Source organism: Mustelus asterias, chromosome 22 (genome assembly GCF_964213995.1).
Source record: "Mustelus asterias chromosome 22, sMusAst1.hap1.1, whole genome shotgun sequence".
In the NCBI taxonomy this organism is placed as follows: Eukaryota; Metazoa; Chordata; class Chondrichthyes; order Carcharhiniformes; family Triakidae; genus Mustelus; species Mustelus asterias.
In genome coordinates, this window is record NC_135822.1 from 51,749,927 (window position 1) to 51,822,015 (window position 72,089).

Below are 72,089 nucleotides of genomic sequence, written 5' to 3' on the forward strand. Positions count from 1 at the left end.
ACTGAGGCCGAGATAGGGCAGGGGTGGAGATAATATTTCCACGAGTGCAAGAGATTATCCTTTAAAGGTAAGATGAGTTTGAACTTTTTCAGCCAGAGAGTGGTGAATCTGTGGACTTCATTGCCACAGAAGGCTGTGGAGGGCAGGTCATTGAATGTCTTTAAGAAAAAAAAGATAGATTCTTGGTCAATAAATGTATCAACGTTTACAGGGAGCAGGCAGAAAAAGGTGATGAGAATCATATCAGCCATTACTGAATGGCGGAGCAGACTCGATCGGCTTAATGGCCTAATTCTGATCCTATACCTTCTGTCTTATGGTGTTCTGGATATTAAATGTGTGCACAGTAAACCTTAATGATCAACATTCTAAAAATGCTTTTCAGGAAATCGGACTAGTTGCATTTAGACAAAGTTGTTATCCTTAATAGTGGTAGATACAAAGAGTAGGAAATAATAATGCATGTGGTTGCTTCTAATTGGCAAGAGGGCTCGGCAATACAATAATTCATGTTAGTTAATAAATGTGACAGATTTGGCTAGAGAACGAAGATGACAGAACATTTCACAAAGCAATACATTTTGAACACATTAAAAAGATGATTAAGGAAGATACAGGAATGGTGTTGAGAATGGACAGCAATACAGCTGATTCAAATTATTATGTTTACGTGAGATGCAAGGCCCGTTGGGGGAAACAGTCGAAGTGAACAAAGACAGAGTGTGTCAAAAATAGGCCAGTGATCAACCAGAAAGGAGTGCAACAAGAAAGGATGTGGCAGTTTAGGAGGTGTGGGAGTTAAGTCAAGTGTGGAGGAGAATATATTTTTGGAAGAAGGGATTGCCTGAGGAACAATTAAAATCAGTGAAAATAAGGATCATTACAATCATAGTCATGTCGTAATCAAATCACTGCAATGCAGAAGGCAGCCATTCAGCCCACCGAGTCTGTGGAAGAAAATCTTTCCCAGGCCCACCCCCGCCCTATCCCTGAAATCCTTCCTATTTATTGTATGTGATCCACCAATCCTACAAATGCTTGGAAATTAATGGGGAATTGTAACATGGGCAGTCCACCTAGACCGTGGGATGAAGCACACAAAGTCACGGCAGAATGTGCAAACTCCACACAGAGTCAGCCAAGTCCGGAATCGAGCCTGGCTCCTTGGTGCTGTGAGGAAACACTGCTACCCATTCTGCCACCTTGCCATCCGTAATAATAATGTAAGCAAGCCAAGAGGATAAGGGAACGAAAGTTGGCATGAGGGAGGTTAACTCAATGGTAGGCTGATATAAGCATATATTTTTGCTAAGAAAGGAGTAACTCAGGGGCTTAAGTGTACTCATGGTCGGAGAGTTCGACCTCGTGATTTTCTCCTTCTGTGTATTGTGACAAATCATGGAAGTTTCATTTGTCCCTGGTGACCACGTTTGCAGGAACGGAGTGCAACATGTTGTACAAACCTGTGTGTTTTAACCTCTACTATCAAGTGACCCGGTTTCAGTTCCTGCCTCCGGTCACTGTCTATGTGGAGTCTGCACGTTATCTGCGTGTGTGCATGGGTTTTCTCCACGTGCTCTGATTTACTACCACAGTACAAAGATGTTTGGGTTGGATTGACTCTCAATGTTAAATCGAACCTCGTGTCAAGGGATTAGCAGGGCAAATATGTGGGGATAGGGGAATATGGCCTGAATGGAACTGTGGTGAATGCAGATCGATAGACCGAATGGTCTCCTTCCACACTGTAGGGATTCTATGAAAGTCGACTTTCGATAATTAAACACAATTTATTTTACTCTGTAGATTCTACTGCTTGCTTTGGTAAATCTGGGACAGATTAGAGAGATGCATTCAAAAAGGGAAAAATGGAGAATACAGGGTAAAATGTTCAATTGGAGAACAAAAAGGTGGGATTAACAAATCCAGCGAACACTGGCAACCAATGGATAAGAAGGTATCTGATACCGGAAAAAAAAGGTTGTGGCATGTCTTATGGTCTCAAAGCTGCAGTCGCCTTTGAGCACTATAGAATGTGCAGAGAGTACTTTAAAAGGGAAATTAAGAGAACAAAACGATAGCATGGGAAGATACAAGAAGCTAAAGAAATGGAAAATTCTAAGTTATTGTGGTGAACCATAGATGGTTACCACTATGGGTACTGCACCATAGATGGTTATCACTCTGGGTACTTGTACATATGTTACTCTTGTTACTGTTGGGGTTAGGGCTGGGGTGTTCCACCTGTTAGCATTGTTGTGTGGTACATTCCGTTTGGCTCCGCCTTCTTATAGGAGTATAAAGGTCACTGCCACTTCCTAGTGACCCTTAGTCTGGGATAGTATTGTTAAGCAGTATGCTCTATTCTTGTTGCGAATAAAAGCCTTTATTCCCGGGTACGATCTAGCCTCCCGAGTGGATTAATCGCGCATCAATTTTATTCGCAACAAATTTTGTTCTGAAGAAAAAAAAATTGGAGCAAATGCTGAAACCCGATCGGCAAACCTTGGATCCGCGTGCCGCGGGAGCGTCGAACACTTTCGACCATTGGTTGAAGTGTTTCCAGGATTACATCGACGCCTCAACAGCAGTCCAAACCGACGCCAACAGATTGCGGGTCCTCCACGAAAGGGTAAGCGACACTGTGTATGCAACAATCTTTGATTCCCAAGATTACAAAGAGGCCATCGAATTACTCAAGAAGCTGTACCATAAACCGCCAAACTAAATTCATGCTCGTCACCTATTAGCAACTCGACGGTGGCAGCCCGGCGAAACGACGGGACAGTACCTGCGCAAACTTCAACAGCTAGCCAGAGCCTGCAATTGCAAGCCAGTGTCGGCTACTCAATACACCAACGATCTGATCCGAGATGCTTTCCTGGCGGGAATCGGCTCATCCTAGATTCGCCTGTGGCTGCTAGAGCAAGGTAACTTGGACCTGGCTAAGATGGTAGAATTGGCTGATGCGATGGAAACGGCCTCCAGAAGTCTTGAAACTTACCCCACCGACCACGTGGGATGTGCGGGTTAGGTTGATTGGCCAGGTTAAAAATTGCCCCTTAGAGTCCTGGGATGCGTAGGTTAGAGGGATTCGCGGGTAAAATATGTGGGGGTAGAACCTGGGTGGGATTGTGGTCGGTGCAGACTCGATGGGCCGAATGGCCTCCTTCTGCGCTGTAGGGTTTCTATGATTTCTATGATCATGGCAAGTACAGCCACCGACTCAACTGTACCCGATGACTCCTCGGAACTGCGCGATCATGCTTTCAACTTCAGGCCTGACGGCTGCGGCAGCTCCAGGAGGCCCACGCTGCTATTTCTGTGGATTGGCGAAGCACCCTCGTCAGAGATGTCCGGCCAGGACGGTATTTTGCTCCGTTTGTGGGAAAAAAGGGCACTATGCAAAAGTGTGCCGAGCAAAGCCCCCTTCCAAGCCAAGCAGTGCTGCGTGTGACTCCCCAGGATCTGTCTCCTCGTCTCCGGCTTCGTCGATGTCTTCAACCACGTGCGATTCACGGGCGCCGCCATTTCTGATGACGACGACGCAAGGCCTGCGGGTGCCGCCACTTTCAACGCCATCGACCACGTGCGATCCATGGGCGCAGCCATTTTGGTCGACACCGGCCTATGAAGACCAGCTGGGGTCCTCGTCGTCGACTATCTCAGCTGCCTGCAGTTACACTCGGGATCCAACAGTGGCGTCAATCATCCTGGACCAGGCCAAGCCTCACAGAGTCGACAAGTCCATGATGGACATAGAGGTAAACGGACGTCTGACAGATTGCTTGTTTGACAGCGGGAGCACGGAGAGTTTCATCCATCCAGATACAGTGAAATGGTGCGCTCTCTGTGTGCAAACTGTCAGGCAGACAATCTCTATGGCGTCGAGGTCCCGATCTGTTATTGTTCTTGGGAGCTGTGTGGTAACTTTAACGGTGCGGGGCACAGTTTATGAGAAATTCCGGCTCCTCGTGTTACCGCACCTTTGCGCTCCGGTACTCCTGGGGCTAGACTTTATTGTCCCCCTGAAGAGTGTGATCCTGCAGTACGATGGGCCACTCCCTCCACTTTCAGTGGGAGAACAGCAGCCTCCAAATTGTCCAGCGCGCTCCACATGCAGTCTCTCGACACTCAAAATTACCCCGCCTTCCTTATTTGAAAATCTCGTGCCAGGCTGCAAGCCCATCGCGACTAAGAGCAGGCGTTACGGCGCTGAGGAACGGATCTTTATTAGATCTGAGGTTCAGCGGGTCCTCAGGGAAGGGGTCATTCAACCTAGCACTAGCCCATGGAGAGCACAAGTCGTGGTGGTCAAGACTGGAGACAAGCCGCGGATGGGCATAGACTATAGTCAGACCATTAATAGGTACACGCAGCTGGACGCGTATCCTTTCCCGCGCATATTTGACATGGTTAACCACATTGCGCAGTACCGGGTGTTCTCCACCATCGACTTGAAGTCAGCATACCACCAGCTCCCCATTCGCCCAGAGGACCGAAAATACACGGCCTTTGAGGCAGATGGCCATCTCTACTACTTCTGAAGAGTCCTTTTCGGCGTCAGTAATGGGGTCTCGGTCTTCCAGCGTGAGATGGACCGAATGGTGGACCAAAACGGGCTACGGGCTACCTTCCCGTACCTGGACAACGTCAGAATCTGCGGCCATGAGCAGCAGGACCACGATGCCAACCTCCAGAAGTTTTTACGCACTGCGTCTCTCCTGAACCTGACCTATAACAGGGAGAAGTGCGGATTCAGCAAGCATCGCCCAGCAATCCTTGGATACGTGGTGGAAAACGGGTTCATCGGCCCCGATCCAGACTGTATGCGTCCCCTCCTTGAACTTCCCCTACCCACTAGCATCAAGGCACTGAGAAGATGCTTAGGCTTCTTCTCGTATTGTGCACAGTGGGTTCCCAATTACGCGGACAAAGCCCGTCCACTCATAAAATCTACCTCTTTTCCCCTGACAGCAGAGGCTCACCTCGCCTTTGAAGGGATAAAAGCTGACATCGCAAAAGCCACGATGCACGCTGTCGATGAGTCCATCCCCTTCCAGGTGGAGAGTGATGCATCTGATTTCGCCCTGGCCGCCACACTTAACCAGGCGGGCAGGCCCGTCGCCTTTTTCTCTCGCACCCTCCAAGGCCCTGAAATTCGGCACTCCTCTGTGGAAAAAGAGGCTCAGGCCATTGTGGAGGCCGTACGGCATTGCCACCATTATTTGGCCGGAAAATGATTTACCCTGCTCACGGACCAGTAGTCCGTGGCATTCATGTTCAACAACACGTTAAGGGGAAAAATTAAGAATGATAAAACCTTGAGGTGGAGAATCGAACTCTCCACCTACAACTATGATATCATGTACTGTCCGGGGAAGATAAATGAGCCCTCAGACGCCCTGTCACGTGGAACATGTGCCAGTGTGCAGGAAGACCGGCTACAGGCCCTCCACAATGATCTCTGCCATCCGGGGATCACTCGACTCTTCCATTTTGTAAAGGCCCGGAATCTGCCCTACTCCATAGAAGATGTCATGTCGATAACTCGAAGCTGCCAGGTACGTTCAGAGTGCAAGCCGCACTTCTACCGGCCTGACAGGGCAGACCTCAATCAGGCGACTCGCCCTTTTGAACGACAGAGTGTCGATTTCAAGGGCCCCCTCCCTTTGACAGATCGGAATGTGTATTTCCTCAACGTGGTTGACGAGTGCTCCCGATTCCCCTTTGCCATCCCCTGTTCTGACATGTCTGCTGCCACGGTCATCAAAGCCTTGTGGAGTCTTTTTACCCTGTTCGGATACCCCAGTTATATCCACAGTGATAGGGGTTCATCGTTTATGAGCGACGACTTGAGGCAATACCTGCTGTCTAAGGGAATTGCCTCAAGTAGGACTACGAGTTACAACCCCAGGGGTAACGGGCAGGTCGAAAGAGAAAACGCTACAGTCTGGAAGGCTGTTTTACTGGCGTTAAGGTCTAGGGGTCTTCCCGTCTCCCGTTGGCAAGAGGTACTTTCTGATGCGCTCCATTCAATCCGGTCCCTCCTCTGTACGTCAACCAATGCTACTCCACATGAGCGGATGTTTACCTTCCCGAGGAAGTATTCCTCTGGGACCTCACTGCCATCTTGGTTGACGTACTCAGGACCTGTCCTCCTGCGGCGGCATGTTAGGGCCCGCAAGTCTGACCCTTTGGTTGAACAGGTCCATCTCCTCCACGCCAACCCTCAATATGCCTATGTGGCATATCCAGACGGGCGAGAGGACACGGTCTCTATCAGAGATCTGGCGCCTGCAGGGGACCTGGAAACCCCCGTCGCTCCCGCACCCCGGTTAGGATTCCTTTGCCCATTCTCTCCCCTCCTGACATGGCGCGGACAGCATCGGCACCTCCACTTAATCCCCTTACTCCCGTGTACAGCTTGCCTGAGTCCAGGAGATTGTCGTCACCTCGAGGTCCACAGGTGCATGAGGAACTGGAGGAGTCACTGGACACCACCTTGGAGAGAGGGACACCACGGTCACCAGAATGGGCACTGCCGCCAGTGCTGCGGAGGTCGCAGAGACGGTGCGGACCTCCGATACGACTGAACTTGTGAACATATGGACAGTTCGTATTGTTTTTTTTACCCCACCGGCCTTTGTTTTTAAAGGAGGGGTGAATGTGGTGAACCATAGATGGTTACCACTATGGGTACTTGTACATATGTTACTCTTGTTACTGTTGGGGTTAAGGTTGGGGTGTTCCACCTGTTAGCATTGTTCTGCAGTACACTCCGTTTGGCTCCACCTTCTTATCGGAGTATAAAGGTCACTATCACTTCCTAGTGACCCTTAGTCTGGGATAGTATTGTTAAGCAGTATGCTCTATTCTTGTTGCGAATAAAAGCCTTTATTCCCGGGTACGATCTAGCCTCCCGATTGGATTAATCGCGCATCAGTTATTTAATAAGTACATTGAGGGCAGCAGTATGACCAGGGAAACAAGTAAGGCGCATTAAGGAACACAGCAGTAGTTTTTCTGATTATCTGGAGGACTCATGTGACTTCCGAGCCACAGCAAAGTGGTTGACTCTCAACTGCTCTCCATGGGCAATTAGCGATGGGCTAAGAATGCAGGCCAACCAGCGACACCCATGTCCAACGAATGAAAAAGGGAGTTCTAAATGAATACCTTGTGTCAGCGTTTACTAGTGAGAGAAACGACGTTGGTATAGAAAGGAGGGAGAAGGGCTCTGAAGCAATTAAACAAAATTACGTGGTCAGACAGGGGAGATGCATGGAGGATGTTCCCGATGGTGGTGGAGTCCAGAACCAGGGTTCAGAATCTGAGGATTCGGGGTAGACCATTTACTACGGAGGTGCGGAGATCTTCTTCACCCAAAGAATGTTAAGGCTGTGGAATTCATTACCACAGGGAATAGTTGATGCCAAAACATTGAATGTATTCAAGAGGCGGCGAGATAAAGCATTTGGGGTGAATGGGATCAAAAGTTATGGGAAGAAAGCAGGACTAGACTCCTGAGTTGGATGATCAACCATGATCGTAATGAATGGAGAAGCAGGCTTGAAGGGTCAAATGTCCTCCTCCCGCTTCTATCTTCTTTGTTTCTATTTTTCTAGGTTATGAGCTGTTTGGCTGCTTCAAAAATAAATAAACCTCCAAGGTTGGATGAAATGTTTTCAAGACTGTTATTTGATGCAAGGGAGGAAATGGCAGGAATGTTGGCAAAATGTTGCCGGAGGCACAATATAAATTCATCCCAATGAGGAGGAATCATGCTAAGGGAAGGACGAGGCATCCATGGCTGATGCGGGAATGACAGCATATAAGCAAATGAAAAAGCATACAAAGTGGTGAGGATTTGTGGGAAGCCAGAGGATTGTGAAGACTTTAAAAACGAGCAGAGGACAACTAAAAACGCAATGGGTCGCGAGCGGGGGGGGGGGGGGGGGGGGGGTGATAAAAAATGAGTGTAAGCTAGCTCGTAATATAAAAGAAGATAGGAAGAGTTTTTTTTCAATATGGAAAGGTAAGAGAGAGAGGCAAAAATAGACATTTGACCACTGGAAAATGAGGTTGGAAAGTAATGATAGGAAACAAAGAAATGACAGTGGAACTGAATTGTGCCAGCCTTCACGGTGGCAGATATCAGTGGGATGCCAGAGCTCCAGTAGAATCACAGGGCACAGGTGAGTGTGGTGGCCATCACTAAGCAGAAAGGTCTGCGGAAACTGACATTTCTGAAGTTGTATAAATCACCTGGACAGGATGGACTGCACCCCACGGTTCTAAAAATATTGCTGAGGAAATTGTGGAGGCATTGGTTGTGATCTTTCAGGAATCACTGGAGACAGGGAGGGTCCCAGAGGACTGGAATGTAGCTAATGTAACACCGCTGCTTAAGAAGGGAGGGAGGCAGCAGTCGGGAAATTATCGGCCGGTTAGCCTGAATTCTGTCCTTGGCAAGATTTTAGGATCCATTATTAAAGATGAGATCATGGAGTACTTGGAAGTACCTGATAATATTGGACTGTGTCAGCACGGCTTCGTCAAGGGGAGGTCATGTCTGGCAAAGCTTTGAGAATTCTTTGAGGAGGTAACAATGAATTCAGATAAAGGAGAACCTGTAGACATGATTTATTTAGATTTCCAAAAGACCTTTGACAAGGTGCCGCATAGGAGACTGTTCAATAAGTTAAGAGCCCTTAGTGTTAAATGTAAGTTCCTGACATGGATAGAGGATTGGTTGACTGGCAGAAGGCAGAGAGTGGGGATAAATGGGTATTTTTTAGGATGGCAGCCACTGACACGTGGTGTGCCTCAGGGGTTGGTACTGGGTCCACAACTTTTCACAATTTCTATTAACGATTTGGAGGAGGAACTGAAGGCACTGTTGGTAAGTTGGCTGATGTTACAAATATTTGTAGAGGTAGTATTGAGGAAGCAGGGACCGGCCGAAGGACTTGTTCAGGTTAGGATAGTCGTCAAAGAAGTGGCAGATGGAATACAATGTGAAAAACTGTGAGGTTATGCATTGTGGAAGGAGGAATGGAGGCACAGACAATTTTCTAAATTGGAAAGTGCTTAGGAAATCAGAAACACAAAGGGACGTGGAAGTCGTTGCTTAATATTCTATTAAGGTAAACATGCATGTTGAGTCGGCAGTTTGGAAGGCAAATGCAATGTTAGAATTAATGTCGAGAGGACTGGAATACAAGTGCAGGGATGTACTTCTGAAGCTGTATAAGGCTCTGGTCGGACCCCTTTTGGAGTATTGTTAGCAGTTTTGGGCCCTGTATCTGAGGAAGGATGTGCTGTCCTTGGAAAGTGTCCAGAGGAGGTTCATGAGCATGATCCCTGGAATGAAGAGTTTATCGTATGAAGATAAGTTGAGGACTCTGGGTCTGTACTCGTTGGAGTTTAGAAGGATGAGGGGGGAGGATCATTTTGAAACTTATAGGATCCTGCGAGGCCTGGATAGAGTGGACGTGGAGAGGATGCTTCCACCAATCAAAGGCCACAATCGCCAGCTAAATGGACGATCCTTTAAAATAGAGGTTAGGAGGAAGTTCTTTAGCCAGGGAGTGGTGTGTCTATGGAACTCTTTGCAGCCAGTCAAATACAACAACCTCACGATTCTAAACTCATTTTGTGCGCTTGCGATTCCAATGCATACAAGGCTTGGGCCATGTGCTGATCAATGGGTCGGAGGTCAATTGGGCGCTGTAGACCACGATCACGCTATGACTCTACAAGTGGCAGCATAATGCAATTCGAAAAATTATGAGTGAACACAAGAACAGGGATATTGGGAAGTCCATGCCCATACTTCCTTAAATGTGGCAGGGAAGTTACGGCCTGACTTTTTTTTTTAAATGAACGTTAATCGTGCTTTGTAAATCCAGTGTTCAATTTAAATTACATGATGCTATGCTAATTCTTTACAAAATTATGAGTTGGTTCAGCTGGGAGTGTTTTGATAATTCCGGACATTGTAATCACGGTGGTAAGTTGTGGTACTGCAGGGCGCATCGAGTGATACGGGCAGGAAGATACCGTGGTATATTCATTACATAATAAAACTACACATGTAATATTTTTCGGGTGGACTGACAGGATAGCGATTGGGAGTGCGTTTCTTTTGGTGAAATATAAAATTAGGGGCCATCGAATCCACAGAATCATGGAATCTCCACAGTGCAGAAGAACATCAGTCCGCCCATTGATTCTGCATCAACTGTCTGAAAGAGCATCTAATCCAGGCCCAACGCCTGGCTCTATCACTGTAGTTCTGCGTGTTTACCATGGCCGATCCACCAAACCTGCACATATTTGGACTGAGAGACGAAAGCGGAGCACCCGGAGGAAATTTACACAGACACGAGGAGAACGTACAAACCCCACACAGACAGTGACTCGAGGCTGGAATTAAAACCGGGTCCCTGGCGCTGTGAGGCAGCAGTGCTAACCACTGTGCCACCGTGCCCTGGTCGCCCTTAAAATCTAGGTCTCCCAATAAATAATGCGATTGGGACGAATCTCATCTCTTGGAGGGACATCCCTTCTTGGAATTTTTTCCACGATACCGAGCTTAAGCTAGGTAATTGGGGCATACAAGGCTTATTAAGCAGCTTTTTGTTCGATAAAGAAGATAAAAGTGATCGTGGCACTGATAATCAGAATAATGAATTTAAGCCCCAGTCAGTTTAGCAAAGGGATTGCGGAGATGACTCAATGAGCCTAAAAGGCTTAGTCCACTTCATGTCTCGCCCAAAATATGGGGATATTGTGGGAGAGTGAAATCGGTCATTTGGAGGGATTGGCGTTGTTGTTGAATTGGTCATGAAGAGATGTTGGTGCGCCATTCCATATCAAGGGAGGATATGATAGTGCAAGAGCAAACCTTTTCTCCACTCGGAAATCCCTCGGTAACCATAGTTGTTGGATTTAACTAATTGAAAAAGACCAAGAGGGATTATGAGAGTAGTTTCCTTCCACTGAGGGTTATTATGATTTTAAAAGCACAACGTGGAGGAATAACTTGAATCAGAACCCAGGAAAAATAACTGAAGGCAAATTGACACAGGCTTGAAGAAATTGAATTGGCTCTTGGGTAAAGCAATGTGCGTGAATTCAAGTTAGACAAGATTAGAAAAAAAATGCCCACAGATGATTCGAAAAGGGCCCTCCTGTGCTTCACTTAACCTCGATGCCAGACGGATGGCCCAGTTCCATTTCAAAAACTTTAACATGTGTTGCCTCTCAGGATAGGCTGGTGGACGCAACCTCAGTTCGATGTTTCTAATTTAAGTCGCATTAATTCTCATTGGTACATTTCAGAAGACTGTAATTCACTTTCATACATTTCAAAGTCTATTGGTTAGTCAGCAGGAAACATGGGTTTCAGTTCGAACTGCTGTAAGATGCTTAGCTCCCGCGTCAGTGCTGTCTTCGCACGATGCTGGAAGGATCTGTCAGTCAGTTTTAGCCGCATGTTTTTAAAGTTCAGGAATCATCGCTGTACCCAGTTTCAGGAATGGAGTTCCGATCCATCCAGACGCTGTTTCTTCTCCAACTTCTAAACTGTAAGTGATATAATTGAATGCATTCGGCCATCTATTGAAAATATGATTAATGTTAAATAAATGTATAATTGACACAAATATTGTTGCATACTTTTGAAGGGACCTAATGTACGTGCAAGGATAAATGCATATTATCTTAAATTGCAGTATAGCCTTGCAGAATTTGAGATATCGGAATTGTTTTTCAGTTGCAGTCCAGCTGCATCCCTGTGCAGTCGAAGTCGATCACAAGTAGCATTGGTCATTATTTGTGTGTTAGTTAATCAATGGGGGTGTCGAAGTCATCAAACATGCATTCACCGCTAACAGAAGTACAAAAACACACACTGATTCAAACGTTTCTCAGGAGTCTGGCACCAGTGGCAATCAAAACGAAATAGAAATTGTTTAAAAAGTTTAAACAATATTGAAGTATTGATTTTTTTTTAAAAAAGTTCTTTTGAGAAAAGTTGATGGCGGATGACAACAACAATGCCTGAATAACATGCGTAACTGGGATAGAACGATATACTGCCGACCCTGCAGCAGGAGACCACGCAGCCCGTCGAACGTGCGCTGACCCTCCAAAAGTAAATCCCACCCGGGAACTGCTCTCCGTCCTATTATTGTGGCCCCACGTATTTAGTGTGGCCAATCCATCTAACCGTCACATCCTTGGACACGAATGGACAATTTAGCATGGCCAATCAACCTAACCTGTGCATCGCTGTGCTGTGGGAGGAAACTGGACCACCGGGAAAAATCTCCCGCACTCACGGGGAGATCGTGCAAACTCCAGACAGTCTCCCGAGGCAGAAATAATGCCGCGTCCCTGGCGCGGAAGCAGCAGTGCTAACCACTTTGCCGCCATTCTGTGGAAGATGATTACCACGTACACTGTCCAAACCTATTACTTCATTTTCGATCTCCAATTATATGCTCTATCAGTATTGAGCTTAATTAGAGTCATAGAGGTTTACAGCATGGAAACAGGCCCTTCGGCCCAACTTGTCCATGCCGCCCTTATTTTTCAAACCCCTAAGCTAATCCCAATAGCCCTCATTTGGCTCATATCCCTCGATACCCATCTTATCCATGTAATTATCTAAATGATTTTTAAAAGACAACATTGCAGTCGCCTCTACTACTACATCTGGCTGCTTGTTCCAGACACTCACCACCCTCTGTGTGAAAAAATTTCCCCCCTGAACACTTTTGCATCTCTCCCGTCTCACCTTAAACCTCTGCCCTCTAGTTTTAGACTCCCCTACCTTTGGGAAAAGAAATTGACTATCTCGCTGATCTGTGCCCCTCATTATTTTAGAGACCTCTATAAGATAACCCCTCAACCTCTTACGCTCCAGGGAAAAACGTTCCAGTTTATCCAGCCTCTCCTTATAACTCAAACCATCAAGAACCGGTCGCATCCTAGCAAATATTGAGGATATCCTTAAAATGTAATTTGTGAATTAAATACACTCTCTATTTTGAGTTTGTATATATACAGCCCAGTGCAGTTATCAAGTTCAATTATTCTCCTTGCACATGCAGCATGTTTTAGATACGGACCTGATCTTTAGTGTGATTTTGGGATAGGGTTCCCAATCTCCTTGATATCTCTCGCAATTTTTGTTGAATTTTATGATATTATTATTTATTGGCCAATTGATTAATTCAGTTTTCCATTGTTTTCATAGACATTTTGGCTTTTGGTATTCCTCTGAACTTTCCCACCCTGTTATTAGATGCATTGCTTATATCAAGAAATATGTTTCTGAGATGGACATATTTTGCTGCATGAAGCGAACCAGATGTAAAGTCGCGCATTCAACAATGATTTCAGAAACAGTTCATGCAATTCACACATCAATGAATGGCTTTTTCATTTGGTTTTGATTTGACTTAATATGGTCACCTGTATGGTTACCGTGAAAAGTATTGTTTCTTGTGATCTCTCTCGACAAAGCATGACATTCATATCGCACACAGAGGTGAATGAAAGGAGAGGGTGACAAATGGATGTGAAATGCATATTGTTACATAAATGATTGTCGCAATTCACGCATTTATCAAAATTAATTTACCGAAACAAGTATAATCAATTCATGTGCCAGTAATTTCAATCATATGAAATGGGTACCGACATGATCTAATGCAAATGCTCACTTTGCCTTAAAACGTATTCAGGATCATTTGGTTATATATATATATATTAGTTCCGCCATGTTCTAATATAGATTTGACCCTCCATTATTCGCTGACGGTAAACACGATTACAATATGTTGACACTGATCAGCGTTCGTTTTAATCAACTTTTGTTTCGAGCTTCTAACAAAATTAATGTTCACCCCAAATTATAAAAGAACTCCTTTTCAATTTGTTTCAATTTGTTTCAATTTGATTTCATGGAGAATCAAAGCCCATCCAAGTAATAATTATAATTTAAACCAAGCCGGCTGGAAACGGAATACACTCTTTGTTAGCAAAGACTGTTTGGGTGTGTAACAGCACTTGATACTGAACATCAGTCAAAGCTGCACCTGCTGCGCGCGGAAGCCACATAGATATTTTTGTTGGAAATATTTATCATTACAAGTGCCGTCTGATCTTAGTATGATACAGTGAACTGAGCCGAAAATAAAACTTTATTCACTGTTCAAATGTGGAATAATCCAATACATATGCGTAGGTATTTACGAATTGTTGCTGAATCAATGCTTGCTTCAGTTTGTGTTGACCATTCGGAAAATTAATAACAGATACTAGCTACAAATAAATAATCTTTCAGAAAGCTCGTTCTCCACAAGCGCTGTTACTTACGTTGTTTACAATTAGCAGCAATTGCCACTTTGGCAGCTGTGCTACCACTCCAATATTTCTTTCCAGTAGAATTTATAGAGAGGGCAATGTCGGAATTAATGTCCACCCACCACCTCGCCCCCCCCCCCCTCCTCAAACATGTCTGATAGCTTTCCTGAGCAGTCCTTTGTGCTGTTTAAGAATTGGTTTTGCAATATTCTTCGACCTGCTTGGCAGTTAGAGCTGAGTGCATTTTCTATACTTCTCTACGTTTTCTGCTGCACGGAGTTCTCTGCGTTGTACAGAAGTTCTCCTTTTCGGTCTCATCGAAATTGATATTTTTTCTGTCATCAAGAGTTTCCAGATTTGGCCACCTGCATTTTATTTTTGGGTTCATGTTAAGTTTTAACGCAATGCATCTCCAATATCATGCCTCCATTTTCTTTAACAAAGACGTGCCTTCAGGTAACTGCTTGCAGTCGACTTTACCTGAATGAATCTTCTGCTTTGTAGTATTTCATTACCCTAACTTTAAACTTTACTGATAGTATATATTTGTACTTTTCAAAAATTATGACAAAACTAACTAAATTCTGAACAAGGCTACATACAATCTCTGCCACTGCTACTCCCTCCAGCCTTGAATCTTCGTTCCAAGAGTCAAATCTCGAACTATCTCCCCTTGTGAAACAGAAGTAAGCTGACCAGACAAGTTCTCCTGAATGTACGTGAACAATTCTGTCCCTTCCAATCGTTCTAGAGTAATATTAATCTTGTTCTAGTCGGGCGAGTGAATATCTCCTCCTGTTCCCGACATGCTGGTTTTTTTTAGCACGTTTTAGTTATTTGCCTGCGGATGCACTCTTCTATCTGACTACATTTGGGCCTACATTGCAGGCGCAGTGGCTTGGCGACGCATTTCTCTTCCCTAGCATAATCATTACTGCCTCAACTGATGATTTTCTAAACATATCAATCGTGCTCACAACAGAAAATATTTCATTGACCAACTTTGCCAAAGTTCTCATTGGCATATTCCCCCACACTATTTCGTCTGAAAATCCTGTAACCAAGGACAGTGAGCGAGCATTCATGTCCCTTGTTCAGCCATCATTTCTTACAGCTGTCAACCGACATTGAAATGTATCGATGTGTGCTCTCAAATGGCGTCCTTATCGGCCGTAGGACTTGCAATGAACGATCTATTCTTGGACAATGTTGGTTGTTTGAATTTCATTTCCAGACCTCATTTCCTCTAATTTGTTAATTCATTAAGTGTCATTCTTATTTTTCTTTCGGGTTCTGATTTTGTTACACAGCAATTCACTTCCATGTTGCTTTCACCATGAAATCTCATGTGTTACCCTGCCCACAATCATGACCAGACCTCACGGCAGATATTCCTGATCTGGCCCCATTGCCCTGCAGTTTCTGTCGCACTGATCTCCGTAGAACTTGTTTACGACACTCCATGAATCCAATCTGGTCGCGTTCTGTGAATCCTCGACCGGTTCGTATAATTAAATGGAACAGGTAGCGATATGAGTACTTTTCCCGGCACTTCGGCATATTCACTCTGTCTTTGGTCATTTTCAAACAGTTGCAAGCTTTATAAAGTGAGTAGTTAATGCATATAGAGTAATTCTGTTGGAAAATTCTGTTAACGCTACTGCCACGCAGAGTACTGATTGTTTCGTTGAATTCGCTCTGTCCCCTGTTATAGCGGGTTGCTTGAATCCATTTGAGGGATCTCAGCTCTCATCTTTCAACTTTAATTGAATCCTGACAATTGTTTTCCTTACCATATGTTTTTTTTGTGAAGATAGAGTGATAAGTTCTTCAGCAAGAACCAAACTATTAAGAATTTGTAGATTAGGACTGTTAGTTCCACAGAAACTGAACGCAAGAACATAAAACGGGAAATTTAACATTGACTCATAGAGAAGAATCATATAAATCACAAAGTGCAGAAGGAGGCCACTCGGCCCATCATGTCTGCACAGAGACTCCGACATATTTACACAACTAATCTCCCCAACCTACACATCTCGGGGCACTGAGGGGCAATTTAGCATGGCCAATCCCCTAACCTGCAGATGGTTGAACTGTCAGAGGAAACCGGTGCACGGGGGCGGAGTGGGGGTGAGGGGGCGGGTGTGTGTGTGTGTGTGGGGGGGGGGGGGGAGACCCAACGCAACACGGGGACAACATGAAACTCCAAGCAGATAGTCTCCCATCCTGGAATCAAACCCGTGTCCCTGTTGCTGTGAGACAGCAGTGCTAACCACCGTGACACCGTGAAAAAAATAATCCTGACTGCAAAGACACTTGACATTATTATATGATAAAAATGTTCCAATGACTTTTGCCTTGAATGAATTGTATTATTCCTATATCGTCCCGATTTTAATATTCATTGAATGGAACTATTTGCGAGTGTGTCTCTCAATCAGATATTTCCGTTCCAGGGACAACGTTTCTGCCCAGTCAACATCACTTTAAACTTTTTGTCACTTCTTGCAATGTGTGTGTTTTTTAACTTTTCGATACTAGATGGAAGATACCAAGCTTAACTTATAGCATTCAAATTAACGATTTGGCAGAAAGAAAACCTCTCAGCATCAGTGTAATTGTTCTGTGCCTATTTTAATTTGAGGCTCAGGGGACTGTGTGAAACAAGAGTGCGTTTTTTTACCACTTGCTTCTGTGCGCACGTCAGCCACAAATCCCATGCAGGCGTTTTACATGCAGTCCCTTATAAAACACTGCCCCATGGCAGCGTTGGCTTTATCTTGACCTAGAAATTCAATGTCCTTTGTGGTTGAATTTTCAAACTCTATTTTGTAATATATAACCCTTCTCCTCCACGTCTGCCATCTGGATAAAATTCTGAAACAGGAATTGGCCAATTTAAATTATTTCAATATGAACGACAAAACGCCGCCAGTAGTGCAAATTAAATCACAAATCATGATTTGTAATTTCTTCCACAAATGGACAGAAATTATCTCGTTAAGTATTGTTACATTTGTCAGTTTACAGTTTGAAATGATCAATCATCTCGTCCCACAGCAAACTGTAACTTTCAACATTTCGTTTCAGGCAAACATGGGAACAGTCAAAGTGGCCCTTCAGGTAACCTCTCTTTATTGTCATGTGATGTGGTGTTAATCTGCCCCAAACATTTCGATTGAATATTGAGACTCCCAGATAATCTCATTTTCACCATATCCATCAAATATACCATTTTCCGCTTATGTTTCTGGAGAAAAGGGTAACTTTTCCGGTGAACATCGCTGTTAGCTAAATTCAAATATTTATGAAACAAACAAGTGTCATTTGACCCTTCATGCTCATGAAAATCTAAAATAGGAGTTACTGAATTTAAGCCAGTTTTCAACTTCTGGTGTCTGGATATACATCTTGGGGCACGTTAACTGTGCATTCAGGAGCTTTGCTTCACAATGATTAAGCTCCAGATCCCAATGCCTCTCCAATCCTTCCACTAATCGCTTTAATTCTATGTTTATTTTTCTGTGGACAGTTAAGCTTCGTAAAATATGTAATTCATTTCTATTTTGTGCCCTGCTCATGCATTTCGATGGTTTCATCAAATCTCAAATTAAACTGCTCGCTCCCCCCAAAAAAATAAGCACATCCTATTCTGCACAGTTACATTTATCCATTCTTAGTAAGCCTAATGAGAAATACAATTTCCTTACTGCAGAATGGAAAGATGTGGCATAACTCAAAAGCATGTTATGGATGTCCAGCTCCAGGTACGTTGCTGCAGATCACAGAGGATCTTTCATTCCCAACCTCAACAATCAGTGATAAGATTATGATGATTTTGGCAGTCAGCCCCTCAATTACGTAATACCTCAGATTTTTTTAAAATGGAGATATCTTGCAATCATTACTGAAATTCGGATATCTATTCTTTCAACATATCAGTCCTGACAATTGTGGAGAACTATCGTTACACCAACCCTCATGTACCAACTCGTGAAGCCTGAATATATTCAGAATATAACGCCTGTGGGCTTCATACTATTCCATATAATTCACTGCTGCACTCTAAAAGCAGCAGTTGGTATCTGAAAGCCGCCAAAGGACACATTTCCATTTAGATTTGACCCAATGCCGCAGTAAACGTGCTGAACAATTGGAACCGTTACTGTCTCAATCTAATGATCTATTCTTCAACTCAGAAAATCGCAGAAGGCGTCTATTGGCATCCCCCTCTGAATCTCCTGGCCCTGATCCTAAAACGGAACCCCCTCGTCATTTGCTGCTCAACGAAGGGGAGCGTTGCTTCTTATTCATCCTGCCCATACCCCTCAAAAGCTTATATACGTCAATCATATCCCCCCACCCTAACCCCACCGCCTTAAATGCCCCAAACGAATACATTCCCAGTCTCTCTATGCTCCCCCCATATCGCAAATGCTGCATCCCAGACAACATCCTGGTGAATCTCAGCTGTACCCCCTCGCGTCCTTCCTATAGTTAAGGGACTAGAGCTGCACAAAGTATTCCAATAAGCTCCAACTGTGGCCCAGCCAATGTCCTGTAAAGTTCCAACATTACCTCCTTGCTCTTACAGTTTACATCACGACTGAGGAAAACAAGTCTCCCATATGCCTTCTGAACAGTTCTATTTGCCTGCTCTACCACCTTCAGCGATCTCCGAATGAGCACTCCAGGATCCATCTCTTCCTCTGAGCTCTGCGGTGTCCTGTCATTGATTACATACTCCCCGGTTGTGTTACTTCTTCAAAAGTGCTTGACCTCACTCTTATCAGGGTTAAAAATCATAAGTCACTGCTCTGCCCATCTGACCAATCCATCTGTATCTTCCTGAAATGTCAACCACCTCAGCAAACTTGGTTCTTGGTGCCATTTACAAACCTGCTTGTGATGTCCCGATATATATATATATATATATATATATTATGCATATATATTATGCATGCGCCAAACATTAAGCGTCCCGGCGCTGCAACTTTTGGTACGTCACTGGGCACCAGCCTCCATCACTAAAACAGCCTTCGACCATCAGCCGTTGTAAACTATTACGAAGCCACTTTCTAATGCATCTTGCCAAGATTTCCTGAGCTCCAAGTGCTTTAACATTCAATCAATCACACACGAGGGTACTTCTCAAAGGCTTTGCTAAAATCCATATAAACTACATCAACTGCAGTTCCTTCACCCACACACCAGATCACATTTTTCAAATACTCTCCCAAATTTGTTGCACATGAACATCCCCTGACAAAGTCATGCAGACGGTCACTAAAAAACCCATGCCTTTCCAAGTGAAGATTAAATATCTTCTTCAGAATTTTCAACAATTGTTTGCTGACCAATGAGGTGATCCTCACCGGTCTATAATTTCCTAGTCCATCTCTACCATCTTCTCGAAAAGCCAAACAACATTAGCACTGCTTCAAGCCTTTGGAACTTCCCCGTGGCCAGAGAGGAATTAAAAACTTTGTGTCAGAGCCCGTGCAATTTCCTGTCGCATCTCCCACAGCAGCCTCAGATGCAATTCATGCGGGCCTGGGGATTTGTCCACTTTTAAGCCGATTAGAGCCTCTATTACCTCCTAATTTCCTTTGCAAAATTGTGCAAGTTCCTCAAGGTCCCTTTTCCTGCATTCTGACCTTCTCCTTTCCCTGAGTGAAGACCGATGAGACATATTTATTTAATACCCTTCCAATGTCCTTTGACCTCAGGCACAGATTGCCCCCTTGGTCTCTAACGAGCCCTACTCTTTCCCTCGTTACTTTTTTCACCTTAATTTATTGATTAAATATGAAGGGAGTCTCCCTAATTCTGTTTCCATGTCCTTCTCATGCCCCTTTTTGATGTGTAGTTGTTTTCTTAAGTTTCCCCTTGCACGCCCTATATTCCTCGAGGTCTGCAGTGGAATTGCTCTCCTTGGATTTGGCAGAAGCTTTTTCCCTCTCCCGCATCCAATCCTGAATTCTCCGAGGCATCCAGGGTTACCATAATTTATTGCTGCTAAATTTAACCCTAAAGGATAAATGTTGGACATGTTCTATCCCCAGATCTTTTTTCAATGCTCACCGCTGATCCGCTGAAGGCTTACCCCCAAATGCAGCTGTTCCCAACCAACTTTGGCTAGTTCCTGCCTTATTTTAATGAAATATACCTCCCCCAATCCAATGCTGTTTTTTGCAGGCCATCTTTCTCCTTGTCCATAACAATTTTGAACCATGCAGTTTTGGGCTCGGTGTCGCTAAAATGCTCCCTCACTGCTACATTGAACAATTGTCTGCCTTCCTTCCCCAGAATGAGATCCAGCACTGCGCCATTCCATCGTGGGCCTTCTACATACTGAATCAAATAACTCCCCTTGATACATTTCAAGAAATCCGCCCCTTCTACCCTTAGCAAAATGACTATCCCAATTTATGTTGGAAAAGTTGAAATACACCAGTATAATTATTCGATTCTTATGCTCACGCACCACTGTGAACAGTCTACATATTTGCTCCTCTATTTCCCGCTGACTCTTTGGGGGTCCATAATGCACTCGCAGTAATTTGGCTGCCCCTTATCATTCCGACATTTTACCCACAAAGCTACTTTAGAAGGCACTTCCAAGATATCACCGCTCCTTATTGCAGGGTTTGACCCCTTAATTAATAGTGCAACATCAGTGCCTCTCTGATAGTTGCATTGACAGGGTAACTTGCAGCCTGAATAGGCTAACTGTCTGCTACTCGTTCCCCAATGGCGCCAAAGAAAATTGCTTGTGGGTAGTAAAGCAAGATAAACTCTGCAGGTTAGTTAATGTAGAGAAATCCTATGCCTGACAATCTCCAATACCACGTCAACAATTCGGCTGATTAATCAAATATTTTCCTCTCTTCCGCCTAATTCCCATAAAACTAACACGGCATAGTGACACCTGGTCAACAAATTAACATCTCCCGATGGCCGAGAAGTTCTGTTGAACAGTGCACCACTAACCTACAGCTTTATCAAGAAAACTTCAACTGAATGATGTAGTTTTGTACTGGACTGGGCAAAATTATTGCTGTCTAAAATAATGAATTTATATTTTGCTGCTTATGGAAGTTTTCAGTTCAGCAGGTAATAAATCTATACGAGCCTGACAGGAGATTCTACGTCCCTTCTCTGAAAATATATTTAAAACTGTGAGTGTTATGTACCCGGGGTTCTATAAACTCAATCATTCATTACAAAGTCTAGAATTCCATAGTTTGTAAAACTGAGAACAAGGTGTTCAACCCTATTGACTTTTGTCAGTGTGTATGATTGACATGTTTCTCTTACGATGGTACTACTTCTAAAATGTTTGCACGTTCCTTTGCTGGAGTTGAATTGTTTGGTTGAGGAGTGAGGTAATTATAAGAACACGTGGAGCCCTGGCACCACGACTAATGTTTGATCACGTTGTTGATATGACTGTATGCCCATTGTGAAGATAATGTGGAGAAGGTGGGTTTCCCAGCGAGGTTTGATAGTTTGGACTTGAAAATACGCCTTAGAAAAAAACGCATTTCCACTCATGCAGTGAATTAAATCCAGAGGTCATGAATACAAGCTGAATATTCAGAAAATCAATAGGAATATTTGAAGAATATCATTTACCCCACAAATATTTCAATATGGAGCATGCTATAACATCGACTTTTTGAGGGAAGTTTTTTTGAATTAGCACTGCTGCCCCACAGCGCCAGGACCCGGGATCAATTCTGGCCTTGGGTGACTCCGCGTGGAGTTTGCACATTCTCCCCGTGTCTGTCTGGGTTACCTCCGGTTGCTCTAGTTTCCTTCCACACTCAAACATGTGCGGGTTGGTGGATTTGGCATGATAAATTACCCCTTAGTGTCAGGGCAATTAGCAAGTTAAGTAACATGGTTTACCGTCATAGGGCCTGGGCTCTAATGTTGTCGGTCCAAACTCGATGGGCGGATGGCCTTCTTCTGCACTGGATGATATGATTGTATGTAACAGCAGAAATTGATGAAGTGAGAGTTTTTTGGACGACTGAATGCAGTAGATCGAAATGCAGGAAATGCAGGACGAGCAGACTCTCGGCAGTACCAGGATGCAGGGTGCTGCTGCAACAGAGAAGTCAAAGAGAAATGTAGTAGTAATTGGGGATAGTGTAGTTAAGGGCATAGACACTCTTCTCTGTGACCAGGATAAGGAATACCGTAGGTTGTGTTGCCTGCCTGGTGCTTAGGTCCAGGATGGACCATCTGGGCTGCAGAGGAACTTGGAGTGGGAGGGTGAAAATCCTGTTGTCGTGGTCCATATAGGTGCCAATGACATAGACAAAACAGGAACTAAGGATCTGCAGAGAGAGTACGAAGAGCTAGGGAACAAATTAAAAAGCAGAACCAACAAGGTGGTAATCTCTGGATTGCTACCTGAGCCACGTGCGAATTAGTGCAGGGTTAATAGGATTAAGGAGACGAATGCGTGGCTCAATTATTGGTGTGGGAGGAATGAGCTCGAATTCATGGGGCATTGCCACCAGTATTTGGGCAGATGGTACCTGTATAGATGGGATGGTCTCCGTTTGAACCGTGCTGGGACCAGAGTCCGAGCGAATCGTATCACTAGGGCTGTAGATAGGGCTTTAAACTAATTTATCGGGGGGAGGGTGCAGAGGTAAAGGGATTACGAAATCAATGGTAGAGGAGAGGGAGCGAGTGCAAGTGAATGAAGGCATTCAAGTAGTTAAAGGAGTAGAGGGTGAGGGAGAGGTTGATAGCGTTTCACCAAATCGGGTCCAGATAAAAGCTGGAATAAAGACACTTTGCCTGAATGCACGAAGCATTCGGAACAAAGTTAATGAGTTGATGGTGCAAATCAGCACAAATGGGTTTGATCTAGTGGCCATTACAGAAACGTGGTTGCAGGGAGACCAGGACTGGGAGATGAATATCCAGGGGTATCAGGCATGTAAGAAGAATAGACAGGAAGGAAAAGGTGGTGGGGTAGCTCTGTTAATAAAATATATCAGGTTAGTAGTGAGGGATGACATAGGCTCTAAGGAACAAAACGTGGAATCGTTATGGGTAGAGATAATGAATAGTCGGGGGAGAAAGACAGTAATAGGCGTGGTCTATAGGCTCCCAAATAATAATGTTGAGGTGGGGAGGGCTATAAACAAGGAAATAATGGATGCCTGCAAAAACGGAATGGCAATAACCTGCATATTGATTGGCTGACTCAAGTTGGAAGGGGTGGGGATGGAGGAAGAGTTCTTCGAATGCTGTCGGTATAGTTACCTTGAAGACTATGTTACAGAACCGACGAGGGAACGAGTTATCTTAGATCTGGTAATGTGTAACGAGGTAGGTAGAATTAAGGATGTACTTGTGAAGGACCCTCTTGGGTCAAGTGATCACAATATGGTCGAATTTCTGATACAAATGGAAGAGGAGAATGTAGTGTCCCATACCAGTGTCCTATGTTTGAACAGAGGGAAGTACGATAGGATGAGGGCTTAATTGGCCAAGGTGGACTGGGAGAGCAGACTGGTAGGTAGGACAGCTGAGGAACAGTGGAGGATTTTTAAGGAGATACTTTTCAGCACTCAGCAGCAATATATTCCGGTGATAAAGAAGGACTGTATGAAAAGGGAGAACCAGCCGTGGATCACGAAGGAAATTAAGGAGAGTATTAAATTTAAGACCGATGCGTACAGAGTGGCCAAAAATAGTGGAGAATTGAAAGATTGGAAAAAATTTAAGAAACAACTAAGAACGACTAAGAAAGCGATAAAGAAAGGAAAGATAGATTATGAAGCTAGGCTAGATCTAACTATAAAAAATGATAGTAAAAGCTTTCACAATTATATAAAAAGGAATAGAGTGGCAAGAGTGAATGTTGGACCCTTGGAGGACGAGAGGGGGGATTTAACAGTGGGAAATGTGGAAATGACTGAAACTTCAAATAAGTTTTTTGTGTCGATCTTCAAGGTGGAAGACACAAATAGTTTACCGAATATTAACGATAGAGGGTCGGTAGGAGGAGAGGAACTCCATGCAATTAATGTTACCAGGAAGGCAGTGCTTGGTAGACTAACGGGACTGAAGGTGGACAAGTCCCCGGGCCCGGATGGAATGCATCCCAGGGTACTGAAAGTAATGTCAGAGGTAATAGCGGATGCGGAAGGGGTTATTTATCAAATTTCGCTGGATTCTGGGGTAGTGCCGGACGATTGGAAAACGGCTAATGTTACGCCACTGTTTAAAAAAAGGAAATAGACAAAAGGCGGGTAACTACAGGCCGGTTAGCTTAACGTCTGTAGTTGGGAAAATGCTGGGATCCATCATTAAAGAAGAAGTAGCAGGCCATCTGGATAAGAATGGTTCGATTAAGCAGACGCAGCATGGATTCATGAGGGGAAAGTCGTGCTTGATGAACTTGCTGGATTTTTATGAAGTTGTGACCAGTGCGGTTGACGGAGGGGAACCGGTGGATGCGGTGTTTTTGAATTTCCAAAAGGCGTTTGATAAGGTGCCTCACAAAAGGTTGCTGAAGAAGATTGGGTCACACGGAGTTGGGGGTAGGGTGTTAGCGTGGATTGGGGATTGGCTATCCGACAGGAAGCAGAGAGTCGGAATAAATGGGTGGTTTTCTGGTTGGCAGATGGTAACTAGTGGTGTGCTGCAGCGATCGGTACTCGGGCCTCAACTATTTACCATTTATATAGACGATCTGGAGGAGGGGACTGAGTGTAGGCTAACAAAGTTTGCAGACGACACAAAGATAAGTGGAAAAGTGAATCGTGTGGAGGGTGTAGAAGGTCTGCAGAGAGATTTGGACAGGCTGAGTGAGTGGGCGAGGATGTGGCAGATGGAGTATAACGTTGACAAATGCGAGGTTATTCACTTTGGAGGAAATAATAGCAAACTGGATTATTATAGAAATGGAAAAAAAATACAACATGCTACTGTGCAAAGGGACCTGGGGGTCCTTGTGCATGAGACGCAAAAACCCAGTCTGCAGGTGCAACAGGTGATTAAGAAGGAAAATGGGATGTTGGCCTATATCGCAAGGGGGATAGAATATAAAAGCAGAGATGTCTTGCTGCATCTGTACAGGGCATTGGTGAGGCCGCAGCTGGTATACTGTGTGCAGTATTTGTCCCCTTATTTGCGGAAGGATATATGGGCCTTGGAGGGAGTGCAGAGAAGGTTCACCAGGTTGATACCAGAGATGAGGGGTGTTGATTATGAGGAGAGATTGAGCAGATTGGGTTTGTACTCGTTGGAATTTAGAAGGCTGAGGGGGGATCTTATAGAGATCTATAAGATAATGAAGGGGCTGGATAGGGTAGAGGTGGAGAGAGTTTTTTCCACATAGAAAGGAAGCTAGAACTAGCGGGCAGAGCCTCAAAATAAAGGGGGGTCAGTTTAGGACAGAGTTGAGGAGGAACTTCTTCTCTCAGAGGGTGGTGAATCTCTGGAATTCTCTGCTCACTGAAGTGGTGGAGGCTACCTCGTTGAATATGTTTAAATCACGGATAGATGGATTCCTGATCGGTAAGGGAATTAGGGGTTATAGGGGTCAGGCGGGTAAGTGGAACTAATCCACTTCAGATCAGCCATGATCTTATTGAATGGCGGGGCAGGCTCGAGGGGCTAGAAGACCTATTCCTGCTCCTATTTCTTATGTTCTTATGTTAGATGTAGTGGTGTGAAAAATGCTTGTGTTTTACAAAAACACACGCCGAACCACTTTAGCCCAATATATTCATTCTCTGCTGTCCATTTCTGAGCGATATGCAAGTGCAGACAAATTTACTGAGGTGCAGCTTCAATAACCATTTGCGGTTGTGAAAAAGGGTATGTCGAATTTTGGCTCGTGAATTTACAATGTATTAGATTGACTCAAGAGTTTAATATGTAAGAAACATGAATCTTCTGTGTTGCTTAACAGAAAATTTGCAGTTACGACTGTCCGATGGTGGAAGCAGATGTGCTGGACGAGTGGAGGTTTTATATCGTGGAGAGTGGGGCTCAGTGTGTAACGATGATTGGGAAGACAGTGACGCAGCAGTCGTATGTAGACAACTCGGTTGCGGCAATTCCTTGGATGAAGGGCTCATTTCTTCTGGAGCAGGATCGGGGCCAATTTGGTTGGATGATGTGCAGTGCTCTGGTGAGGAACCATTTCTATGGAACTGTTCCGCAAATCCCTGGGGACAACACGACTGTGGACATGATGAAGATGTGAAGGTCATGTGTTCCGGTAAGAACATATTAGAATTGCGCCTTTCCGCGGTCTGATCGCCCATGCATTTTCAGGAAGACGCCGAGCATGTTATAATTAATCAGGGCTGTATTAATTTGAAAATAACTGGTGTTATATTAATTTATTGTTGCTCAGATCACATAATTCCCAGATTACAATCCGGATTTTCCAAATGCTTGGGGATACTGGAGATTAATAAGGGTGCAACCTGGGAAAGAGTTTGTGATCTTCACTGGGATTGGAATGACGCTCAAGTGGTCTGCGCACATCTGCACTGCGGTGTCGCGCTGCCGACGCCAGCACACACATATTTTGGAGAGGGCACTGGACGTAGACGGAGCCACAGCTTCGAGTGCAAAGGAAACGAGACAAACCTGAATGACTGTCCTCTGTCTCCAGTAAATCACCACGAGTGCAGCCACGGGAACGATGTCGCTGTGGCATGTTCTGGTATGTAAACCACATTGAATGGCAGATAATCCACGGACCCCTTAATCATTGGAAAACTGAAGGAAGTAAAATATCTGTTCTTCTCTCTAAGTTGGCCAAATGTAAACTCATGGTTACGGTTCAATTATATCTTTGGACGGACGTTACAAAACATCCCGATGTACTTAGAAATGATAATTGTATAAGATTCAACTTTTCCTGCATAAATACAGTTGCGTTGCAAATTAATTTCTAATCTGCAACAAAAGTCGGCTTCTCTTGCACATTCCGATAGAAAATTGGTTATTAAACATCTCACTATTCTGGCGTTAAAGTTGATTGATTAGTCACAAGTCGGCTTGCCTTAACACTGCAACTAAGTTCCTGAGAAAATCCACGAGTCGCCATTCTCTGGCGCCTGTTCGTCTACGCTGATGCCAATGCACCTAATCGGCATGTCATTCAGATTGTGGAAAGAAACCAGAGTACGAGGAGGAAACACACGCAAACACGGGGAGAAAATGAGGAATCTGCACGGACAGTGGCCCAAGTCGCAAATTGAGCCAGGGTCCCTGGCACTGTGAGGCAGCAGTGCTAACCACTGTGCCACACTAACCGTAGTCATATTATGAACTTCAGGGATAGGTAAATTAAACCAACACTGCTTCATGAATTTGATTACCTTCTTATTTTTAGGGAGGGCATTCCGGAACTTTGATTGACCAAATTGTGCCTGTGTGAGTAAATACCATTTACAGTTGTTATTTCAAAATCGTTGAGCTTCCTAACGAACCAAATTACAAATATATTCGCTCCAGAGAGCAGCACTTCAAGAGAGACATGTTGAATCACTTTCGCAGGGAAAAGTAGGGAGGATGAATACATGCAATAGGTCCAAATATGGCGACAGGCTTCAGGCCAAGAGAGTGGCTTCCTGAACGGCACTGTCGAGATTACCGACTTCGGGACTCTGTGCAAATATACTCTGTCTGGAAGTTGGCAGCAAGGCTACTGGTGTTTTTAGACCAAAACTGGGATGACTGGATAATCGCTTCCTCACATTTATATTGAAGCCCCTTTGGATAGAGATCAATTTACATTTTTTTAAAAATCCCTGTGGAAGTTTGCACTGCGAGTCTTGTAAACATAATGCTAGAGAATATGTCATTCCATCCGTAAGACTCCTTACCTCATTTCGTTTTGTCCTTTTATTCAATTTCTTATGATGAGATTTGTGGTAACTCATTTCGTTATGTTTTTACCTAAAACAGGAAACAATGGACCCCGATTGGTTGGTGGAGAGGACAGGTGCTCCGGCCGGGTGGAAGTACTGCATGGAGAACACTGGGGGACGCTCTGTGATGTTTACTTTGATTTAGAGGACGCCAATGTGGTCTGTCAGCATCTTCAGTGTGGAACGGTAGAGACAATCCTGAGAAATGCTCATTTTGGGAATGGAACAGGTCCCATCTGGAAGGAAAACTACAGATGCCGCGGGAATGAGTCCCGGTTGGAGGATTGCCCTCTTTCATCCGGGGAAAAGTTCAACTGCTCACACTTGAATGACGCCGGTGTCATCTGCTCGGGTAAGTTCCCCAATCATTACACTCAAAGAAGCAGAATCACAGTCTGTGGAACCCGCACAAAGGGAGGGTACACTGTCCACCGTGCCCCTGTTGGTGTTTTGCAAAAGTAACTCAACCAATTTCACATCCCGCAATTTCCCCAGAAATTGTCTTCTGAAAGATTAATCTGTATCCATCAGATTCCCACACAATGCTTTCCAGTCCAATCCACCCGCTGCAATGAAAAAGTGAAACAACGTTCCCTTCAGCCATCTGGACATTGTCACCGCCTTAATTCTGCGCGCAGCAATTCTCGTACTCTCCCCCAACGCCACCGATTTAATTTGCCTATTTGCTGCATCCAAATGGCTCAGTATTTTGGACAATACATCATACCTCCTTCTCACCGTCCTTGAGGAAGAACTGTCCCAGCATCTCTAATCTTTTAAAGAAACGGTGAATACTCATCTGTGGAACATTTCTTGCGAATTGTTGATACACCTTTTCTATTATACTCAGATTGCATCTGATGTGTGGTGCCGTGAAATGGCCGAGCTGCTCCAATTGATGGCTCACTAATGTTTTATACAGGATTATCACAAATTCCGTACCTCTGCATTCTCTGACCTTTCGTGTAGGCCGAGGTTACCATTGGTTTTATAAAGTAATTTTACAACTTGCCCTTCCATCCTCAGTGATTTCTGCACGTTCTGTAAAAAGTTATCATACACTTTTAGAATTGATCTGCTATTCTTTCTTTTCCTCTGCTCATTCGTCGTGAGTCATCTTGTTTCACTTGCCTGGCCTTTCGTTTTTAAGTCATAAGTTCTGCTTCAAGTTCCACATTCAGGATAGTCACAGAAATCTTAAGTCTGACACTGCAGTGCATCACTAATGGAATGTTTCACTTCAGTATATATCAGAAGAGAGAGAAAGTAAACCTCTATCCAACTTCTCGAGGGAGAATAATTATTGTAATATATTGGGAAACGCAGGGCAGATATCCCGGCTATCAGGCCAACAGTATCCCTTGGTCAACATTAAGAATGCACATTCTCTGGATATTGTGCCTTTGTTCCTTGTGGGAGTAAGTTATTTTCAACTTGCCTGCTGCGTTTCTGATATAACAATAGTGGCTCAACTTCAATCTGTGCATCTGTCACAACATTGTCCGTTAAGGCATCTAATGGTCATTGAACTCATTATATTATGAAGACTTACTTAAATTCCCACAAAATAGAATCAATTGATGTTCTCCTGTGCCCATTTTTAGCTGTCCTTTTGAATCCATTCCACTAGTCAATCTATGTCCTTGTGAGGGTTGTGCTCTCTACTGTTCACAGAACTACAACGTTTTGTGTAATTCGCACACTTTGAATCTGTTCTTCGTTACATCCAAGCCTGGATCATTCGTATCTCTGATGAAAAGCAGAACTGCTGGACCTCATCCATTTGGAAAGTATCCCTTGTTTCATTTTTAAATTAGAAAGCGATGTTGGTCAACTCTGCCAAGTGTTTCCAGTCAAACAGCCAAATTTACATTATTACAACCAATGTCCTTCTGATTACGTAGGTTTGCCGATAATCCTTTGTGAAACATCATCAGATGTATTTTGGGAGTCCAGGAACGCCACATCAATTATATTGTCTTCATCAGCAATCTCTGTTCCGTCGTCACCAACTCGAGCTCAGTAATAAGATATGATTGCCCCCTTTAGAGTTATTGCTGCTTTAAATTTTAGTTATCAAATTGACTGTCTCTTTCCAATTATCATTTATAACCACGTTCGCATTTGTCAATATTCAACTGAGTGATCTGTGGGAACAACATTTATATGCATCATTTCTTGAGGAACAGAACAATATGTTCAAATCTCCTGTCAGAGGCAGGTAAGAATGACTGGATCATTTTATAACATATAGAATAGAAACTCATTGAATCCCTACAGTGAAGAAGGAGGCCAGGTGGCCCATCGAGGCTGCTTCGACCACAAGTCGCAACCCAGGCCCCATCCCCACTTAATCTGCACATCTTTGGACTGTGAGAGGAAACCGGAGCACCCGGAGGAAACCAACGCAGACTCGGGGAGGACGCGCAAACTCCACATAGACAGTGACCCAAGTGTTAACCGTTGTGTCACCATGCCGCCCTAATTATGGTCAATATCTTGCAATTTCCACTCTTACTTTGGTCAGATGCCTTGGAATGAATTCATATGTTCAACTGTCTTCTCACCTTTAATATCAGTCAAGCTAACTGATGCGTCTGCTTTTTAAACTTCTACTCAATAAAACTTTCATCTCCCTCAGTTGCACCAATATTGAGCAGCATCTGCTTCCTTGCCAGAAACATATTCAAATATCCGCTTAGCACCTGAGCAATCTTCCCAGGCTCTCGGCGTGCATGTCCATTCTACTCTGCCTTATTCACAATTACTTTATTCATTCGGGGAACCTCTGGAGTTGCTTACGTGCTCCTGTGCGTGTTTGAGGAACGTCCTCATCAGCATCACAGAACCAAAGTGGCCATCTTCGTCTACACATTACCAAAATTGTTCAGCACACTGTAATTTCAAATAACTCTCCTATAAATCAACGTGGGCCTTCTTAAACTCACTGGTTACTCTGACCCCAAGTGATATCACAATACTTCTTCCTGCGGTGCCATCTGCCTTTTGCCAGCTCTCTGCACACACTGTTTTTGTCCCAGTATTGCTTACTGCTTCACAATTCCCTGCTACATTAGTACAAGCCCACTCCAATAGAAATAACAAAGCAATTGATATATCAGTCCCGGCTTTGTTCATCTGCAACACATTGCAAATGCAGTTTCTTTCTCTGCAAAATCTGCTCCAATGTCCCAGGTCACGCCTTCCATCACGCACAATCTCTAAAGCTGCACATTCATTTGTTCAAACCTGTTTTTACGCCCTGCTTGCCAGACTCATCTTATGTTCATTAAACACCACACAAAGGAATGTATCCCTCTTTTAACTCATGCTCTTAATCCAAACATGGAAAAGGAATTCTGGCTTTCAACCTCCCACTTCAGATTAAAGAGATACCTTCGAGTGAAATCATTCACTTTCGCAACAAAGATACAATATTTCATTTAGAATTCTACCCTGTTGGCGGATGTCTTAATATGGCTACATTTGCTAAACTTTAAATATATTAGTGATTTTTTTAATCATGCAGATGCAATTTTCTCATTGCGAGTGTCGAATGGGGGAAGTCGGTGTGATGGACGAGTGGAGATTTACTACAACCACAGCTGGGGCAGAGTGCAGGACAGCCAATGGGATATGAATGACGCGAATGTGACCTGTAGACAGCTGGGCTGTGGCGCAGCGGTAGCGGCCTATAACAACTCAAAGTATGGAGAGGGTGAAGGGCCTGTTTGGGTGAATGATGTCCAATGTGAAGGAAACGAATCACATCTCTGGAACTGCAGCACATTCACAATGAACCCGCATCGCAGTGACAACATCGGCGTCGGGGTTCTGTGCTCAGGTGAGTAAGGAGTTCTGTCTCACTGCAACATACGGAGACATTGCTGGTCTTGCGTTTAGTGGGAAGAAGAGTGAGGTGCTTGCAATTTTCAATATTCACGTCGTTTAACAGGGGCGGTTGATTGCAGATTAAGAGGAGACGTAACAAACTGAAGAACAAACAGCAAGAAAAATTGCGTGGCGCCTTTAGCAACGAATACACTGTTATGTCGCGTTAGACAGTTAATTCAGGTTGACCCAAAAAAGAAATACTGTCACTGTGACACACATATTCATCAGATGGCGAGGAAAAAAGAATAGTGCACCTAAGTATGGGGAAGAGATTCTCCTTACGGAGGAAATCCAAATTTCTGTCTTAATGGTTCTGGGCAATGCCAGGTAGACAGATGTGATGCAAGGTCAAAGTGACCTAAACTGTTAATGTTTTGGATGACATTGTTGACGGGGAAGTGAGATGGAACGATTATATGCACTTGACCAGGACAATGCCAATGTAAAGTTATTTTTCATTGTTGGAGAAGGCAAAGCAGGAAGAGGCTGGGGAAGAGCGTGCAAGGTGTTCACATATGCAAATTGATACACTTCATTGAACAAAATTTGTTTCAATTCAGTACTATGGTGCTTGCCGCATTATCGCTATAAACTGTTTGCCTGTCTGTTCATTTGTCGGTCTGTCTGTCTGTCTGTCTGTCTGTCTATCTATCTATCTATCTATCTATCTATCTATCTATCTATCTATCTATCTATCTATCTATCTATCTATCTATCTATCTATCTATCTATCTATCTATCTATCTATCTATCTATCTATCCATCTATCTATCTGTCTGTCTGTCTGTCTGTCTGCCTGTAGGTCTGTCTGTCTGTCTGTCTGTCTGTCTGTCTGTCTGTCTGTCTGTCTGTCTGTCTGTCTGTCTGTCTGTCTGTCTGTCTATCTATCTATCTATCTATCTATCTATCTATCTATAAGAAGGATGTGGAAGCGCTGGAAAGAGTGCAGAGGAGATTTACCAGGATGCTGCCTGGTTTGGAGTGTCGGTCTTATGAGGAAAGGTTGAGGGAGCTGGGGCTGTTCTCTCTGGAGCGGAGGAGATTGAGGGGAGACTTAATAGAGGTTTATAAAATGATGAAGGGGATAGATCGAGTGAACGTTCAAAGACTATTTCCTCGGGTGGATGGAGCTATTACGAGGGGGCATAACTATAGGGTTCATGGTGGGAGATATAGGAAGGATATCAGAGGTAGGTTCTTCACGCAGAGAGTGGTTGAGTTGTGGAATGGACTGCCTGCAGTGATAGTGGAGTCAGACACTTTAGGAACATTTAAGCGGTTATTGGATAGGCACATGGAGCACACCAGGATGGTAGGGAGTGGGATAGCTTGATCTTGGTTTCAGATGAAGGTCGGCACAACATCGTGGGCCGAAGGGCCTGTTCTGTGCTGTAATGTTCTATGTTCTATGTTCTATGTTCTATCTGCTGTCTATCTATCTGTCTGTCTATCTATCTATCGGTCCATCTGAGTGCCTCTCTATCTATGTATCAATCTCTCTGTCTGTCTGTCTATCCGTCCATTCATCCATCCATCCATCCATCAATCCATCCATCCATCCATCCATCCATCCATCCATCCATCCATCCATCCATCCATCCATCCATCCATCCATCCATCCAACCATCCATTTATCAATCTCTCTCTGTTTCTCTGTCTGTCTGTCTGTCTGTCTGTCTGTCTGTCTGTCTGTCTGTCTGTCTGTCTGTCTATCTATCTATCTATCTATCTATCTATCTATCTATCTATCTATCTATCTATTATCTGCCTGCCTACCTACCTACCTGCCTGCCTACCTGCCTGTCTGGCTATCTGGCTATTTGTCTACCTATCAATATATCTCCGGTCCATCTATCCATTTATCTATCTCTCGCCCTCTCACTGCCTCTACGATCCCCCCCCCCCCCACCCCCCACCCCCACCAGTCATCGGAATACACAGATATTATTCCAATATGTGGATTTAACATTTATGAGATGGAGGTGGCCACTGGGCCATCGAGCCTGCTCTGCTTGCTTACGCTTCTTTACCCTTAGAGGAAGAAAGTTCAATGATTCACGACACTCAGTCAGAGAAAAACAAAACTCCTCAAATCTACATAAATAAGTGTACCATTAATTTTTCAAAATCCTCACATTTCTAGATTCGCCCATATGTGCAAATATCCTCTCCATGACGATATTATATGAAAGCATTGATGAGCCTTCGAGCAGCAAATGCATTGAGTTATTCGTGAAGGTTACTGTCATCTGTCTGCACAGATTCAGTCAGACCCTCTGATCATTTCGAGCAAATCTCTGATTTTACTCATATGCATTAGCGAGTATGGAGAGAACTGGTGAAATGCGCATGATCAAAACGTGCAGAGACAAGGGAAAGAACAAAACGGCATAGAAAGACAGTTCAATTGGAATGTTTATTAAGAACAATTGTAGCTGATGGTGAAATTGTGCACAAAGCATAAAGCCCCAAATATTAAACTGCAAGTCAAAATATCGCTGAAGTCAGGTGCAGGAATATTATAATTATCTGTACTCTCTACAGTCTTCATTTTGGTCATGTCTAGTAAGATGTTCTAACTCATTGATCAATTTAACTGTTAGTGTTGGGGAGAAAGGATTTTCGTTCTGCGCACATTATGCAATATTTGAAATTGAGTGATGAGATATGTATTAGGACTACAGTGTTTTTTCGCTATTTTCTTTGCTGTCAGAACACAAGCAGTTAAGACTTTCGGACGGTGGAAGTTCTTGCGCTGGTCGAGTTGAGATTTATTACAATGACAAATGGGGCTCCATCTGTGATGATTCCTGGGATGCAGCGGATGCTCAAGTGGTTTGTAAACAGTTGGGTTGTGGTGATGCATTGCAACTGCCACTTCCTGCTTCATGTGGACCAGGTATCGGGGCAATTTGGTTGGATGAGTTGGATTGCATCGGGAACGAATCTTTTCTCTGGAATTGTCCCTCAGCTTCATGGGGAAAACATGACTGCTCTCATAAAGAAGATGTCAAGGTCATGTGTTCAGGTAATGGCGATCTCAATCTGTTAATTATCCTAAAAAACTGAGCAAAGTTACAGCAAAAAATATATTTCACTGAATTATTGAGAGAGAGCAGAAATAGAACAGAAACTGCCAATTCGGCCCTCCTCGTTTGCATGCCAAGATACCATTTAATTGGCCCCCTATCTATATTTCTTTGGTTCTTTATTTTCACCCCTACGTACTTTGTTCTTAGATGATTATGCCACATTGAAGAGAGACATAGACTCTGGAAATTTACGTGATGCATGATTCTGTATAAGTGGATGCTTTTTTTCTGATCGCACATTTAACCTGTCATTTACCAAGGAGTATGAAAACTCTTTAATCTTTATTCTGCAATTCCCGATCTGAGACTGATCAGGACAAAATTAATTTGTCATCTACAAACCCATTTTTAAAATGTTTGTTTCCTTGTATTTTTGTGCAGCCTGCATTAGCATTTAATATGCATATCAATTTTCTGTCTGTGATACAGCTTGACATTTTACTTCCGATTGAAGGTCCATCTGGCTCACATTAATGCCAAATAGCAGTGAGGACAGGACCAATCCATGTGAACACTTCATCCCAAATTCTGTAATTCGAAATAACTATTTGTGTTGCAGCCAATAGTCAATCAGTTGTTCTCGCGATCCCCATATTTTGCATTCACTGAACTGAGTCAAAATATGGAACTTTGTTGAATACCATTAGTTAATTCACGCACATCATTTTTACTTCATTTCCCTGGCTGACCCTCCGGTAACATTATCAAATCATCCAAGGAGGAAGATCATACAATTGTTTGTTTAGTAATCCCTTGTCGAATGTTCTTGATGATATAATTAGCTTGCAGCTCTCTTCCTGCTAACTTTCTGAAATAATCTCGGCAAACCTTCTACACAAATGATGAAAAACTGAATTTGTAATCGACAGAGCACAAAGAGTTACGCTTGGTGAATGGCAATCATCGCTGCGAGGGGAGAGTGGAAGTGTTTTACAATGGTGCCTGGGGAACAGTTTGCTCAGAGAACCTGGATCGCCATGATGCAGAAGTGATCTGTAAACAGTTACAGTGCGGCGTCCAAGTTTCCATTGACGATCGCGCTCACCAATTCGGAGAAGGATCCGATCCGATTTGGCTCGATGAGATTGAATGTGGTTCACACGAATCGACAATTTGGCAATGTCTGTCAGACCCGTGGGGCCAACACAACTGTCATCATTGGGAAGACGCAGGTGTTGTCTGTTCAAGTAAGACAGTATGTTTTTCAGTGTTAAGGTGTCATCACAAACATTGATATCTATTTGAATCAGCATGATTCTCTTCTTAACAGAACCCAAAGCAACAGAGGTCGAACGCTACAGTTCAAGGCAGTGCAGTGGTCAAGCAGGTGTTTACTGCTCTTTATTATTTTTACATTGTTGAATTGTGCTCCTGAGTTTTAATATGGATACATTAACGATTGATCTCGTTGACAGATTCTGGGCTAAGTTTGCATCTGGTTGGAGGTAACACTAAGTGTTCCGGCAGAGTGGAGGTACTGTGCAATAATACCTGGGGCATGGTATGTGATGACTCCTGGGATATCGCCGATGCCAATGTTGTATGCAGACAGCTGAATTGTGGCCCGGCACTTCTTGCCTCAGGTGGGGCCATGTTTGGCATGAGTAACACTGCTGTCTGGCTTGATGAGGTGAAGTGCACCGGAAGTGAATCCATTCTGTCTGACTGTACTTCCGCATCTTCAACTCAACCTGATTGTAATCATAAAGAAGCTGCCAATGTGATTTGCTCCGGTAAGTTTACTGCTTAATAAATGATTTTCGTCGCTGTGCGTGGAAGAGTGCGAGGTCATTTTAAAGCTGGATATAACTCTTCGTAAATTTAGAATATAGTTTCTATTTCAAGGAAATTCATAACATTTGATGTATTTTTTTGTGTTATCTATTCCATTGGGCCAGAATTGCCGCAGACACCTTCGTCCACACCTGCAGGTACTTAGAATCAAAACATACTATTCGTATTAACGTCAGTGTTCTTGCTTCTGACGTCTGTCTCCTTGACACTTTCTCGCTGTTGATAATTTCTGAAGATTACATGTGTGGTTTCAGAACTATGGAAACATTAAAAAATATAAGTGGGAGTCGCAGTGTTAAATCATCCTCGAACTTTTCATTCAGGACAGGAAGCGAAAACCACAAACGTCCCAGTCGTAATCTGCATAACCCTGGGGATCATGTTAATCTGTGCATTGATCGCACTACTGTTGGTCCTGCGAAAGAACTCAAAAAGAAAAGGTGAGGCGGAAATCTTTCCCCCGAATTAGCATTGGAGCTCTGATATTGAGTCATTGCCAAGCCAGTCGTCAGCTGATTGGCCAATTCAAGAGAATGTCACTTCTCCTTTTTCGAAAACAATTTTAAGAATCTGAATAAGGTTTTCCTCGTTGGTTTTAATCAACTTAATCGTCCAGTCTTATTATATGACAATTAAAATGTAGAGTTTATTAAATATCCAAATCCAATGTTACAGTTAGTCTGCTCTGGTGAGACACCAGATGGATTTCCTTCTTTTCTGAGGCAGGACGTTCCATTAAACCGTTCGGCTCCTGTGTTCAGTTAATTTTTCGGCAATTAATCTTCCTTTATCCAATGAGTATCCATTCCACTGGTGCAGGTTTTCGGCACTGATTTCAACCTCAAACTTCCTGATCGGGTTCCATCCACCATTCTGAGAAGTAACACTTTTATAGGATTTCCTGCATTTGTCAGTGATTATTCCACCTCATAAGATAACGATTACTGTCACATTCCAACAAACAACGACCTCCTCTTCCATGTACAGAACAAAACTGTTCCCATTCTGATGTGTCACCAACCATCAATAACACACTGTTATTGCAACCTGACACTGCCAGCGGAGATCAAAGTGTCTGCCAGAATTGTCACGTCCGTCACCAATACATTTACTAACATTGAATTAAATCCAACTTTTTTCTTATGTGAGTTCTGCTTTGCTTTACATAAATATATGCATCTATTCAGATATTCCCTCTCTCTCGTACAATGATACAAACAGCAATATGTATAATCACACTCTCATACAAACACATACATATACACACCGACATATTCACTGCCTCACTTGCACGCAGACACATAGACTTTTCTTTCTCTCTTGCTCGCTCTTGCACAGAAACAGCAAAAATACTACTTTTCCTCATGCGCACACATGAACACACTAACTTCACACGCTCAGAGACGCTTCCTTTCACTATCTTTCTCTATCTCTTGCTCGCTCTCGCACAAGCACAAACACACCAATATGAACGCACTTCATCTGTCTCTCAAACAAATATAACATTGCACTGAAACAATATTTCACTTGCACGAAGGCATAAGTTCTGTCTCTCTCTCACTCACTCTCGCACTCTCTCTTATCTTCCAGTCTGCCTCTTTGTGTCTCTCCTCTCTCTCTCTTTCTCGAACTTAAGCAGCAACATACACACTCGCACTCACACTCATACACACGCAAACAGTAACGTAATAACTCTCTCGCACATGCACCATCTCAATCAGTCTAATTTGCTTTCGCTTCGGAACACTAACACCAAAATACACATACCCTCTCGCTCACACATGCTGACTCACTTGGAACATTAGTTCCATGTTTCACGTTTTTCAGTCTCTATGTGGCTTTGATCCACTTTCTCTCTCTCTCTCTCCATTTCTCAATCTCTCTCCCTCCTCCTCTTTTCTCCATCTCACAGACACACAGGAACACATATGCAGCTATGGACCTGCGCAATCAAGCTGAATGTCTTCGTCCATTGGTTACCATTTCATTTGTGATTTCATTCACAAATACAAAAGGTGGCACAATGCAGCAAATGAATGCTCCACCTTCTCTCCAACAGGAGCTTCCAGTGGGCATTGGGGTTCACCGATCGGCTTGTACCAGACAATTTATGAGGAGATTGACAATATTTCGCGTAGAGAAGATTCAATCTATACTCATCGTTCAGGTTTGTATTTTCAGTTTGATATGCACCATGCATTGGACAAGCAGCACTTTCGTCTTAACCCAGTTAAATTTCCCCATATGCAGTAGTGATATCTCAGTGTCCGGGTGCAGACTAAGAAGAATAATGGAAGTTCTGAAAACTGCTACTGTTCATTTTTGCTCAAAGGGAGTTTTATGACACAGTTATTTGTAAGTAGCGACATGCTGTTTGTTAGTATTTCCCGTTCCACAGCCAAATGACTCCCTGAGGTTTCTGAGCCAGTGAACAATGCATAGTGCACACATTCAATGTCATACACTTGCAAAATTGGCTCAGAATTTCCAAAGGCATTTCAACAGACCTACTTTGAATATATTGTTTGCGAATATAATAGTGGAAGACAGATTTAATCGAATTGTTAAACACAGTGATTTGGTATGACAAAAGTAAATAAAAACATTGGTGCAGAATAATGACGCCATCATAAGCAAACAAAATGAAAAGTGATTGTTACCAGATGGATGGGATTTAGAATTAAAGCGGTTACGCAGAACTTCCAACCCAATATTAGTTAGGTTACACGTAGAATATTATCAAAACCGATGTAAAATCACAAGAGTGCAATGATACAACCCAGTTTGACATCAGGAGGGCTGAAGGGTGGAAAACAGATATGATTTGATATTGATTTTCCGACTCGGACGCAGTTTAGCTGACAGACCGTCGAGTATTGCGCCTCGGGTCACTAGTGACGATTCAAAACCTCAGAAAGTACAAGAGATGGTGCGTCCTGAAGCCTGGGAAGTATTCTGCACAAATCAAGTCAATCAAAGGATTTTGGCGTAAGCGGTTATATCTGAAGTTATATTATCTTTTCTGATATATGATAAACTGCCGTTCCTAATGGGATGTACTTTAACCCAGCCAGTTCCAGATCAGCAGCGAAATGTATTGTTTACCTTTATTTGTCCTGATGCAGTGGTGCTGAGTCTTCCGCTTTTCAAAATGAATTCGCACGGTGACTGTTTTCCAAAAATGGTGTCAGGAAGCAAATCTGCCCTCCGGGAGATTATCACATGAATTTATTATGATTTCTACTCAAACATATACAATGTTTCTGTGCTGTGTTCCAATATAGTGTTTCTGGACCGTCAATCTCACCAATGGTCATTCGTTTTATTTTGTTTTTAACAGTTCCTGCTTCCATTGATTCCCTGAATCAGGTGGTGTATTACACCAGGAACCGTTTGAGTGACACGGATCCTGCTTCAGAAAATCCTCAAGGGGACCCCTGCAGTGCTCACGGTGAGTGGATTCTCACTTTCTCGGTGTTGAGCTTCCAATCCCAATTTGAAATTTAAAAAAATGAAATATCAAAAAGTGCAATGATCCAGATAACGGAGAATATTTTATAACGAACGATCGCTGAATGAATTTCATACAGATCGTCCCCAGTTGTAAACAGGTATGTCACATGCAAGTTGTGGTGTGTCGTTCCATGAATTGGGAAGTGAAATGTGCGTGCAATTAAAAATAAATTGGACCTCATCATCACTGGGCTTGACCAAATGTTATTGTCCATCAGCAATTGTCCATGCTTGGCCCTTTTAGAGGGCATTCAAGAGTAGATCTCATTGTTGTGCATCTGGAGTAACATGTATGGCAGTCAAATAAAGGTGGCAAATTTCTGTCGTTCAAGGGACAGCAATGAAGCACGTTATTTTATGGCTGAAAATCACAGAATATCCTCATTCTACTTTTAATTCCAGTAAATTAGTGCAGTCAAATTTCAGTATTTGCCATGTAGTGCTTCGAAACCCATCGATGCCCAATGTGAAGTAATGCATTTTGGAAGATCTAATACAGATAGGAAATACACAGTAAATGGCAGAACCCTTAAGAGTATTGATAGGCAAAGAGATCTGGGTGTACAGGTACACAGGCCACTTAAACTGGCAATGCAGGTGGAGAAGGTAGTCAAGAAGGCATATGGCATGCTTGCCTTCATCGGCCGGGGTGTTGAGATAAAAAATTGGCAAGTCAGGTCACAGCTTTATAGAACCTGAGTTAGGCCGCACTTGGAATATAGTGCTCAATTCTGGTCGCCACACTACCAGAGGGATGTGGTGGCTTTGGAGAGGGTACAGAAAAGATTTACCAGGATGTTGCCTGGCATGGAGGGCATTAGCTATGAGGAGAGGTTGGACAAACTTGGTTTGTTCTTATTGGAGCGACGGAGGTTGAGGGGAGACCTGATAGAAGTCTATAAAATTATGAGAGGTATGGACACAGTGGATAGTCAGAAGCTTTTTCCCAGGGTGGAAGAGTCAAGTACAAGGGCACATAGGTTTAAGGCGCGAGGGGCAAGGTTTAAAAGAGATGTACGAGGCAGATGTTTTACACAGAGAGTGGTGGGCGCCTGGAACTCGTTGCCGGGGGAGGTAGTGGAAGCGGATACGGTAGTGACATTTAAGGGGCGTCTTGAGAAGTAGATGAATGAGATGGGAATAGAGCCATATGGTCCCCGGAATGGTAGGGGGTTTTAGTTAAGTCGGGCAGCATGGTCGTTGCAGGCTTGGAGGGCCGAAGGGCCTTTTCCTGTACTGTAATCTTCTTTGTTCTTTGTTCTTTGACCTTGGGGCTCGACATAATGATTGAGTGATAATATCAATCTGCTAACGTCGCTCGACATTTGCTCTGCCAACTTCAGTTGTTCGCACTGTTGTCTCACAGTGTCAGGGAACCAGGTTCAATTGTGGCTCGGATGCTTGTCTGTGTAGAGTTTACACGTTCTCCCCGTGTTTGCGTGGTTTTCTACCAGGTGCTCCGGTTTCCTTCTGCAGTCCAAAGATGTGCAGTGCAGTTGGATTGGCCATCCTCTATTTTTTCTTAGTGTCCAAAATTGTGGAGATTAGGTGGATTAGCCATAGTCAATATGTCAGGTTCCGGGGAGAGGGAGGGTAAGATGCTCTTTCAGAGAGTTGGCGCAGATTCGATGGGCCGAATGCCTTCCTTATGCTCTATTGAAATTCTCTGATTTCACGACTCATTGGGATCCAGTAAGGATAAAACATGAAATAAAAATACCAAGGCGAATTGCACAACGATTTTCCGTCCTCTAAACTTGAAAGTGAAGATCACAATCGATCAACATTCTCTCTCTGCATTTGCAGAGTGGACTAATATTTTGCCCGTCCATTCTAATTATTAATAATGGAACTCGCTCCAGTGAAGATCATTATTTCCTCCTATGTCCATTTCCAGGTCTGGATGATGATGTTGAGACAGGATCCATTGACTCCCAGCGCAGACACATGCTTCTCGATTGCACTGCTGATGATCATTCAATGCTGACGATTGGTGGTGCCAATGTTTCCACTCTCGGTGAGATAAACCATTGATTATTTCTGCAGCCAAGTGCTCACAGTGGAATATACTGACGCGATGTTGAAATTAATTACATATGGTCACAGCACAGAATGCCATTAAATGTCAGATCCTGCTTTAATTATACAAAATTATATTCCACAACCAATTAGTGGATCCAGAAAGTAGGTGATCCCCTGTTCAGAGTGAGGTATCTCCTTGTTAAGACCGCGAACAGGAAATTCTTCCAGTGCTCATTTTGAGCCTCCTGACCCTGGTGATCCAATCTCCCGTCATCCAGTTGGACAACACATCATGGTCCTGGATGCTCCTTCATTCTGACAGCAACAAAAATCCACCCCTTATATTACTGCCATGGGTATCATGTCTGAGCACCATTTAACACACAGTCTGCTCTTTAGAAATCCAGTAGCTCATTTATCTCTCCCCCCTCCCAGCCCCCCCTCCCCCCCCCACCCCCTTCACCCAGTATGAAACAATCAGGCTTGCTTGCATTCCTCTTTACCGGTTTTAATTTCCAGCTGCCAATTAACAATTACCCCGTGCAGGTTGTAATTATATACGATGCCTGTTTGGATCAGATTGAAACTTGTTGAACATAGAACATAGAACAGTACAGCACAGAACAGGCCCTCCGGCCCACGATGTTGTGCCGAGCTTCGTCTGAAACCCAGATCAAGCTATTTCCTCCCTATCATCCCGAAGTACTCCATGTGCCCATCCAATAGCTTCTTAAATGTTCCTAAAGTTTCTGACACCACTATCACTGCAGGCAATCCATTCCAAACCCCAACCACTCTCTGAGTAAAAAACCTACCTCGGACATCCTTCCTATATCTCCCACCATGAACCCTATAGTTATGCCCCCGAATTACCACTCCATTCACCCGAGGAAATAGTCTTTGAACGTTCACTCTAGCTATCCCCCTCATCATCTTATAAACCTCTATCAAGTCTCCTCTTAACCTCCTCCGCTCCAAAGAGAAAAGCCCAAGTTCCCTCAACCTTTCCTCATAAGACCGACACTCCAAACCAGGCAGCATCCTGGTAAATCTCCGTAGCACTCTTTCCAGTGTCTCCACATCCTTCTTGTAGTGAGGTGACCAGAACTGCACACAATATTCCAAATGTCGTCTCACCAAGGTCCTGTACAGTTGCAGCATAACCCCACGGCTCTTAAACTTAAACCCCCTGTTAATGAAGGCCAACACACTATAGGCCTTCTTCACGGCTCTATCCACTTGAGTGGCAACCTTCAGAGATCTATGGATGTGAACCCCAAGATCTCTCTTCCTCCACATTCTTCAGAACCCTACCTTTGACCCTGTAATCCACATTTAAATTTGTCCTACCAAAATGAATCACCTCCCATTTGTCAGGGTTAAACTCCATTTGCCATTTTTCAGCCCAGCTCTGCATCCTATCTATATCTCTTTGCAGCCTACAACAGCCCTCCACCTCATTCACTACTCCACCAATCTTGGTGTCATCAGCAAATTTACTGATCCACCCTTCAGCCCCCTCCTCCTAGTCATTTATACAAATTACAAACAGCAGAGGACCAAGCACTGATCCCTGTGGCACTCCGCTGGTAACCGGTTTCCAGTCCGAAAATTTTCCATCCAACACCACCTTCTGTCTTCAGTTAGATAACCAGTTACCTATCCAATCGGCGAAACTTCCCCCTATCCCACACATCCTTACTTTCTTCATAAGCCGACCGTGGGGGACTTTATCAAACGCCTTACTAAAATCCATGTATATGACATCAACTGCACGAGCTTCATCAACACACTTAGTTACCTCCTCAAAAAATGCAATCAAATTTGTGAGGCAAGACTTGCCCTTCACAAATCCGTGCTGACTAACCCGGATTGAGCTGCATCTTTCTAAATGGTCGTAAATCCTATCCCTAAGGACCTTTTCCATCAACTTACTGACCACCGAAGTAAGACTAACCGGCCTATAATTACCAGGGTCATTTCTATTCCCTTTCTTAAACAGAGGAACCACATTCGCCACTCTCCAGTCCTCCGGCACCACCCCCGTGGACAGTGAGGACGCAAAGATCAATGCCAAAGGCTCTGCAAACTCATCCCTTGCCTCCCAAAGAATCCTAGGATATATTTCATCAGGCCCAGGGGACTTATCAACTTTCAGTTTATTCAAAATTGCTAGTACATCTTCCCTCCGAACATCTACTTCCTCCAGCCTATCAGCCTGTGACACCATCTCTTCCTCAAAACCATGGCCCCTCTCCTTGGTGAACACCGAAGAAAAGTATTCATTCATCACCTCTCCTATCTCTTCTGACTCCATGCACAAATTCCCACTGCCGTCCTTGACCGGCCCCAGCCTCACACTGGTCTTTCTTTTATTCCTCACATAAGAGTAAAAAGCCTTGGGGTTTTCCTGGATCCGACCCGCGAAGGACTTCTCATGCCCCCTCCGAGCTCTCCTAAGCCCCTTTTTCAGCTCATTTCTTGCTAACTTGTAACCCTCCATCGAGCCAACTGAACCTTGTTTTCTCAACCTAACATACGCTTCCTTCTTCCTCTTGACGAGACATTCCACCTCTTTTGTGAACCATGATTCCCTCACTCGGCCATTTCCTCTCTGCCTGGCAGGGACATACCTATCAAGGACATGCGGTATTTGTTCCTTGAAAAAGTTCCACTTATCATTAGTGCCTTTGCCTGACAATTTTTGTTCCCATCCTATGCTTCCTAATTCCTGCCTGATTGCATCATAATTACTTCTCCCCCAATTGTAAACTATGCCCTGCCGTATGGCCCTCTCCCTCTCCATTGCAATAACAAAAAACACCGAATTGTGGTCTCTATCTCCAAAGTGCTCTCCCACAACCAAATCCAACACTTGGCCCGGCTCATTTCCCATTACTAAATCCAATGTGGCCCCACCTCTTGTCGGCTTATCCACATATTGTGTCAGGAACCCCTCCTGCACACACTGCACAAAAACTGCCCCATCCGAACTATTCGACCTATAAAGGTTCCAATCAATGTTTGGAATGTTAAAGTCCCCCATGACGACTACCCTCTGACTTCCACACCTATCCATAATCTGCTTAGCAATTTCTTGCTAAAGTTCCCTTTCTCTCTCAATCCGTCCTCTCCCCCCGCTCTTTTCAGGTAAAATTGAGCATCAACACCAGGAGGCGCCATCCTCAGACATATGACGCACTTCCAGAAATAGTCTGCGTTGCAAAGAAGAGAAGAAACCAACTGTTCCAACAGTGAGGTCATACCGAAAGTGCTTTTCTTTGCGAATAGTGAACCGAGTTATCTTATTGAATACCACACAACAATGTGTCAAGGTATCTAGATTCTTTTTGAAGGAATATTCTGCATTCAAATCAATAGTTTTATTTCTGAAACTGACTATTTCCCGTCCATTGGGAAAAAAATCATTGAGCTGTACTCCATAGATCTCTGGAAAAAGTGTTGCTTTCAATAACTGACATGAATTCATGAAGTGTTTTTTTCAAACTTAATTTTGTTATCCCTTTATTTTATTATATTTTGTGCTTTTGCCATTAAATATGGATTTGAATAAGCAAATTAATGTTTTATCTCCTCTTATTATACTTGCTATCTTTGATTACTAGCTCAGTAACATCAACAACACAGCACTAATATGATCAGGGAAAGCAACATTGAATGTAGGTAGGCCTTTACTTTCAAAATCAGTAACATCACCCTCACAATTCTACGATGACCACGTGAAGCCTGCCTGAAAGTAAGCCTTTTGTTCCTTCTTCAGTAGCATTGCCATCACAAAACCAAAATAACCAGGGAAAGCAAGGTTGACTGTATTGATGTTGTTACTAACTCAGTAACATCGACATCAAAACACCCAATTTAATCGGGAAAGTGATGTTAAATGTAGGCGTTTGGTTACTAACTCAGTAACATCGGCATCACAACTCCACTATGATCAGGGAAAGAAATTGTTAATGCAGACCTCAGTTTAGAAAGAGAGTAAAATAGCCATCCAAACATTAATGTGATCAGGGAAAGAAAGACTGTTGGCTTTTGGTTAATAACCCACGAAATCGCCATCACAGCACCACATTGATCTCTTAAAGCAAGGTTGAATATAGGAATTTGGTTACTAACTCAGTAACATCATCACCACAGTACCAACAAGATCGCGTAATACAAGCTTGATTATTGTATTTTCTACGTCAGTAACATCACCATTGTAGCACCACAATGACCAGGGAAGCAGTGTTGACATTTGGCCTTTGCTGACTAATTCAGTAACATCGTCATCATAGCACCGCAATGGTCAGGGAAAACAGGGTCGCATTTAAGCCTTTGATTACAAGGTGAGTAACATCGCAATCAGAGCACCATTGTCATCACGGGAATCATGTATGAATGTAGGACTTTGGTTATTAACTCAGTCATAATACCAAAAAGCATCACGATGGTCAGGGGAAGCAAGATTGAATGTATGCCTTTGGATACTGACTCAGTAACATTGACTTGCCATTGCAGCTTCACAATTATTAGGGAAAGTGAGGTTGAAAGGCAGCAATTAGATACTAATTCGGTAACATCACGGTTACATTAACACTATGGCCAGGGAGAGGAACATTGAATGTGGGCATTTGATTCCACATTCAGTAACATCACCGTCATAGCACCACAATGATGTGGGAAAGAAAAGTTGAATGTTGTTCTTTTATTACATATTTAGTAATATTGCCATCATAGCACATATATGATCATGGAATGTAGATCTTTGCTTACTAACCCATTAACGTCGAAATGAGAGCTCCACACTGAGCAGGGAAAACAAGATTGAAAGGAGGCCATTGGCTACTAACTCAGCAAGATCGTCGTTACAGCACTAATATGAACAGGGTAAGCCTTTGTTTATTAGGTGAGTAACATTGCCATTAGAGAATTACAATTGTGATGGAAAACAAGCAGGCCTTTGGTAACTAGTTCAGCAACATTCCATAAAGCACCATTGTATTCTGGGATAGCAAGTTTCCATCTAAACGTTTGGTTAACAACTCAGCAACTTCACCATCACAGAACAAACATGATCACTGAAAGCAAAGTAGAATGTAAGCCTTTGATTAATAACTCAGTAACATCACCATCACAACACCATCTTGATCACGGAAAACAAGGTTCAATGCCATCCTCAACACTGAGCTGGTCTTCGTCCGTTCGGAAGTGTTTTCTTTCATCTGACGGCTGTCGTCTAAACCCTACATATCAAATGAAGTTTTATTTTTACTTTAATTTGGACAGGACTGCGTCCGTTTGTGTCCAGTCCTTGACATGTTTCCCAGACACTGGCAAGTTGTCGAAATATTTAGTGTCAGCACAGCATCATCCACAACTGGTTGGAATGTATTGTTGAAGTTGTACAAGACATTGGTAAGATTACACTTGGAATACTGTATGCAATTCTGGTCGGCCTATTATAGAAAGGATATTATTAAACTAGAAAGAGTGCAGAAAATATTTACTAGGATGCTCCCAGGACTTGAGGGATTGAGTTATAAGGAAAGGCTGGATAGACGGGGACATTTCTCTGAAGCGTAGGAGGCTGAGGGGTGAACTTATAGAGGTCTATAAAATAATCAGGGGCATAGATCATCTCGAGAGTCAATATCTTTTCCCAAAGGTAGTGGAGTCTAAATCAAGAGGGCACAGGTTTAACATGAGAGAGGAGAGCTACAAAAGTGTCCAGACGGGCATTTTTTTCACACAGAGGATAGTGAGTGTCTGGAACAAGCTGTCAGAGGTAGTAGTGGAGGCGGGTACAATTTTGTCTTTTAAAAAGCATTTAGATAGTTACATGGGTACGATGGGTATAGAGGGATATGGGACAAATGCGGGCAATTGGGATTAGCTTAGGGTTTTAAAAATAAAAGGGCGGCATGGACAAGTTGGGCCGAACGGCCTGTTTCCATGCTGTAAATCTCTCTGACTCTATGACTCTCGGAAGCAGAGCACAGACTTCAGGACAACTGTAGACGACTCAGTACAGCAGCATTAGTTATCATGAACCGAGGGTGGAACTCTCGCAGGCAGACTTATACCACCAGTAACAAGGCCCGATGATATATCCGGGCACAGGTAATGGGGGAGGAGGGGGTGGGGGTTGCATTTCTTCTTTAAAAAGTCAGAACAGAGGTTTATGATCAGTCACTACAATGTAGCATCTACCGTAGACATATTGATGGAACCTCAACACCGAAAACCACTGCCAACCCCACTGTCTAGATCTGGGAAAATAGAGAAACAAGCCAGTCTGCACCCTTTCAACACTATGTCACAGACATCGAAATATGTAATAATGTTAGGTTGATTGGCCAGGTTAAAAATTGCCCCTTAGAGTCCTGGGATGTGTAGGTTAGAGGGATTAGCGGGTAGATATGTGGGGGTGGGGCCTGGGTGGGATTGTGGTCGGTGCAGACTCGATGGGCCGAGTGGCCTCCTTCTGCACTGTAGGGTTTCTATGATTCTATGATTTACATTTATTTCAATTAAACTCCATCTGCCATTCGTCAGCTCACTGTCCCAATTGATCAAGATCCCGTTGCCATCAGAGATAATCTTCCTTACTGACCACTATCCCACCAATCTTGGTGTCATCTGCAAACTTACGAACCATGCCTCCTATATTCTCATCCAAATCATTAATATAAATGACAAATAACAGTGTACCCAGCACTGACCTCTGAGGCACACCGCTGGACACATTTCTCCAGATTGAAAAACAACCCTCTACAACCACCCGCTGGCTTCTGTCATCAAGCCAGTCTTGTATCCATTTTGCTACCCCTGCCTGGATCCCGTGAGATTGAACCTGATGCGAGAACCTACCATGTGGTACCTTGTCAAAGGCCTTGCTAAAGTACATGTAGATAGCATCAACTGCACTGTCCTCATCGGCCTTTTTGGTTACCCCTTCAAAAAACTCAATCAAATTTGTGAAACATGGTTTTCCACTCACAAAGCCATGTTGACTATCCCTCATCTGTCCTTGTGTCTGGAAATGCCTGCAGATTATCTCTCTCAAAATACCTTCCAAGAAATTACCCACGACAGATGTGAGGCTCACCGGCCTGTAGTTCCGAAGCAGCCGTTTGCAAACAAAGGCACAACATTTGCCATCTTCCAATCTTCAGGCGCCTCACCTGTCACGATCGATGATTCAAATATCGCTGCGAGATGACCCGCAATTTCCTCCCTAGCCTCACACAATGTCCTGGGATACACTGCATCAGCGCCCTGGGATTGATCTACCTTGATGCGCTTTAAGACAAAACTGGCAACAAGTGAGCTCTCGTCCGGGATTTGAACCTGGGATCTCTCACAAACTCAGTCAGCGAAGCCCCCAAAGTGAGAATCATACCACTAGACAAACGGCGTGATAACTATAAAGGACACGGTGATTAACAACCGGCAAAAGACGCTCAGATGTAGCAAATTTTTCCCTTAAACGGGAGGTAATAATAAACAGTTGTTTGGATTTGTCGATGAATTAGTGTATTTGCGTTTTCCACAGTATCCACCGAGATAGTTACCTCAAAGAAGTTCGAAACGCTCCTCCTCGAAGCACACTTTATCATCTTCTCTCATAATAATACTTTCCATTAACTGTGTGCACTCCACAATTGATCCACGTTTTGCAAAAAAACACGCATCAACAGAGCCTCTGTTCTACTTTAACAAGCAAATCCACGGCATCAACGCATTTTAGGATGTGTTTGTCTGACTGCTTTTCCACTTGCAAATTCAGATACTGAGCCACCAGCGACATATGTTTCAATGAACGTTTTGCCTGCGTTCAGTCTCTGCAAATCATAGCAGACCGCATTGGAAGAAGTGAATATAGATTACCTCCTTTAAAGACGTGAAAGTGAACTTCTCGAACAATTGAGATGAGGTTTGTGCCCTTGCCAGTGAGGAGGAAAACCTCCTGATAAAAAATTGGTTTCACACGTGCATGGCATGCAAATGTGCCTGCTGGAAAGATCAGTAATTTGCTTTATTTTATGTGTTACCTCTATTGGTGCATTGTTTCTTCTTTTGCTACCAACTGAATATATTCTGAACGTTGCTTTCATTTTCCAGCGCATTTGTTGATCTGGTGGGTTATTTTTCTGATTGTTCCCAGCATTTCAATATTAAGCAAGAAGTTTGCTTTCCTTTATTCACATAATAACAAAAATTCAGATCAATTCACATTTACTCATACAATTAATTTCATCTGCCCATGAGCTTAACATGTGAAAAACATCACTGAAGCCTCCTTGAAAACATGTCACAGCTTACATTGTCACTTCTATCTGTGGCTGTTCCTGGGCTGCCTCCAACCTTGCAATTGGCTGATATTTGGAATGTTCCAAAGAGACCGAGTTTCTATACTCGGGGTGATCAAAATTTTTCGAATCTGAGACGTGCCAGAGCATGTAAAGGGTCAGTTTCTCGGACGGGGCAGCGCAAGGGGATCTTCTTACGCAGGATTCGCAACAGTTCTGAACAAGGGTCTGATCTGCCGTTGACCAGATGTTTTTGTTAAACTGGGGATGCCTCGAGATTGCAAAGGAATTGAATCTGGGATCAACTGAACCCACGCGAGCTTCAACCCTTGGAGCAGCAGATGCTGAGAAGTATCTGAAGAAGTATGAGAATTCTATGCATTTGGGAATTTCGAGATTGTGGTTGCTGGAATCTGTTTTGGTCATAATTTTGACAAGGAGCTCATCCAGGGGCCGTTTAGAACTTGTGCAGATTATAATCCCAAAACAGAAGAGGAACTACTGGTGGCCTTGGGGCAGCAAGATGGCAATGTGGTTAGAACTGCTTCCTCACAGTGCCCGGAACACGGGTTCAATTGAAGTTTCAGGTACTGTCTGTGTGGAGTCTGTACGGAGTTCGCCCAGTGTCTACATTTTTTTTCGAGGTGCTTTGGTTTCCTCCCCCAGTCTGAAAGACGTGTTGGTTAGGTGCACTGACCATGCTAAATTACCCCTCACTGGACCCGAACAGTCGCCGGAGTGTGACGACTCGTACATTTTCTCAGTAACTTCATTGCAGTGTTAATCAAGCCCACTTGTAACAGTAATCCATTTTAAAAAAAAAAATGGCGTTCTTAAGGAAGGAAGTTTTGAATCCGTGCAGATTCTGATCCAGGAATGAATGATCACAAAACGGAAGTGCAACTGCCGTTGGTATTGGGATGAATCTGAAGAGTGAAATGTCAATGGCGACATCAGAATTTGTTGACAATCCGGTATGTGGATGTATCTGGTCCAGGAAGGAACTGGAACTAAAAAAGACCGATCAAGAATCCCCAGATGGTCTGCAAATTTGAGATATAAAAGCAGCTGTGAATGTCCAAATATGTGAACGGTCAGCAACCGAGGATGGAGTGAAACTAGGGAGAGCAGGAAAATGGGACGGATGTGGAAACCATTGGGTGCGCGCCTCGGGAGTTTGTGAACTTGGGTACGGTACGAAGCTGAGAAGATTTTTATTCTGAGGTGTTCAGGAATATGAACGTCCAATATTTGGTTGAGGCGGATGGTGGTGTTAATCGCTAATTCCCAGTGTCTTATTGTGGCGTGTTCGCTCTGAGGAGAAAAAAAAGACTGCTACTTATATTAATAGCTGGAAAACGATTTCCTTCAGACACGCAAAGCCTTATTAAAACAAATATAGATATGCCACGGTTATGGTTTGCTCCAAGCTACAATATATGTTTGCTTTTTTTTGGTGCTGAAACCCTCTTCTTGCTGTGTGGCTCGGATGCTGAGAACTGTTTGTAGTAATTTCTGGTTTATTTTTGTTTCTCACTCTCACAGTTAACTTGCTGGCCATTGTTGTGCTATCCCGTTGGAAGTGCGGCCTCTCCACCTGTACCTCTTGCTATCTGGTGGCCATGGCAACAGCGGATCTACTGGTCATCGGCACCGATGTCTTTTGGAGGTGGATCAATATTTATTATTTCCCACTGTCTTTCCTATACATCACTCCAGTGTGTCGAGTCATCCTCGTCCTGACTCGGGAGGCCAAGGACTGTTCTGTCTGGTTCACTGTCACTTTCTCCTTCGATCGATTTGTGGCCATTTGTTGTCGCAAGCTGAAAACGAAATATTGCACCACAAAGACTGCAGCAGTGGTTCTCGCAACAACATTCATTCTGCTCTGTTTGAAACATATTCCTTCTACTTTACATATCAAACAGGAGAGATAGTCAACAATGTACATTGGTTCTGTGATATTATTCCAAGCTATTTCACCGAGCCAGTATGGGTGGCGTTTGACTGGGTTGATACAATTTTAACCCCATTGTTCCCATTCGTTTTAATTGTCTTGCTTAACGCTCTGACAGTCAGACACGTTTTAGTGGCCAGTCGAGTCCGTCAGGATTTGAGGGGTCACAGCAAGGGAGGGAATCGCAGAGACACAGAGATGGAGAGCAGAAGGAAGTCAGTGATTTTACTTTTCACCATATCTGGCACCTTCATTCTTCTGTGGTCGGCAACAATTCTAAAATTCCGACATTATACCATCACTGGAACAAACCCAGTGGACTACCGGGATTATCTGTATGTCCTCTCTCGGGTCGAATTGATGTTGCAGGATTTAAGTTGCTGCACGAATACATTTATTTATATGGTGACTCAGTCCAAATTCAGAGCACTGGTGAAAGGTGCAATGCAGTATCCGATCACATCATTAATTCGACGAAGAGTTAAAGAAAACAATTGAGTGCCGCCTGGAATCAGTCCCGTGGTCAGTTGGCCCTCGTCAGATGGCGGGAGTTGGACTGATGCAAGATGGGAAACTAAATATAATAATATGAAGTAAAAATAATAAACCAGACCAAAAGAAGAAATTGAACAACATAAAAGGAAATGGGTTGAAGATGGAGGGGACAGTTCATGTTGAACTCACTGTTTAGTCCAGAAGGCATCCAAAGGGCGCAAATGAAAGATGAAAAAAGGACGGCATGGACAGGCTCAGCCGAAGAGCCTGTGCCCATGCTGTAAAACTCTATGACTCTATGACTCTTTGAGGTTCTGTTCCTCCAGTTTGAATTGGGATTCGCCAAACATTGCAAAGGTCAAGTACTGAAATATGGATAGGAGAGGATGGTGGTGTGTTGAGTTGCCAAGTGACAGGAAGTTCTGGGTCCTGCTTGCGGATGCTCTGAAGGTGCTCAGCAAAGCACTCAACCAGTCTGAGTTTGGTCTCTCTGATGTAGAATAGACTGCATTGGGAGTAGCTAATACAATAGACCAGAGTGAAGGAGGCGCACGTGAAGTGCCGCTTCACCTGAAAGGAGTTTTTAGGACTCGGGATGGTGAGCAAGGAAGAGGTAAAGAGGTAGATGTTGCAACTTCAACGATGTCGGAGTGGACCAGGGTATCCTGGAGGGAATAGACTCTGACGGGGAGTGATGTGTTGAGTGGTGGTATCATGCTGGGGTAGGCAGACATGGCAGAGGATGATTCTCTGAATGAGAATGACCCGGCTCTCCTGTCCACCTGCCCGTCCTTGGCCCTTTGCAATATTGCACGGAAGCCCAACAGAAACTGATGGTGCAGCACCTCAACTTCCAATTAGGCACTTGACAGCCTTTGGACGGAATATTCAGTTTGGATGGAATATTGAGAGCCTGAAATTTTTCCTTCACCTTCAGCCCATTTCCATTTATAGTACTTCATTGTTTCTTTTTCATCTTATTCATCCATTTAATTGCGTTCGACTCTATTGTTTTATTTTTCCACTTCTAAAATCCCACTTTGCACTTTGTTTCACCCCGTCGTCCCAGACCCATTCCAGCCATCTGCCACATCCTACACTCTGCACCTTTGTCCTACCATTTACGCATTCCAATCTCTTAATGGACGCTCTTAGTCCACCCCTACTTTTACCACCACCATTAACATTCCCTTTGTGTTGTTGTCTATGCCATTCCTATCAATTACTTTCCCCCTAACACCTAACTACTCACGACCACACAGTATAAATCTTGTCTGATTTTTCCTCCACTTTATCTCTGACCCAAGGGTCATCCTGACTCGAAACGTTTGCTCTGATCTCTCTCCAGGGGTGATTTCAACCCTTCTGAGACTTTCAGCATTTTCTATGTCTGTGTTGGGAAAGAGGATATGCATTACGGAATTAATTTTTAACAGCGTGTGCCGCGGGAGAGCAGTGGGCAGGGACGCCATCGATTTCAACGTGCCGAGATCTCTGAAAAATAAAGAGACAGGAAGGATCCATGCATGCTGCAGGCAGCAAAGTAAAAGAAGATAATTCCCGAAGGCAGGCTTGAACACTTGGAGCAGATTTGGATATGAGTGTCAAGACATCTGCAAGCCCCTGCTCAGCTTTAATTGTTGGAATACTGAGCATCTCAGGAACCGAGACAGCGAGAAAACCTACTCTCTGAGTAGAACATAGCACTGTGGGCTTATCCAACGTGTGCAGTCGACTAAACAGAAGAAAAAAACTTTAACCTGCCGACCTCTGTGAAGGGAAAACGGCACTTTGAATTCAATTCTGAACTTTCTTCACACGGAAAAAACAATAATTACTTTCTCTGTGTTCTTTTTCTCCTGTAAGTCTCCTTTTGTACACCTCTTCAGTGCATAAGGGTGAAACCCCGCAACCTGAATTTGGTTTAACTGCACTTGAACTCACAGTCTCCGTTCAAAATGCTCTGTGCTTTCTTTTGGTGTGATTAAAATCAACACAGCACTCCAAAACCAATGGATTGGTCAGCAAAACATTCTGGAGCGGAGGCCATTTTTCAGTGGTATTATCGCTGGAGTTTTAATTGAAACTCAGCTAATGTTCTGAGGGGCCGAGTTTGAATCCCAGCACGACGGATGGTGAAATTTGAATTCAATGAAAAAAATATCTGGAGTTAAGAAAAGGATGATGACCATGAAACAAGTGTCGCCTTTTGGGAAGACCCACCTGGTTCACTGATGCCATCTTTACCTGGTCTGGTCTACTTATGTCTCGAGAGCCACAGCAATGTTGTTGACACTCAACTGTCCTCGAACAATGAGGGATGGGCAATGAATGCCAGCCAGAAACCCCATGTCCCGCATGAATAAAAAAATACACCACCTTTCCTGAAGGGGGATATTAAAATACGAACATTATTAATTTTTCGGAAAATCACCGTTGTTTAAATTAAGACCGTACCTCAGACTTTTCTGCTCTCACCAGTCCGTTACAGAAGTTGGGAAACCAAGCCTTGGCAATAAATTTGAAATTGGCCAATGTGTCCATGTTAAGTGATGTCTGATGGAAAAAAAGCCAAGACAATAAAAAAACTAGAATGTCGCGGTGACTGTTACAAAATTAACAACACGAGACATTTGACTATCGGACATTATTTTTCAAAAATTCCGCAAATGTCATCTTCTGATGCTCAGCTGTGGATCACAGGAAGAGAATTTGAGCGGTGCACATTTGGCAGCACCACGCACAGAAAATCCTCAAGTTACAAGCACGGAGATACACTTCAAAACGTCCAATAACATGGGAGAGGTAACCTGATCTAAATTCCATTAGAATATTTAGATGCCAGGATACTGATGTAGCAAATGTATATATCCATATCCAGCAGAACTCGGAATTTTCTCCACCAGCAGAATTGCATTTGGGAAACCGAATATTGCATCCAGATACTCAGGGGAGGGGAATTAGTTATCTAAGTGGCAACAGGAAAGGAAATTTCAGCTCCGAAATTTGTAAAATTAAGCTCTCCAATCAAAGAGAGACGAGGTAGCTGGAAGCATCAGGAAAAACTCGTCGCTGTTTGATTTTATCCCCCCATCCCCTCAGGCAAAATATTAAAAAAAAGACTGATTTGTGTTATATTGATTGGCAAGTTCGAAAACATCATTGTGAAGTCATGTTTTGTCACTTCATAAAAATGCAGCACAGTTAAAAGATCTCCACATCTCTGGATTGGAATCATTGGAGGACAACATTTATTGGGACCCCAAGTATCCCACGGCATGCCGACAAAGGAGGTGTCCATGTGCTATGAACAATAGGAAAGGCTGCCATAATAAGTTCCATAACTTTAGTCCCGGACGAATTACGCCATCGATTGCGCAGCACTCCTCAGAAACCGATTAAAATCATTTGCAGCTTGAATGGCTGCATCAAAATCCTTTCGGCCGATGGGTCAGTTGCCTAAAAAACCCACATACCCGTGAGGCACTCTAAGATCTAGCATTGCTCTAACAATTCAAATATTATTTAACACATTACCTGTGCGCTACGAGGTTTCAGTAGTTAGATCACACAATGATAGATTCGTAGGATCGCTCTAGTGCAGCATGAGACCATTAGATACGTTGAGTCCACACCACCTATCTGACAGATCTTACTCAGGCCATTTTTCCCATCGCCCCACAAATTTATCCACCTAACCTTCACATCGTTCAAGTGTGGGAATAAACCGGAGCAACCGAAGGAAGCCCACGGAGGGGACGTGCAAACGCCACACAAACAGTCACCCGAGGCTGGAATTGATCCCGGATTCCTGTCATCTTGAAGCCGCAGTACTAACCACTGTGTCAGCTCAAGCCATCACACGCAAAGGTCTCAGAACTCAAAGACTCTTCCTAATCACGATCATTGGAAAGTAATGCCGAGACCCAGACAGCAAATGTTTTAAAGACAGAATGTACGCACATGAGACGTCCTTGCAGCCATAAAGAGGTACCTCACATCCCGACGCATTGCAGTTGAAATACAGCTGTCCGTTCCAGACACTAGAGCTGGTGTTTGCGAGGGAAATATTTTTGCGTCATAGAAATTGAGATAAATGCTTCAGGAGTCCAGACCGTGAGCGGGACATCACGATCTGCGTGTCCGCTAGAGAAACATCTAATCAGATTCAAGAGTTTTGGACCTTTGAGAAACAATGTCACCAATCAATCCCGACATGATAACAATTCCGATGTAGACATAGGGGGATCTCATTCCGAGAAAAGAAAATGCTGGAAAATCTCAGCAGGTTTGGAAAAGAGCTGACATTTCGAGTCCAGATGATACTTTGTCAAAGCTAAAAGGCAGAGAAAGTGAGAGATATCTATACTGTAGGATGAGGGAATGAAATATGTCACAACCACGAAAACAAGAGGAAAGGCTTCTAATGGCAGTCCAGAGAAAGAATACAAAGTGTGAATGGCCCAACGGCAGAGAAGCTGAAAGCAGAGGGTAAGCTGTGACAGATGAAAATTTGGCCGGTGAGGGGGTGGGGTGGGGGGGGGGGGGGGGCGGGGTGGTGGGGGAGCGGTGTAAGTGGGAGAGATGTAAAATAGAGAAAAAGGGGGAATGGGGAAGCAATGTTGAAGAAAAGGTACAGAAAACGGGGAAGTAAATAGAGGGAACGAATGAGGCGGGATGGGGTGGGGTGGTGGGCGGTGATGGAATTAAAGAAGGAAAACAAAGAAAAAAGTTAGAAAACATTTAAAAACTAAATAAAATGAACACAAAGGGGTCGAAGTGCGGTAGGGCTTATCATCTGAAATTGTTGAATTCGATTTTGAGACCGGGAGGTTGTAATGTGCCTGGCCCGAAGACGAGGTGCTGTTCCTCCAGTTAGAGTTCAACTTCCCTGGAACAGTGCAGCAAACCAGAGAGAGACATGAGGGCATGGGAGCAGGATTGTGTGTTAAAATGGTAATCAGTGGGAAGGCCACGGTCCTGATTGTGCACAGACCGAGGGTGCTCAGCAAAGCGAAGACCCAGTCGACGTTTGGTCTCTCCAAGATAGAGGAGACCACATTGGGAGCAACGAATGCAATGGACCAAATTGTAAGAGGTACAAGTGAAATGCCACTAAACCTGGAATGACTTATTGGACCTCGTATGGTAAGCATTGACGAGGTAAAAGTGCAGGTGTTGCACCTTTTGCGCTTACGTGGGAAGGTGCCATGGGTTATGGAATAGTCGTTGGGTACAGTGGAGGAGTGGACTAGGCTATGCCGGAGGGAACAGACTTTAAGGAATGCTGACAGAGGGAGTGAAGGAAAGATGCGTTTAGTGGTGGCAGCAAGCTGGAGTTGGCACGGGCTCCGAAGACTGCCCTTTCTGTGGCCTTGTGGAGTCCCTGGACCATGTCTATGTTGTGTGTCTCAGGCTGCACTCCCTTTTTGTTTTCCTAAAGAACCTTTTATTGATGTTTTGTTTGCACTTCAGTCCCACGCTCCTGATCTACGGACACCCGGTGCGGAGAGGGGACGGTCGGGATGGCGAACTCCTCTTGAATCTGCTCCTGGGCCTGGCGAAACACGCCATTTACCAGTCCAGGCAGCGGGCGGTCGAGGGGGCCGTCCATCCTGACTGTTTGCCCCTCTACCGCGGCTATGTTCCCGGCCGGGTGTCCCTGGAGAGGGAGAATGCGGTGTCCACGGGCACGTTTGACGCCTTCCGCGCCCGCTGGGCACCGCCGGGGCTGGGGTGCGTTATCGACCCTAATAATCACATTTTAATTTGATGTTTTTAAGTTTCCTTTGTACTTTGATTTCTGTTCGGCCTGTTCTCCCTCCTTTTTGGGGAGCTGCCCCTTTTACTTTGTCCTGACTTAATCTGAGTTTGTTTATTTGGTTTGACCAAAAATGAGGGCAAGCTGGAGTTGGCGCAATTGACGGAGGATTATGCGTTGTATATGGAGGCTGGTGTGGGGAAATGTGACATAAGACACAGAAATAACGCATAGGAGCTATGCCGGAGGGAACAATCTTTGGGGAATGCTGACAGAGGGAGTGAAGGAAAGATGAATTTGGCGGTGGCAGCAAGCTGGAGTTGGCGAAATTGACGGAGGATTATGCATCGTATGCGGAGGCTGGTGTGGGGAAATGTGACATAAGACATAGAAATAAGACATAGGAGCAGAATTGTGCCACTCGGCCCATCGAGTCTGCTCCATCATTTAATCATGGCTGATAGTTTTCTCATGCCCATTCTCCTGCCTTTTCCCCATAACCCCTGATCCGCGCATTGATCAATAAACTATCTATCTCTGCCTTAAAGACACTCAATGACCTGGTCTCCACAGCCTTCTGCGGCAAAGAGTTCCACAGATTCACCACTCTCTGGCTGAAGATATTCCTCCTCATCTCTGTTGTAAAGGATCATCCCTTTAGCTTCAGGTTGTGCCCTATGGTTTTTGTTTTGCATTCCAATGGAAACATCCTCTCCACATCCACTGTAAGTTGGCCTCGCGGTATCCTGTAAGTTTCTATAAGATCCCCCCTCATCCTTTTAAACTCCACTGAGTACAGACCCAGAGTCCTCAACCGTTCCTCATATGACAAGCTCTTCATTCCAGGGATCATTCTTGTGAACTTCCTCTGGACCGTTTCCAAGGCCAACACATCCTTCCTTAGATACAGGACCCGAAACTGCTCACAATACTCCAAATGGGATCTGACCAGAGCCTTATACAGCCTCAGAAGTACATCCCTGCTCTTGTATTTTAGCCCTTCGACATGAATGCTAACATTGCATTTGCCTTCCTAACTGCCGATTGAAACTGCACATTAACATAAAGAGAAGTTTGAACAAGGATTCCCTCGTCCCTTTGTGTTTCTGATTTCCTTGGCATTTCCCCATTTGAAAAACAGTCTATGCCACCATTCCTCCTTCCAAATTGAATAACCTCACACCTTTCCACACTGTATTCCATCTGCCACTTCTTTGCCCACTCTCCTAACCTGTCCATGTCCTTCTGCACCCTCCCCCCCCACCCCCCCCCCCCCGCCCACGCTTTCTCAATGCTTCCTGTCCCTCTAAATAACTTTGTATCATCAGCAAAATTAGCAACAGTGCCTTCAGCTCCTTCTTCCAAATCGTGAATGTATGTTGTGAAACGTTGTGCTTTCAGCACTGACCCCTGCGGCACACCACTAGTCACCGGCTGCCATCCTGAGAAAGACTCCTTTACCCCACTCTATGCCTTCTGCCAGACAACCAATCCTCTATCCATGCCAGGATCTTACCCTTAACACCATGGGTTCTTAACTTAGTCAAGTCTCCTATGTGGCACCTTGTCAAAGGCCTTTTGGAAATATTAATAAATCATGTCATCTGATTCTCCTTTATCGAGGTTCCTTGTTACCTCCTCAAACAACTCTAACAGATTTGTCAGACATGACTTCTCCTTGTTGAAGCCGTGCTGACTCAGTTCTATTTTATCATGCACTTTCAAGTACTCCACAATCTCATCTTTCATAATGGATCCGAAAATCTTGCCTCTGAGCGAATCAGGCTCACCGGCCTATAGTTTCCCATCTCCTGCCTTTCTCCCTTCTTAAACACCGGTGTTACAGTAGGCACTTTCGAGTTCTCTGGGACACTCCCTACCTCCAGTGATTCCTGAAAGATCACCACCAATGCCTCCAGCATTTCCTCAGCTATCTCTTTGAGAACCCTGGGATGTAGTCCATCCAGTCCAGGCGATTTATCCACATTCAGACCTTTCAGTCTCCATAGTACGTTCTCCTTAGCGATGGCCACTACACTCATCTGCGCCCCTTGATTCTCCTGGAGCCCTGGTGTCCCACTGGTGTCTTCCACCATGAAGACTGATGCACAGTAACGATTCAGTTCATCTGCCATTTCTTTCTTTCCTATTATTGCTTCTCCAGCCTCATTTTCCAGTGGTCCAATGTATATTTCGCACTCAATTACCTTTTATATATTGACAAATATTCTTCCTATCTCCTTTTATGTTACTAGCTTGCTTACACACATATTTCATCTTCTCCTCCCTTATTTTCTTTTAGTTGACCTCTGATCGTTTTTAAAGACTTCCCAACCCTCTGGCTTCCCACTAATCCTCGCCACTTTGTATGCTTTTTCTTTTGCTTTTATATTGCCCTTGACTTCCATCGTCAGCCATGGATGCCTTGTCCTCCCCTTAGCATGTTTCCTCCTCCTTGACATGAATTTCTGCTGCGCCTTCTGAATAACCCCTTACATTCCTGCCATTGCTCTTCCACCATCTTCCCGACTCAGCCCAATTTCCAAATAACTTTGGCCAATTCGTCGCTCGTGTCTTTGCAGTTACCTTCATTAAGTTGTAATGACGTAAATCTGATTCCAGCTTCTCCCTCTCAAACTGCAGGGTAAATTCTATCATATTGTGGTCACTGCTCCCGAAAGGTTCCTTCACCTGAAGTTCCCTCATCAAGTCTGCATCACCAAGTCCAGAATTGCCTGTCGGCTCTGTCACAAGCTGCTCCAAAAAATAAACATCTCATGCTCATTCCACAAATTCCTTTCCTTCGGATCCACTACCAACATGATTTTCCCAGTCCACCTGCATATTGAAGTCCCCCATTATTTTAGAAATATTGCCTTTTTATAAGTCTATTCTAGCTCCTGATATATTTTCTGCCCCACATCTTCACTACTGCAAGACAACTCCCATCAGTGTATTTTAACCTTTGCGATTCCTCAACTCGACCCACAAAGATTCTTGTCCTTCTGATCCTATATCGCTTCTTGCTATCGATTTAACTTGATTCCTTATTAAAATTCAACCCCGCCCCATTTGCCCTGCTGCAAGTCCTTTCGATAGGACACATGTCCTTGGATAGTTAGACCCAGCACTGATCCCCTTACAGCCACGTCTCTGTGATGCCCACAACATTGTACTGGCCAATTTCAATGTGCGCAACAAGCTCATTTACCTTGTTCCATATACTGCGCACAGTTAGTTACAAGGCACTCAGTCCTGCATTGACCACCTCTCTTCTCATACTTGTCACCTTTTTTGCTCTGCCTGAGGTTAGATGCCTGCCACCTTCTATACTATCGGTTCTATTACTCTGGAAAATTTACTAACCTCTCCTGAGCCCGAGGCTCCTTTAAATAGTTGAAAGTCCTCATCATTATCCAACACTTCTACCCTCTCGTTTAACTTTGATTTTCTAATTGTCCATACCACTGAACCCTCCCCCTCACTACTTAGTTGAAAGCCCGATCCACAGCCCTAGTTATATAATTCACCAGGATTCTGGTCCCAACATGATTCAGATGAACACCATCCCATCAAACAGATCCCCTCTTCCCCAATACTGGTGCCAATGCCCCATGAATTCAAACCCATTCCTCCAAGACAATTTTGTGCCACACATTTACCTCCTTAATCTTATTGACCGTATGCCAAATAGTTCGTGGCTCAGGTGGTAATTCAGAGATTATTACCTTTTTGGGTCTGCTTTGTAATTTAGCTCCTAGCTGTTCAAACTCCCTTAGCACAACCTTTGTTCCAGTTCTACCTATGTCATTAGTACCTACGTGCACCACGACAACTGGATATTTACCCTCCCACTCCAAGTTCCTCTGCAGTCCAGATGGGATATCCCGAACCCGAGCACCAGCCAGGCAACACAACCTTCGGGGTTATTGGTCCTGGTCATAGAGAACAGTGTCAATGCTCCTAATTATATGATCCCTAATTATGAGTACATTTCTTTTCTAACCCCACTTGGACGGCTCCCTGTACCATGGTGCCGCGGTCAGTTTGCTCATCCTCCCTGCTGTACCCCTTCCCGTCCACACAGGGAGCAAAAATCTCGAACCTGTTCGACAAGGTCAGGGACTGAGGCTCCTGCAACCCTACCTCCTGGATTTCTCTACTTGCCTTACTCGCTGCCACACCCTCCTGTCCCAGACCACTGGCCGAATTCAAGGTACTAAATCTCAGGGGTGTAACTGCCTCCTGGAACACAGAGTCCAGGTATCGCTCCCCCTCCCTGATGTGTCACAGCGTCCAAAGCTCAGAGTCCAGCTCATCCACTCTGAGCCGGAGATCCGCAAGCAAACATTTACTTAAGACGAGCTGACTGTGAACCACAATGGGGTACACCAAGTTCCACATCATGCATGAACAACAATCACCAGACCCTCCATCTCTATTTTATTTTATTAGATTTTAATTTGGGTTTTTTAAAAGCCTTTTTCAAATTATATATCTCCTTAGTATATCCGTCTCAACGCAATTTCTAACCAGTAAATTAAATGGATTTTCAAATTTACCATACTCCCTGTTAGCCAATCAAATCACAGTTCTCCTGTGATGTCAGTTACAGGTTTCTTTAGTCTGACCTCACTGTCAGTTTCAGAGAATCAAGAGTAGCGTTTACTGACCAATCAGCACTCTCCCTTGTGGCCTCTGCTGCCTGTTTCACCTCACTCCCTCTTTCACACAACTCCAAAAGCATTCCTCACAGCCAGGCAGCACTCACGTTGCAGACAGAGCAGTACTTACTGGCCTCTATTTTTATAGGTTTCTACCTGCAATGCCCTGGGACTGGTTTGAACCAATTTTACAATTCGGCTGACAGACTTTCAGCTGAGAGCTGAAACATTTGACTCCTGTTTCAAGAATGCAGAGAGTGAAGTGCAGCTTTTAACTTCCCAATTAAATAACTAATTTAGCTAACCCTGAAAGCAAGTTTAATGACTACTTATCACCTTATAATTATCACTTGAACTTCCTGTTTCCATCCACCTCCAAATGCACTCTGACACAGCCAGGCAACACTCACCGTGCAGTCACGACCGAACTGTGCACTGTTTCTGTTTCCTTTTGTTGGAACACACATCTCCTGGAAGTAATTCAATGAAGGTTCACTGGCATGATTCCTGGGAAGAAATATTGTTTAACCGGGAAAGGTTGAGAGGATTGTGTCTATATTCATTGAGGTTTACAGGAATGATCGCCGATTTTGAAGATGCAAGGCTCTAAGGCACTTTGCCAGGGTAGGCTCTGAGAAGGCGTGTCTCGACGTTTGAGTGATCTGGAAGAAAGGGCTGAATTTAAAATGAAGGTCTCCCAGTTAAGACTGAGAAAATGAGGAATTTATTCCCTCTTTCTGACGTTTTTCTTTCACATTCTCTTCGGAAGCAAGCAGCGAAGGTGACTGTATAGATTCAATTTGTGGCATACTGCAAATCGATAAGACAATGGAACATCTACATCGAAAAAACCTTGCAGATTTTGGATCAGTTTTACTAATACTTCAATTGGTAGCAGTTTATGGGACGCTAAACGAGTAGGTCGCTGGGGTCATGGGGCTTGACGTAAGAGGAAATATCGGGTAGTATGGGATTCTCTTCATCAGGTAAGTGGAAGTTTTCGTACTGAACTACATGCGACTCTGAGAGTTAGATAGAGTGTTAGAGTCAGAGTGGTTTACAGCATGGAAACAGGCCCCTCGGCCGAACTTGTCCATGCAGCCCTTTCTTTATTAAAACCCCTAAGCGAATACCAATTGCCCGCATTTGGCCCATATCCCTCTAAACCCATCGTACCCATGTAACTATCTGAATGCTTTTTGAAAGATGACATTTTACCTGCCTCTACGACTCCTCTGGCAGCTTGTTCCAGATACTCACCACCCTCTGTGTGAAAAAATGCCCCTCTGGACACTTTTGTATCTCTCCCCTTTCACCGTAAGCTTGTGCCCTCTAGTTTTAGACTCTCCGACCTTTTGGGTAAAGATATTGACTATCTAGCTGATCTGTGCCCCTCATTATTTTATAGACCTCTGTAACATCACCCCTCAGCCTCCTACGCTCCAGAGAAAAAAGTCCCAGTCTATCCAGCCTCTCCTTTTATCTCAATCCATCAAGTCCAGGTAGCATCCTAGTAAATCTTTTCTGCATTCTTTCTAGTTTAATAATATCCCTTCTATAATAGGGTGACCAGAATTTCACGCAGTATTCCAAGTGTGGCCGTACCAATGACTTGTACAACTTCATCAAGACATTCCAACACCTGTATTCAATGTTCTGACCGATACTGAGAAGATGTGTCCTCTCCCGGTGGAACACATAAGTCTTGGGCACAGTGGGAAGTAAATGGACCTCCAAGTTTAGACCGAGATGAGGACTGAATTCTGCTCTCGAATGTATCCAGTATTTAGAATTCACTTTCGTCGAGAACGTTAAAGGCTGAGTAGCTGAACATATGCCAGGGTGTGTTAGACTCATGTCTGATGTGCATGGGTCAAGAGGTAAAATGATGTTAAGGCGACAACAAAGTCAGCCATGATATTATTGAATGGTGGAGTTTGATCGATGTGCACTTTTATTATGGATGTCTTTGTGATCATGAAACTGTAGATTGCAATGTGTTTCATCTGATCCGAAAAGGTGCAGGGCGGCAAGGCAGATGTTGGGTGTGACGGAAGAGAGAACTGCCGTGTTGCCAAGAGCAAGGTAACATGAGGGGACAAGAAGGTCCGTGTGTTGTTGATTTCAGGTGGAAGTAATGAAAATAAGGGGGGGGGGATGATGTGTTGAGAGTGGATTGGAATTTGGGAAGAAGGAAATTGATATCTTGGTTCTAGAAGGGAGGGTAATTCGTGAGAGCAATGGCACTGGAAATCAATCAAACATGGCCCAGAAATCTGCAAAACAAACTGTGAGGATTGCGAGGCGAAGATAAAATGAGGAGACTGCAGAGACTCTGCCATGGAAGTTCGAATCGTCAAAACAAGTGCAAAGATGACTGGAAAACGCTAAGTTGGAAGTAGGAAATGGAGGAAATCAGTTCACGGTAGCTGTGGAGTCAATGCTTCATAGTGAATATTGATGCAAAGTCTGTCGACTGAATTGGAGACAAACAATGAGCAGATAGAAAGGAAAGAGTCAGAGACTGACCGCGTGCCCGTGCGGGAGGAAAATACATTCAACACAACATTACATTTCGTCGACAGTGTTAAAGAAGAAATTTGCACAACAGAATCTGTCACGTATCGAATGAAGAAGTGGTGTCAGGAACCCATGAACTTAGGGCCTGTGAGAGAAAGCAGGAGATTTGAAATTGAACATTCTGCCCCATTTTGGACACGGCAATTGAGGAACGATGTGAGGATTATAGAAATTGATTCAGAGAAAATTTTCCTGGGAGCTAACTTACTGTAACTTGGAGGAATCCTCAAAGGCTAGAATTGCTCTCCTTTGGGAAGAGAAAGTTGAGAGGGAATTTGGCACAGGTGTTCAAATAAATGTATTTTTTTATCATTATAGGGAGATACTAAAAACGCCAGTCATGGAGAAAATCAAATATGTAAAGAGAGTACAGAGAGTAGTAAGAAAAATAAGGTGGTAACCGTAGGGGACTTTAACTTTCCTAAAATTGACTGGGACAGCCATAGCATTAGGGGCTTAGATGGAGACGAATTTGTTGAATAAATCCAGGAGGAATTTCTCATTCAGTATGTGAATGGCCCGACTAGAGATGGGACAAAAATGGACCTCCTCTTGGGAAATAAGGAAGGGCAGGTGACAGACGATTCAGTGAAAAATCACTTTCGGACTAGTGACCATAATTCCATTCGTTCCAAGATAGCTATGGAGAATAATAGGTCTGCCCAACAAATAAAATCTTAAAATGGAGAAAGGCCAATTTGATGGTGTTGGATAGAAACTTTGAACAGCTGATTGGAGGAGTCTGTTGGCAGGCAGAAGAATGTTGGGCAAGTGGGAGGCTTTCAGAAGTGTGTTAACCAGGTTTCAAGGTAAACACATTCATTTTAAAGCGGAGGGCAAGACTGGCAGAAGTAGGCAACTCTGGATGGCTCGGGATATTGAGGTCCTGATCAAAAAGAGAAGGAGGCATATGACATACATAGGTAGCTGGGATCAAGTGGGCACCTTTAAGAGTATGAATGTTTTCGGAGTAGAGTTAAGAGAGACATCAAGAGGGCAAAAAGGAGACACTTACTCTTGAGTAAGGCGGGGATGTTAGGGAACTTGGGAAATAGTGATGTCTTGAGCATTGTACACATCATAGAGAAAGAGGTGCTGGAAGTCTTAAAGCGCATCAAGGTAGATAAATTCCCAGGTCGAGAGAAAGTGTGTCACAGGACGTTGTGGGAGGCTAGGGAGGAAATTGCGGATCCCACAGCAGAGATATTTGCGTCATTGACAGCCGCAGGGGAGGTGCCTCAATATTGGAGAATGGCAAATGTTGTTCCTTTGTTTAAGAAGAGCTGCATTGAAAAGCATGGGAAGTACCGACTGCTGAGTCTAATGTCTGTAGTAGCAAGGTTCTTAGAAGGTATTCTTATAGATAGGATAAGGATCCCTGCAGTGCAGTCGACGTTGTCACGTGGACCTGAGCAAGGCATTTGACAAGGTTTCACATGGTAGGTTGTTGAATAATGCTAAATCTCATGGATCCAGTGTGAGGTAGCCAATTGAATACACCATTTGTTTGATGACAGAAGACAGAGGTGGTTCCAGAGGGTTGCTTTTCAAGCTGGAGGCTTTGACCAGTGGTGTGCCTCAGGGATTAGTGTTGTGTCCACTGTAGCTTGTCAGTTATATTAATGATTTGGATAGGGATTTAGGAGACGTTGTTGTAATTTTGCAGATGGCAGCAAGATTGGTGGCATCGTGGACAACGAGGAAGTTTATCAAGGAAGGCAAAGGGATCTTGATCAATTGGGCCAGTTGTCTGATGAATGACAGATGGAGTTTAATTTAGACCAATACGAGGTGATTCATTTTATTTGTTTGAAACAAGGCAGCACTTACTCATTAATGGTAGGACGTTGTGACAATTAAGGACCAAAGCGATCTAGGAGATCTAGCTCCTTGAAAGTGCACAGGTTGGTGAAGACAGGTGGACAGGTTGGTGAAGACAGCGTTTGGCATGCTTATTTTCATTGGCCAGAACATTGAATACAGGAGTTGGGACGTCTTGTTTAAGTTGTTCAATACATCAGTAAGGCCACACTCGGAAAACTGTCTACAGTTCTGGTCAGCCTTTTATGGAAAATATATTATTATAATTGGAGGAGTGCAGAAAACATTTACTGGGATGGTACCGAGGCTTGAATGTTGAATTACGAAGAGAGTTTGGTAGACTGGGATCCTTTTTTTCCTGGAGCGTCAGAGGCTTCGGTGTGATCTTATAGGTGTCAATGAGTTAATGATGGGCATCAATCAGGCAAATAGTCAACATCTTTTCACAGTGTGAGGGGAGTAAAAACATCGGGGGCATAGTTTAAAGTGAGAGGGAAGAGATACAAAAGGGTGCAGAGAGGCAGGTTTTTCACACAGAGGGTGTTGAGTGTCTGGAACGAGTTACCAGAGTTAGTAGTAGAGACGGGTACAATGTTGTCTTTTAAAAACCATTTAGGCTGTGACATGAGTAAGATTGGTATACAGGAATATGGTCCAAACGCGGGCAATTGAGATTAGTGTAATGGTAAAACCTGGACAGCATGTACATGTTGGGCCGAAGGGCCGATTTCCATGCTAAAACCCTCAATGAATATATGACTCTATGACACGTGCTTAAAATGATTTCCAATGAAACCAAACGACGGATTAAACAGAAAGACAGGTTAACAGGGCATGTGGTTTGGATCTGAAATGAACAGCCTGAGAATGTGGCAAACATAGATTCCATAAAAAAATAAGCTGAATAAACAACTGAAACGGTAATTTGCAGCACAATTTTGGGGAGGCGGGAAGTGAGATTAACTGTGCTGACCTGGCAGAGAGCAGGCACTGACAAGACAGACTACATGGCAAATTGCAGGTTTACAAAAGACATCAGATTCATTTTTATTAAATTAATTATTGAATCGAATTTACCCAGGTAAACAGAACAGTCATATTTCAGAGTCTTGAGTATCCGAAAGGACAGTGTGACATCCGAGAATTAATAAACGAATGGTCAGTCAGATTGAATGTCATCTCAAACGATACGAGAATTGATGGGAGTCATGATGTTTACATGAAAATTTCTACCCCTGTTTAGCACTGTTTCTAATTATGAAAATATGTCTGGACATGTCCAGTCTATGAGATCTGTAGATTTCAATTAAATCCCAGCACTTCAAATAATCGCTCAATTGGGAATTGCAGTAAGTGTTGCAATTTGTTTGTTCAAACTATAAGAAAAAATGTCGAATTCTGCAACATCAGTATCTCCGAGAAGTCCTGCAGCGTATCAAGTTAGTGGACGGGAAAGATATCAGCTCATATTTAATTCAAAACCATTGCTTGCTGCATAGAGAAAAAAAAACATCGACCAAATCATTGGGCCAGGAAAATACACGGTCCTTGTCATTGTTGGTGTTCCTGGAAAGCGTCAGAAACCAATTGAGTTGAGTAAATTTGTACATTAGCTTGTTTCTGCTGAATGATATGTGAATGATAATGATAATGATCATTTGGATCCAATTATCACATTTATTCACACACCTTTTCAACAATAATATTTACAAAATTTCCTGTTTTTTCTCTCCGGTTATATTCTGCTGCATCAACTGCCTCACATGCTCTTTGAATGCCAATGTTACTGTATTCCTCTCAATGCTGTGGCCAGTTAAATTGAACACCCCATCAGGAAATTCATGAGAAAAAGGTATTACCGGGATTATCTGGCAGCATAGAATTATACTGAAGGTGGTAACTAAATGGAGCAAAACGGCTGACTGGTCGCCATTTGTTGCATAGAAAAACATAGAAACCCTATAGTGCAGAAAGAGGCCATTTGGCCCATTGAGTCTGCAGCGACCACAATCCCACCCAGGCCCTACCTCATATCCCGACACATTTACCCACTAATCCCCCTAACCTACGCATCTCAGGACAGTAAGTTGCAATTTTTAGCATGGCCAATCAACCTAACCCGCACATCTTTGGACTGTGGGAGGAAACCGGAACACCCGGAGGAAACCCAAACAGACACGAGGAGAATGTGCAAACTCCACACCATGTTACCACGCGTTACTATTCCTCAGTCGAAAATTGTATAAAGTGTGGGCAACAAACTGCAGTCAACACCTAAAACCAGTAACATATATTTCCTGGACAACCTGTCCTGGAACATTTGTGTTCTGGGTGGGGCATCATCTTTCCCTTCGTTTAAGTAGAGTGAATGACAGCACTTCGTGTACTGTTTAGTCTCCTTTCTAAAGCATGGTTTTGAGAATCATTGAGCTATGCGTGCAGTGCTTTAATAAATAGTATGCGAAGCAATAACTGATAACCATGATTAGTTCAAACTCAAGTCATATTTTAAAGCACAGAAAATCTGCCTAGCTCTCTTACACCTGTTTCCCTGCACCGCTCGGGGTTCCCTCAATTCCAGTTGCCCAACATCCATTTATCTGGATTTTTTTCTGATTCTTTCCACCCCATAGATAAACCTTGCTTATTCTTACATGAATTTTCATTTTAACTTCTCCAATTAGTATCAACTTCACATTCTCACCACTCTCAGAGTAAAGCATTCTCTCTTGATTAATTTTGTGGGTTGTCCAGAGATTCGTCTTATATTTATGTAATACAGAATTGGATACGTTTACGCGTATTACCATAATCCTATCGACCTTTGCACTCTGAAATCACATCTCCATAAGGTGAAACAACACCCTTCTCTATGCACAGAGGAAGACAGATAATACCAGGCATTTCACAAATTATTATTTTGACGCACAGTATGTCTACTTGTCTCTCAGTCAGAACGTTGCATTGTGATGGGCAGACGAGAACATCACTCCTGCTAAACGTGCTTAAGCACGGTGCTTCATAGATTAATTTGACTTTTCTTTTAATAACATTCTGTAAAAAAATGACCGTCTGGGCTTTGAACCTATTTACAACATATCACTTATTTCTTTCCTAAACTTAGCTTATTCGTGCGTTTATTAATTGGATACTGCCATGACCTGGAGATCAACGCAGGACTGCTGCTAGTCTGGGCTGGAAGCGGGGATAGAGTGTGTCAATATTGCGCCGATACCTGGAAATTAGGGGGTTTGAATGTATTTGAGTTAATTGTTCAGGTTCACTCTAACTTAACCTCAGCTTAACCCACAATTTATTGATTCTAAATTCTAAACTACCGATGTGCAGACCCTGAGAATTAATGTAATTGATTTCTAGTTTATCTCGTGCTCTCTTTCCACCAGTTAACTTAGTGGCCATCGTGATTCTGTCCTGGGGAAACTGGGGCCTCTCGACCTTCACCAATCGGTACTTGGTGGCAATGGCAACACCGGATCTGCTGGCTTTTATTACTGAGATAATTCTCAATCGAATCGAGTATTATTATTTTCCAGCAACTTTTCTAGGACTTAATCCTGTGTGCAGTATTCACTATGTCTTTCTCCGTGCATCACTTGTCTATTCTGTCTGGTTCACCAACGCTTTCACTTTTGATCGATTTGTCGCCATTTGTTGTCAGAATGTAAAATCAAAATATTGCACCAAGAAAACTGCGGTCGTGGTTCTAGCAACAATTGGAATTGTACTCTGTTTACATAACATTCCCATCTACTTCAGATTTAAACCAAATACTACCACTGATAATATATCATGGCAATGTTCTAATAAGTGAAGCTATTTTACTGATCCAAGATGGACTGTATTTAGA

At 43.7% G+C, this 72,089-nt stretch overlaps 1 protein-coding gene across 1 annotated transcript; it reads left to right on the forward strand.

Moving 5' to 3' along the window:
- The first annotated feature begins 11,450 nt into the window (after window positions 1-11,450).
- LOC144510021 (scavenger receptor cysteine-rich type 1 protein M130-like) lies at window positions 11,451-46,204 on the forward strand. The gene is made up of 15 exons (XM_078239216.1): window positions 11,451-11,594; window positions 17,476-17,508; window positions 26,336-26,647; window positions 26,786-27,100; window positions 28,351-28,665; window positions 31,843-32,157; window positions 36,169-36,486; window positions 36,570-36,626; window positions 36,715-37,032; window positions 37,198-37,230; window positions 37,417-37,533; window positions 39,153-39,260; window positions 40,434-40,544; window positions 42,504-42,623; window positions 45,779-46,204. The coding sequence occupies exons 1-15, from the start codon at window positions 11,546-11,548 to the stop codon at window positions 45,823-45,825; spliced, it is 2,568 nt and encodes an 855-aa protein (XP_078095342.1). The 5' UTR covers window positions 11,451-11,545; the 3' UTR covers window positions 45,826-46,204.
- The last annotated feature ends 25,885 nt before the right edge of the window (window positions 46,205-72,089 follow it).

What these genes read in the sequence shown, in the direction of transcription:
- LOC144510021 (XM_078239216.1), top strand. Translation starts at nt 11,546, where the DNA reads ATGGAGTTCCGATCCATCCAGACGCTGTTTCTTCTCCAACTTCTAAAC. An exon ending in GCAGTGCAGTGGTCAAGCAG is followed by an intron (nt 36,627 to 36,714) that starts GTGTTTACTGCT and finishes TCTCGTTGACAG; the next exon opens with ATTCTGGGCTAAGTTTGCAT. An exon ending in AAAGAACTCAAAAAGAAAAG is followed by an intron (nt 37,534 to 39,152) that starts GTGAGGCGGAAA and finishes TCTCTCCAACAG; the next exon opens with GAGCTTCCAGTGGGCATTGG.